The sequence below is a fragment of the Cyprinodon tularosa genome, unplaced genomic scaffold (assembly GCF_016077235.1).
Source record: "Cyprinodon tularosa strain WSP-4 unplaced genomic scaffold, ASM1607723v1 ctg1499, whole genome shotgun sequence".
NCBI lineage: Eukaryota > Metazoa > Chordata > Actinopteri > Cyprinodontiformes > Cyprinodontidae > Cyprinodon > Cyprinodon tularosa.
The window spans coordinates 34,432-92,042 of record NW_024038330.1 but is presented as its reverse complement, the minus strand read 5'-3'; the positions used below and the strand labels follow the sequence as shown (position 1 = coordinate 92,042).

The 57,611-nt window shown below is 43.2% G+C and overlaps 2 protein-coding genes across 2 annotated transcripts; both read left to right on the top strand.

The window, feature by feature from the left end:
- The first annotated feature begins 31,820 nt into the window (after window positions 1–31,820).
- LOC119779585 lies at window positions 31,821–38,806 on the top strand. Its single transcript, XM_038279257.1, has 2 exons — window positions 31,821–33,680; window positions 38,786–38,806. Exons 1-2 carry the CDS (start codon window positions 32,352–32,354, stop codon window positions 38,792–38,794), a joined length of 1,338 nt encoding a protein of 445 aa, XP_038135185.1. The 5' UTR covers window positions 31,821–32,351; the 3' UTR covers window positions 38,795–38,806.
- On the top strand, window positions 37,759–41,689 carry LOC119779586. Its single transcript, XM_038279258.1, has 3 exons — window positions 37,759–37,883; window positions 38,785–40,295; window positions 41,432–41,689. The coding sequence occupies exon 2, from the start codon at window positions 38,796–38,798 to the stop codon at window positions 40,068–40,070; it is 1,275 nt and encodes a 424-aa protein (XP_038135186.1). The 5' UTR covers window positions 37,759–37,883; window positions 38,785–38,795; the 3' UTR covers window positions 40,071–40,295; window positions 41,432–41,689.
- The last annotated feature ends 15,922 nt before the right edge of the window (window positions 41,690–57,611 follow it).

Here is a 57,611-nt window from a genome sequence, read left to right as displayed (position 1 = left end):
TAGATGCGAATAGTGGCATTCTTGGCTTGCCATATTTCACAAGCTGGTTATCCTCCCCAAGCAGTGTGTCGCAGTGAGCGTGTGAAAAATATTTTTGATTTATGCTCACTTTGAAGCATGGTCTGCGCTGTCTTATTCCACTGCACAAAGCCAGAGGGCCGATAAGGAACTAGCTTTAGGTCTAGATACGGCAAAGGTATCTAGACCCAAAGCTAGATAGAGGTGGGGGAAAGTTTGTGCGACAACGGAGGTACATGAGGGCCAAAGAGAGCGGAGATCCAGATGGAAAAAGAATCCCTGTTTGTTCACTGTGACACCTACGCAGACGACTTAGTTTTGAAGTAAATCAGCCTTCATTCACATTAGATACAGATGCGCTTTTGCCATCTTCTGGCCTTTTTTGGTATTGGATTTTCAAAAGTCAAATTCAGTCTTCAATCATTCATGCAATCTCTGATCCCATGCCCCCACACCACCCTGACATTGCTTAACTATATACACACACATGTGTGTGTGTATATATATATATATATATATATATATATATATATACACTACCGTTCAAAATTTTGGGGTCACATTGACATTTCCTTATTTTTTAAGGAAAAGCGCTGTACTTTTCAATGAAGATAACTTAAAACTAGTCTTAACTTTAAAGAAATACACTCTATACATTGCTAATGTGGTAAATGATTACCGTATTTTCACGACTATAAGGCGCATATAAACGTCTTTTTTTTCCCCTCAAAATGTGCGGCACGCCCTTTGGTGCGGTGCGCCCTATCTGTGTTGTTACTGCAGACTTTTGAGACCACCTCATTGAGGAGATGATGAAAGAGTGGCTGAATGGAAAGAGACCAGGTGTTTTTTTTCCACTCATCACCATCGCTGTTAATCTGTGACTCCATGCGTGCCCATCTCACAGCCGATGTGAAAAACATGGTGAAACAAATGAACGCTGTGCTCGCTGTTATTCAACCGCTTGACATCGGTGTGAACCGGACACAGTAGGCGCAGCAGAAGTGCCCAGTTTACATGCAAAGTCAATAGTTGACTTTGCATGTAAACGGTATAGGCGCAGCAAAAGGTCCCACAGTGCGTTTTGAGCAGCAGACGCAGCGCGTCGGGAGCGTTTAAGCGTTCATTTCTTGTTCTTAGAAATGAAGGCTATTCCATGTGCTAAGAAATTGAAGATTTCCTGCAACGTTTTGTACTACTCCCTTCAGAGGACAGCACAAACAGGCTACTGCGGGTACAATTTAATGAAGATGCCAGTTGGGGACCTGTGAGTCGTCTGTTTCTCAAACTAGAGACTCTAATGTACTTATCTTCTTGCTCAGTTGTGCAACGTGGCCTCCCACTTCTTTTTCTACTCTGGTTAGAGCCTGTTTGTGCTGTCCTCTGAAGGGAGTAGTACACACCGTTGTAGGAAATCTTCAATTTCTTAGCAATTTCTCGCGTGGAATAGCCTTCATTTCTAAGAACAACAATAGAATGTGGAGTTTCAGATGAAAGTTCTCTTTTTCTGGCCTTTTTTAACGTTTAATTGACCCCAAAAATGTGATGCTCCAGAAACTCAATCTGCTCAATGTGACCCCAAAGAGAGAGAGAGAGCTAGATATATTTAAAATGTATATATATATATATATATATATATATATATATATATATATATATATATATATATATATATATATATATATAAATTAACATAAGATCGCTTTCCTCTAAAAGTCTACTAGTTAATGACTTGATTTGTGATAATCACATTGACTTGTTTTGCCTTACAGAAACCTGGCTGCAGCAAGAGGATTATGTGAGCATAAATGAGGCAACTCCTTCAAGCTATTTAAATTTTCACATCCCCAGAAGTTCTGGGCGAGGAGGAGGAGTAGCAACAATCTGCCAGTCTGACTTACTGATTACTCCCAAAACAATTAATACCTACAACTCTTTTGAACATTTAACCCTTAATTTCCCTGATCCAAATTTCAAGGCAAGAAAACCTCTTCTTTTTGTAACTTTGTATCGTCCACCAGGTCCTTACTCTGAATTTTTAGATGAGTTTTCAGAGTTCCTTTCTGATTTGGTATTAAATACTGACAGGGTCATCATAGTGGGAGATTTTAACATCCATGCTGACATTGAAGGCGATAGCTTAAGAGCAGCCTTTAATGCTATCTTAGACACTATTGGCTTTGTTCAAAATGTGAATAGTCCCACACATTCTCATCTTCATACTTTGGATCTTGTGCTGACATACGGCATAGAATGTGAAGAAATAACAGGATTTCCTCACAACCCTGTCCTCTCTGACCACTTTCTAATAACCTTCAGGATTACTTTAACAGAGTTCTCCTCCCCCAAAAGAAGGTTACATTTTAGTAGATCTTTATCAGATAGTGCAGTTATAAATTTTAAAGAATCTGCTTCACTTTCTCTCTCCTCTGTGTCACTGAGCAGTGCTGCAGAGTGCAAAAGCTTAGCTTATTCCCCTTCACAGGTTGATGATTTTGTTAATGGGGTTGCTAGTTCTCTGCGTACTGCCTTAGACAACGCAGCTCCTTTGAAAATGAAAACCGTTAAAAATAGAAAGCTTGCTCCTTGGTTTAATGCAGAGCTGCGTACTTTGAAGCAAAATGCTAGGAAACTGGAGAGAAAATATCGCTCCACAGGCCTGCGAGAGTCCTTCCTAGTCTGGAAAAATGGTTTACTGCTGTATAAGAGGACCCTTTGTAAAGCAAGAGCAGCATACTTCTCCTCATTAATAGAGGAGAATAAGAATAATCCTAGATTTCTTTTTAACACAGTTGCCAAACTCACCCAGAGCCATAGCTCTGTTGAACCGTCCATTCCACCTGCTCTTAGCAGCAATGATTTTATGGGATTCTTTATAAATAAGATTGATCTTATTAAAAATAAGATCATAAGCACTCCTCTATCCGCGATTGTACCTGAGGTAGTCATGGAATCTGAACCGGGTTTAGACTGCTTTGATCCAGTTGAACTTTCTGAATTAGCAAAATTATTGTCTTCATCTAAGCCTTCAACTTGTATGTTAGATCCAGTTCCAACCAGGTTATTTAAGGAGGTATTCCCTTTGATCTCCTCCTCCATTTTAGATGTGATTAATCTATCTCTGTTACAGGGATATGTACCTAAAGCTTTTAAGGTTGCTGGAATTAAACCTCTGCTTAAGAAACCGTCTCTTGACCCAGATGACTTGGTCAATTATAGACCTATATCCAATCTTCCTTTCTTATCCAAAATTCTTGAGAAAGTAGTTGCCAAACAAGTTTGCTATCACTTCCACCATAATGAATTTTTTGAAGAGTTTCAGTCTGGCTTTAGAGCTCATCATAGCACTGAAACAGCTCTGGTGAAAGTCACTAATGATATTCTCATGGCCTCAGATAATGGACTTGTATCTGTGCTCGTCCTGTTGGATCTCAGTGCTGCATTTGATACAGTTGATCATAATATTCTTTTAGAAAGACTTGAATATTTTGTTGGAATTAAAGGAACAGCTCTAGACTGGTTTAAATCTTATCTATCTGATCGAATTCAGTTTGTTCATGTTAATGATAGATCTTCAACACGCTCAAAGGTTACCTGTGGAGTACCACAGGGATCAGTGCTAGGACCAATTCTCTTTACTTTATACATGCTCCCAATCGGTAGAGTTATTAGACAGCATGGGATTAATTTCCACTGTTATGCTGATGATACCCAGCTATATCTGTCTATAATCCAGATGAAGCTAACCCATTACATAGATTACAGGCATGTCTGAAGACAGAAAAACCTGGATGACTCTTAACTTTCTGCTTCTGAATGCAGACAAAACAGAAGTTATAGTCTTTGGACCAGAGTCTCTGAAAAAGAAGCTGATTAGTCAGTCACTTCATTTGGATGGGATTAAACTGATTTCAGATAATAAAGTAAAAAATCTTGGTGTTATTTTTGATCAGGACCTGTCATTTAAATCCCATATCAAAGAGGTTTCTAGAATTTCCTTCTTTCATCTGAGGAATATTGCAACAATGAGCAATCTCCTGTCCAGGGGTGATGCTGAGAAACTAGTCCATGCATTTGTTACTTCAAGGCTGGACTATTGTAATTCTTTACTATCAGGAAGTCCACAAACTGTAGTTAAAAGCCTTCAGCTGATCCAAAATGCTGCAGCCAGAGTTCTGATGAAAATGAAAAAGAGAGATCATATCTCGCCTATCCTGGCTTCTCTTCATTGGCTTCCTGTTAAATCCAGAATAGAATTTAAAATCCTCCTTCTCACATATAAAGCCTTAAATGGCCAAGCTCCATCTGATATCAGAGATCTGATTGTTCCTTATGTTCCTAACAGAGCACTTCGCTCTCAATCTGCAGGTTTACTAGTGGTTCCTAGAATTTCTAAAGTAGAATGGGAGGCAGATCTTTTAGTTATCAGGCTCCTCTCCTGTGGAACCAACTACCAGTTTTAGTCCGTGAGGCAGACACCCTGTCTACTTTTAAGGCTAGGCTTAAAACTTTCCTTTTTGATAAAGCTTCTAGTTAGAGTGGCTCAGGTTATCCTGATCTATCTCTATAGTTCTGCTGCTATAGGCTTAGACTTTTGGAGGACATAGGGACCCCTTTTTCATCATTCTGCTTCATTCTATCTCTATTCTCCCACTCTGCAGAATCTGTTAGTTCAATCTCTAACCTTCTGCTCTCTCTGCTTTTCCTCAGAGTAGCTTTGCCTCGTCTGTTCCTGTTTGGCTGTGACGTCATCCTGGAAAGAAACATCAGCTGTGCTGCTTCTATCAACACCCTTGTTTATAGATGTTGGAGATCGGCCTGTTTTCCAGTGTGGTCCTGTTTCTCTGACCGTGACTGAGTGGATGTGCTCTCTTCGTCCTCTGGCATGGGAGCTGCCTTGGAGCTCGTCTGCCTGGCTGTGTGTTTCCTGGACGGGGCCGCCTTTTACAGTTGCCTTTTGTATCTATGCTTCTTTTTCTATGTCTGCTTCTGTCTCCTTGAACCCCAGTGGGCCTCAGCAGATGGCCGCTCACACTGAGCCTGGTTCTGCTGGAGGTTTCTTCCTGTTCAAAGGGAGTTTTTCCTCTCCACTGTCGCTACAAGCATGCTTAGTGTGGGGGATTGTATTTGAGTCAATGAGTCGATGCAATCAACTGGTTTTCCTTAGATAGAAAACTTTGTATCAATTTGACTGTATGATCTGGTTGAACTGTAAAGTGCCTTGAGATGACATGTGTTGTGAATTTGGCGCTATATAAATAAACTGAATTGAATTGAATTGAAAATATATATATATATACATATATGTATATACTATATGTATATACTATATATATATATATCAGGGGTTGACGTTAAAGATTTATACTTATTTTATTCAGGGTTTCCACAGTCTTACATAATTTCAGAATTTCCTGACTTTTAACTGACTCAGGATTAGTTTTCCCTGACAAAATAAATGAAGCAACAAGACAATAATAATAACATAACAGGTCACCAATTTAACATGTTTAGCTCTATAACATTTAAATGCACCTCTCTAATGTCTAAGAGAAAAAAATATAATGAACATTTTTTAATGTACCGTATTTTCGGGACTATAAGGCGCATATAAACATCTTTTTTTCCCTCAAAATGTGCGGCGCGCCCTATGTCGTGGGAAAAAAGTATTCAACTATTCATCCTAGTAAAATAAACGGAGATAGATGGATTTCACTCAATCGGCACATTTATTAATAATCTTTGCAAAGAGAGAACAGTCATCATACAGCCCTAATGGCAGCATTCTGCCCTGTTCTGCTAGAGCAGCGTTACAACAATGGAAAGCAGTCAGAGTCACAAATTTCACACACTTTGCTTAACAGTAACATGTTATGAATAAACCTTGAGAAAGAATCTGGATTGTTATGGGAAGAAGCTATGTCTGGTCTACAAACAGCATTCTGCAGAGAATGGTGTGGCCTTGAGAGAGAAACAGACTGAGTGAAAACTTTTATAGTGAGTAAATATGAATATTAATATATAATAGAAGAAAGATAAAAAATTTCCGACAACAGCACACCCTTTCGATTATAAAAGGATATTGTGTAATCGATATTATAAAAAAGGAAAATTTATGAATATAAAAAACTAAGATACTAAAATCGTGAATAAATGTAAAGAAAGCTAAAAACTACAATACTAAAATAAAAAAAAAATAATAATAATAAAAAAAATCAAAAATGCACAACTGCATTAAGTCGGTGGATAATGTTAAATGATTATAATAGATGGAAAAATCATGGAACGGATTATGATAGCTAAAATATGTTGCCAATAAATAGAGCCCTGGAATCACACCTTAGTTGGCAAAAATATTTACTGTTTTTCCCCATTATGATACTTTTATGGTAAAATATCTATTTGCTGAAAATTTTAATTTTTAGTTCTTATCATTATCAGTTACCCTTTTTGTTTCCCTGGAAAGAGAAAAGTTCAAATCAGTCAAAACAATAGACCCCTTCATGTCTACAAACTGTAAGTCAAATTATTAATCTGAGCTTCATTAAAAGTAAAAGAAGATCAATCTCTATGCAAAATGTTAAAATCATAACACAAAGTTGTTTCACGCAGATGACGAGTTCAGCTCTTCAGAATCAGGCTCAGTCAAAGCACACATTGAAAAGTTGGAGGATTTAATCTCAGCGCTCCTCTTTCCCAATGGTGGCTGAGATGACCCGATCATCAGAGTTCATTCTCTAATCCAGAAATCTCTGGCAATACTTTCCATCAGCCATCAGGTGGTCATCTAACACTTGGACTTTATTTTTATTATCAAGAAAAGTAATATCAAACACTTAGATACTAAAAATGTTAATCTTTGATTAAAATGCAACACATCACAACACATTTCCCTTCTCATTCATGTTGTATGATTAAAAATCAAAAAGCCAAAGCTGATGTCAGACATCTTCAGGTGGGCGTCTTCATCTTTCTGTTGATGTTGGTCCCTTATACAGGCGACATTTTGAACGTTGTCTACAGAACAGCTGGTCGTCAACACATCAGGTGGACTACTGATGTGTTAATTAACCAATCAGAGGGGATTATTCTGCCCCTTTATTCTGATTGTTGAAGCTTTTCCTGGTTCCTTCCAGATGAGCTCAGATGAGCTCTGATCACTTTTTGTATTGACTCTCAGCCACACCTCCTCCTGCTGAAGGATGGAAGGATGGCTGAGATGGTCCTCCATCAGGGTCTCCAGGCACCTTGGTCCCTCTGTAAAGCCTTCTCTGACTAAGGGGGAAAAAAGGTCTTGTAGGTCATTTTAATGTGTCACCTGTCAGTCCCAGTCTGGCCAGAGGTCAGAGGTCAGGCCCGTTCTGTGGTCCAGGAACGGGTCGACCCGTCATGAGCTCATGGGGAGGAAAACTGGGAGTCAAAGTTACCAACATGCTGAATTAAAGGAGCTGAGGGAAGGAAAGATCAGATGTTATCTTAGCCTTTCACAAACAATAGTAGATCAAAATAAGTTCATGTAGCTTAAAGAACTTTAGATTAAAATTTGAACTTTGTCACAAATCATTAAATTATTCCATAATTTCAAACTTACCCAGTAAATGTACGTCCTTAGTGTTCAGTACCACTTATCACTTCTGCACCTGCAGAAATCCAAACAAACTTCTCCTCAGCAGAGGACTGTGTGTGTCAGTGGGCTGCAGCAATGTAAACAAGCACAGCCTTCTCTGTTGCTTCCACCAGACAGGATGTGTGTGGAAGAAGAATATAGGCTTTCCATCCGATTTCAAGAACGATGTTTCCAAGGCGAAGCAAAATCAAAGAACCAGAAACAAGAGTTTCATGAGGTGAAGAAACACCAAACCAGGGGTGCAAGAAGCTGAACCAGCAACAAACATCAACAAAGCTGGTTTTTCCCAAACGCACATCAGACAGTCAGGCTGAGGTGTTCAAACTTCATCCAGAAGTCTAGCAGTCGTTTCTTTAGGTTGTTTATTTATTCTGCTCTCAATTATCAACCCAAATTCCACATGGACTGTTCCAGATGGAAAAATAAACAGCATCTATATGGATCCTTATTAGTTTAGCTTTGCTGTTTTTCTCTTGTTTTATCTTCTTTCCACCCTTTTCTTCATCAGAACAAATAAAATATGTTCTGTTGAAGAAAAACAACAATTTAAGTCAAGTCAATTTAACCTCCAGATATATCTGAGCTATGGATCCATTGAGAATAGATCATTTTAAGGTCTCCACCATTCATCTTAATGTAGGAATAAAATCCTGTTATTTATATCCTCTATCATTGTAATCATTATTATTAATGTTATCGTTATTATTATTAAATAATGTTATTATCATCATTATTTCCAATTCAGTCATTTGAACACCGTATAATTATTAACCAATAATTATGTTAAATAAATTAGCATATTTATTCCAGATCAGCTTAAGATAGATTTACTTCTTAAAGAATTGTAAATAATTAAAAAGCAAATTCAATCACCCTAATTTATTTTTATACAAGCTATTTGTGCAACACACATATAGATTCATTTACCCTTAAAGTTTAATCTAAATCTTAAAGAATTAAGGTTAACAAATTAAACTTTAGCATTTAGCTTTTAAATAATGACACAGGTCCTTGATTATTTGAAGAAATGCCCAATTATTGTTAAACAAGCATAATCTGTTCATTTGATTGAATTTTTTAAAATCTGTTTCATTAAACTTTATTTGTTGTGATATTTGAACCTTATATCAATCCCCTTTATTACCAATTTAAACAGCTGTGCATTATCTTTAACACATTTAACTCCTGCTTTGTTTTGAAAACAGGTTAGGGGGAAGAATGAGCCACAGAAACTAGAAACTGTCCTTATTTTACAGTTTAACCTTAATTATTCCCTCATTTCTATTTTACCAAGACAAAAAATAACTAAACTATCATTTCACAAATGGACAACATATAATAGTTAGAGTGGATCCACAGACACTACAGACAACATATAAGACAAACAGATAAGACAAACAAAACACAAACAAATGGCCATAACATAAATGATTAAACGTAATTGTTGCATGCAAACCTTCATGTGTATCACATGGCACAGGGATAAAGCAACATACCACAAAATCATGAAGAGATGAAGCTAATCTCTCCGAGTGGCTGCTGTGGAAATAGAGAATTTGGTTTGTGACTAAAACCTGTGCGCATTTCACAACTACTGTGTCAGACCATGTTTGGACCCTTTTCTCTCTCTGGATTTGCCTAAGTTTTCATCTCCAGGTCCGTCCATAACATTATGGAACATGGTGACAGCAGGAAATCATATTGGTTTATCTTATCTTCAACATTTTTGTTTATTGCAACATTTCAAGAACCTTATTTTCTTAACAATTGATCAAAAATTTCTCCTTGGGGAGTTGACAATTCCCTGAAACCTTGCCTTTTGTTCTACTACCATAGAACTGCAAAACCTTTCCCATTATCTACAGGTAATTTAACTCTGCCCGATACACACCAATCCTATGGTGCCAACCTGGATAACTGGGGGGGATCCCACTCTAGATTACCGACGTCTCAGTAAAATTAAATGCCTTCTGGTGGCACCTACAACCTTCCTCTCACCCTTTGAGAGAGCCTCACGTTCCTATGCCATGTTGGGATCCAGAGGTTTGCCCACCAGAGGGCGCTGTGGATCCCTTTCTGAGAGCTTGTGCTCACCTGCAACAGCTGTTCCCCATCTGCTCATCAAGAGGAACTACTTAAGCTGGAGGAGAACTTCACTCCTGGCCAGATTGTTCTGTCATGATGGGTTGTGTTACTAGCCCAAATGCAGAACACACACAGAGGCAGAGGGAAAGTCCAAAGTTTTATTGAACACAGACTGGGTTCTTCCTGGAGGGCAGAGATTAGCCCCTGGAATGGAGCCAGCTCAACTTCCGGTTCCGGAGCCAAACCCGCCTCAAAGGTCAGACCCAGTTCCGTCATTTCCTGAATTCTGTTCGTCACTTCCAGAAAAATATTCAGGCATTACAAGTAAATGCAAGGGATTTCTTTTCCAGTGTAGACTGGTTTTTGAACATTCTCCAGCCAGTTTCTCGAACGATAAGAGAAAAATTAGCTTCATTCTTTTTCAATTAACTGGAAGGGCTCTCGATTGGGCTGAGGCCCGATTCCCCTCTGAATCTAGTTTCAGATGTACTTTTGAGCAATTTCTCAGAGACATCTCACTAGTCTTTAACCAAGAATCTGATAAATCCACTGAATCTTGTGACCTCTTAAAATTAAAACAGGGAAATAGAGCCTTAGCCGATTTCTCCATCGACTTCCGGGTCAAAGCAGCAGCCTCCGGATGGAATGAACCCGTGCTTAAAAGAGCATTTTTCAATGCCTTAAATAAAGAGATTAAGGACGAGCTGGCCACAATTGATGAGCCAGCAGCTTTAGAAGATCTCATCAGATTAACCATTAGCCTGGATAACCGACTGAAGGCCAGATCCAAGGCTCGAGTTAGAGGTCATGTTTACCCTGTTTCCCTTTTTTTCCCTAGGTCTGATCTGAAGCGTCTGGTATCCGCCCTTGAGGGGGGGGGGGGTACTGTTGGGATCCAGAGGTTTGCCCACCAGAGGGCGCCGTGGATCCCTTTCTGAGAGCTTGTGCTCACCTGCAACAGCTGTTCCCCATCTGCTCATCAAGAGGAACTACTTAAGCTGGAGGAGAACTTCACTCCTGGCCAGATTGTTCTGTCATGATGGGTTGTGTTACTAGCCCAAATGCAGAACACACACAGAGGCAGAGGGAAAGTCCAAAGGTTTATTGAACACAGACTGGGTTCTTCCTGGAGGGCAGAGATTAGCCCCTGGAATGGAGCCAGCTCAACTTCCGGTTCCGGAGCCAAACCCGCCTCAAAGGTCAGACCCAGTTCCGTCATTTCCTGAATTCTGTCCGTCACTTCCAGAAAAATATTCAGGCATTACAAGTAAATGCAAGGGATTTCTTTTCCAGTGTAGACTGGTTTTTGAACATTCTCCAGCCAGTTTCTCGAACGATAAGAGAAAAATTAGCTTCATTCTTTTTCAATTAACTGGAAGGGCTCTCGATTGGGCTGAGGCCCGATTCCCCTCTGAATCCAGTTTCAGATGTACTTTTGAGCAATTTCTCAGAGACATCTCACTAGTCTTTAACCAAGAATCTGATAAATCCACTGAATCTTGTGACCTGTTAAAATTGAAATAGCCGATTTCTCCATCGACTTCCGGGTCAAAGCAGCAGCCTCCGGATGGAATGAACCCGTGCTTAAAAGCGCATTTTTCAATGCCTTAAATAAAGAGATTAAGGACGAGCTGGCCACAATTGATGAGCCAGCAGCTTTAGAAGATCTCATCAGATTAACCATTAGCCTGGATAACCGACTGAAGGCCAGATCCAAGGCTCGAGTTAGAGGTCATGTTTACCCTGTTTCCCTTTTTTTCCCTAGGTCTGATCTGAAGCGTCTGGTATCCGCCCTTGAGGGGGGGGGGGGGGGGGGGTACTGTTGGGATCCAGAGGTTTGCCCACCAGAGGGCGCCGTGGATCCCTTTCTGAGAGCTTGTGCTCACCTGCAACAGCTGTTCCCCATCTGCTCATCAAGAGGAACTACTTAAGCTGGAGGAGAACTTCACTCCTGGCCAGATTGTTCTGTCATGATGGGTTGTGTTACTAGCCCAAATGCAGAACACACACAGAGGCAGAGGGAAAGTCCAAAGGTTTATTGAACACAGACTGGGTTCTTCCTGGAGGGCAGAGAGGACAAAAACAGGTTAGGTTCAGGTTATCAGGGAGTCAAGATTCAGGCAGGCAGGTTGGCTCAGGCTTGCTAACCATAACTGGCAAACAATCTGGCAAGGAGTGAAGTTCTCCTCCAGCTTAAGTAGTTCCTCTTGATGAGCAGATGGGGAACAGCTGTTGCAGGTGAGCACAAGCTCTCAGAAAGGGATCCACGGCGCCCTCTGGTGGGCAAACCTCTGGATCCCAACAATGCCAGGTCTTTTGGTTCACAGGCGGAAAAAAACCTGAATTAACTTTCGTGTCCCCAAAAGAAAAGTTATCTTTTATTTTGTATGTATATTCTTTAGTATTATACTAATGGTAATGCCTTTGAAATGATTTACTTTTAATTAAGTTAGATTTTTATTTCGTTTTTGTAAGATTACATTTATTTATTTGATTATTTTTATGGAGAAGAAGAGGACTTTGTTTGAGCTAATTTTCCAATATTTGATTTCTAATTATCTTTAAATCTGTTAACAATCTGTTGTTTTGTAATTTAGTTTTTGAAACTTAATTTAAACTCTGCCGACAAAAGATTCATCTCACCGTCTCAAACTGAATGGTTTGTTTTGATCCTCCTGCTGACCTCTAGGGACCTCGATGCCAGAAGTCCTCACTCCCTTAACCTTCTAACCGGGGTATTGAGGCTGGAAGACTGCTTCCTCCAGGTGGTACCTGACACTTCTGACAATTGCTGTCCTCAGAAAAAATCAGTCAAAGAGAATCCTGCCAACAACGCCAAATTGTCGTGTGAAAAAAGTATTCGACTGTTCATCCTAATTAAATAAACGGAGATCGATGGATTTCACTCAGTCGGCACATTTATTCAGATCTTTGCAAAGAGAGAACAGTCATCATGAAGCCCTCATGGCAGCATTCTGCTCTGTTCTGATCTGGGCAGCGTTCCTCCCCCCCTACTGACAACAAGGGAAAATAGTCAGAGTCATAACAAATCACACACACTTTGGTTAAACAGTAACATGTTATGAATAAACCTGGAGAAAGAATCTGGATTGTTATGGGAAGAAGCAATGTCTGGTCTACAAACACCCTCCTGCAGAGAATGGTGTGGCCTTCAGAGAGAAACAGACTGAGTGAAAACTTTTATAGTGAGTAAATAGGATAAATTAATATATAATAGAAGAAAGATAAATATTTTCCGACAACAGCACAAACTAGGCACAGAAATGGTTTGAAAAACAACGGGTTGTTCTCATCAACACTCTTCTGATGTCTCATTCATCAGGGCCAGACTAAATTACACATTTAATCTCACATGTAGTCTGGTTTCTAAGGCTATGAGTCAAGGCCTTCTTCCTGCAAGTCTAGCAAACCTCCTACACCCTTCATTTCTTCCCCAGTTTCCAAACCGTCCGCCATGTTGGATGTAATTGCTGTACTTTTGTTTTTAAATAATACTTTGTGGGGAAACAGAATTAGGCATGAATGAACTGCATACCATCAGGTTCATTTCCTGGTGCAATAAAAACCTTTTACTGTATCAGAGGATGAAATTGATGTTTTTTATGCTGTTTCCTTTTGTTTGCTTTCAGACAGGTTGTCAACAGAGAAGACCTACAATGACAATCAAGATGTGGCGCTGGCTGACGATAACTCTGCTCCTCGTTGTGGTTGTTCTGCTGTTGCTTCACTGGCAGAACATCATTACACTCACAGATGTATTCGCATCCAGAAGGAACCTCTCAAAGTTGGTCATCGCAGTGTTAGACGATCCGAGGATATCCGGCGTATTGACGCTGACGGTCACTGTGTTCTTCATCTGGTCTAACTCTCTAACAACAACTCTTTTAGTTGTGGTGTCTGCAGTATTTAGTTTGCACCGGTTGAATATCTTTAAAGTGACACATTTCTTCCCATCAGCAATAGATCTTCCTGAGATATCAGGCGCCGCGGCTTTGACCATCGCAGTGTTTCTCACTCTGTCAAACACGTTGGCCACAACTATCTGGGCTGCTGTGAATGTTTTACTTTGGTTTCATTGGCTGGAAATCATCAATCTGAAGGATGTATTGGCGTCTGAGAGATACCTTTCAGAAGTGATTTTGACATTATTAGATGAAGTCAAGATGTCAGGAGTTTTAGCACCAACAATCATTGCGTTTTTCATGTCAAACTCAGTGGTAATAACTCTCTTTCTTATTGTGTTTTTAATATTCTGTTTGCTTCGATTTATCATCATTTTATTGAGACGTCGATCAACCTGCATTGAGTCAATGCCATTAGCTAAACGACTGGCTCTTGTTGTTAAAGAGAACAGCCCTATGACTTCACCAAGGGGAAACCCTTCAAGTTGGCCATGCAGCGTTAGACGACCCGGTTACCCGGCGTATTGACGTGACGGTCACGGTTTTCATTGGTCAAACTCTCTAAAACAACTTTTTATTTGGGGTGTCGCAGATTTCGTTTCCCACGGTTGAATATTTTTTAAAGTGAACATTTTTCCCCATCAGAAATAGATTTTCCCTGGATATCGGGCGCGGGGTTTTGACCATCGCAGTGTTTCTCACTCTGTCAAACATTTTGGCCACAACTATCTGGGGCTGCTGTGAATGTTTTATTTTGGGTTTTCATTTGCGGGAAAATCACTTTTGGAAGGATGTATTGGCGTCGGGGAAAATACCTTTCGAAGTGATTTTGACTTTATTAGATGAAGTCAAGATGTCGGGATTTTTAGCACCAAAAATCCGCTTTTTTTCGTAAAACTCAGTGGAAATAATCTCTTTCTTATGTGTTTTTAATATTCCGTTTGTTCGACGTAATCAATCAACATTTAGTCATAAACCTGCTTGAGTCAAAGCCGGGAGCTAAACGACTGGCTTTGTTGTTAAAAGAACAGCACTCTACTGACTTCCCAAGAAGAGGTATCCCATTTCCCAAATTCCCACTAGAAGAGAACAAATACTTAAAGGCTGAAAAAAAAAAGTTTACTTTTGGAGAAAAACCTTCAATTGTAACAAAAACATCATTGTTTTGAGCCGAGTGCGGGGGAAGTCCACTGTCATCAATGGGAATAAACTACGTTTAGGCGTTAGATGGGAAGACTCTTCTTTTAAGTTAGTGGACAAGGGAGGTTCCCAGTCAACATCAGAAATCACCGTGACAAACTCTACCCCCAGGGGGGTTTCCGGGTGAACTACCCCCTGACATCATAGACTCCCCAAAGTTTGGAGAATTGGGGGCGGACAGAGACAAGGAGCTCACAGAGCACTGCGTAACCTCTTCACCAACCGGAAGGTATTGGTGACATTGATGCGTGTGTGTCGTAGTTAGGCGGTTTTAACTGAGCTGACTCATCACAAAGATCCTGTTTGTTTCACACTTTCAATTTTTGGCAAAGGTGGGGGCAAGAACATCAGGATCTGGTGACATTTCAAAAATGAGCAGCAGCCACCGGTTCTAGAGGCCATTAAAGCGTCCGCTGTCCCATGTCCTACGGTGCAACGGGGCTCCAGCTCATTTCCCAAATTCAATAAAACTCAGTGCTGTTTGCTTAAAACAAATCCTCATGGGAAAAGCGCATGATTTGGGTGCTATGAAGAAAAAACCTTTTGAGTTTTGGAACATGGGGACAAAGAGAGGGCCCGCTTTCTTTGTATCTAATAAATTAGAAATTTAGATTGACAATGCCCATGAGTTACAGGAAAAAGAAAGCAACGGGAGAGTAACGTGGAGGAACTGCAGAAGCAGGTTAAACTTAGTTATCCAAGTTGGGGTATAGGGAGACCAACACAGACTGAAAGAGCACGAAGCAGAGATCAGACGCAATGAAACTTTGATTTTTCATGTCCAAAAGGGGAAAAAACAGGCGATTTGATATTTCAACAGGGAAAATACATCACCAACTGCATGCAGTGTTATGTGCCCTGTCATACCCTTGTGGCATCCCCCAAATGAGACGGTAAAAAAAAGGATGTTCAGCAAGGGGGAGCAAAGGGTACTGCACGGTGTGTCCGGGGAAAATGTTTTTTGGAACGTGCCTTAAAACCCCAGGCTTCAGATGGGAATATAAAAATTAACAAAACAGAAAGGGTGAAACAGCTGAAAGAAAAATAGGACAGTTGCGGACAGAAGGTGAGCTTAGAGGATCTGATGGCAAAGCTTATGGTTTAGTATAATTTATGCAGGATGATGGGTGAAAAAGATGAGAGTCTGCAAAAAGCCGGGAACGAAAAAAAGAGAAATCCGAACCCAAATCCCCCACCATCCCGAATACACGACCTGCTAATCAAAGGGGGGAAAAAGGGGGCCAGAGAAGGCGGAGGGGACAGGGTCCAGCCTCTGATCAAACTGAAAGAGAAGGCAAGAGATTTAGCTAAAGTAGGGAGGAAGTCCTGGCTATCGTAACTGATACCTTCACAACAGACCCAAAACAAAGTCATCATATCAACAGCCAAATATTTTCAAAAGCTTTTTTTTCCTACATATTTCGCTTGTTTTATTTAGCTTTATTAGTCATTGTTCATTTTAAACGGTGGTGGTTTTTCTCAGGAAATGAAAAAAGTTGTTTTTAAAGGGGCAGGCCCATCAGGCGGGGCCCCCCGTAGATCTTCTGCTTCTCTGTATTTTCACTTTAGATTCAAATATAGAGGGTTTTATTGGTTATTTTCTTCTAATTCATGTTTATTGAGATATTTCTAATATGAAAACAATAATATCAATGTTTTAATCCTTCTGTATTGTTGTTTGGGTGGAAATGTGAATGAAATAAATAAAGGAAAAATCGTCCTTTTTCACCAAAAACGTCTTTTGTTTTTTGCATTAAAAATTTTTTTCTTTTTAAGGTTCCCCAAGGGAAGGATGTTCCCTTTGCTCGGAGGGTACAGCAATTTCTCTCCTGAGAAGCCTCTAAATAGTTTGTACTGCTGTGTACTTTTACTTTTTTTTTAGAAAGTACTTTAGAATCAGTTCTTGTGTTTATTTTTTGGGGCCAAATGTTTTTTTTTCCTTCATTTTTTTAAACCCGCAGGTTTTTTTTTCTAAAGAAAGTCATAGTTCATAAAGCTTTTTCTCGCTGGTAACCTGCCTTACACTAAAATGTTATCAAACCAAATCAGGCCCCGGAGGGGAAAGTCCATGTGAAAAAAGTGGAAATTCCAAAATGGGCCTGAGTAAAAAGAAGAGTTAAATCTGCAGAAATGTACTTCCACCCAAAAAACACAGTTTTCTACTAAGATGCTTAAAATTTTTTGGGAAAGAAGGAAATAAAAATAATAAACTGCAAATGCAACGTCTTGGTTACACATGTAGCAAAGTTTGGTGTCGATTCAACAAGCAGCTGAGAAGTTAGAGATGATTCGATTTTAATGTTAAATTTTGAATGCACTCTTCAGCAGTCTTGAATTACACACTCTAATTAGGCAATATCTATACAAAGCTAAGTGGATGAAGGATCCTTTTAGAGGCAGCGGCGTATGGAAGAACCGTTGGTCCGATCAGGGGCTTCATATCTCCTTGGAAACGTTGCGTTCTATAGAATCCAATCATCTTAATCAGCTGGAGAGAAACAGAAGCTCCAGCGAATCACATGCAAGAGCAGCAGAGGACTTTGTGACCGATGCACATATACAGCCTGCTGTAGTAGCGTAATACAGGGAGAAGAAGTCGTTTTTAGCTGAATAATAAGCTATCAGTTGGATCATTTCCAGAAAATCACTTTTATTCAGGTGAATCTTGTGGATCATCTGGTTTACCTGATGAAGGAACAAAGGCAGTTATTTCATGTAAATATCCTGCTAGCGTTTAGCTGCTAGCGTTTAGCTGCTAGCGTTTAGCTGCTGCTAACGCTCTGCGTGCGCGCTGCGTACACTCTGTGATTTTCAGGGGGATTTTCCAGTCATGCAGCAATCTTTCAATCAGGCCGACTTTCAGCCTGATTGTGCGTCGTGAGTCGTGTAGTGTACAGCGGGTTACGAGCGGCGATCAGCCTCTCACGACCGCGACCCGATCAGGAATCGTGAGGTCAGGAGAAAATCAATCCCGACCGTCGTGAGCAAATCATTCAGTTGGCAAACAAGGATTGTTCTGTAAACCCAGCAGCATGGCGGGGATATAATGAGTGAAATGGAGTTCTTTATGTCAAACTGACAGTAGCCACGTTTGCTCAGCCATGTCTTTTTTTCCAAATACGTCGTCTCCTTTTCTTTTTAGGGCTTTCTGCACAAAATTGCACAATTGCACCAATTGCACCTGTGTTTCCTATCTCTGCAGAGAATCCGACCCGCTGAAGCCCAGCCATTGGCTGTAAAGCCTTAGTTAAAAAATAAAGCCTGTTAAATATCGGGTCTGTCTGAACATTGGGTTCTAGTTTCTGAGGTTATTACAGTAAAACGATCAAGCAGGGAGTGCAATACTGTCATTTGCCTTCATGGGCAAATAGATTTGCAAATCATCTGCAATGAAATGACAGGTTGTGCTTCCCCATGATCGCCCCTAAAGGCAGCATATATAAAGAAAACAGAAAAGGGCCAAGAATGGATACCTGTGGTACGCCACAAGAGAGAGCAGCGATTGATGAGGAGAGGTCACCATCATATCAGAAAAGCTCCTAATTGACAGACAGGAGCAGAAACATTTGAGTCCCGAGCCTCTGATGCTACACTGTTCTTAAGGCGTGAGATAGCAGGGTATACTCTGCCATAAACGTGGGGTCCAAACTAGAAAAGAAGGATTCCCAGCATCTACAGACAAGAAAATATCATTATGTACCCTTAACAGTGCAGACTCGGTGCTGTGGTCTAAAACCAGAGTTCAACATTGTTTTCTTAAACCTTGGACAGAAAAGGCAGATGAGAGACTGGCCTAAAACTGGACAGCACTGTAGGGTCCAGGTTGGTCTTCTTAATTAGGGGCCTGACCACAGCATGTTTAAAGGCAGCTGGGACTGAACCTAAAGTTAGTCAGGAAGATTAAGGAGACTCACACTAACAGTATTAAAAACCTCCTTCACCATTCAGGGACAATGTCAAAGGGACAGTTGGTTTGTTCCATGTGTTGAATGACCTCAGTTAGTAAGATCAGAGAAACTGGCTTAAATCCCTTAAACACAGCTGAGTGTAGGAGAAGCAGGAAGGAACACCTTAAAATGAGCACGGGTGAGTTTCCTGATACTTTGTCATTGAAATAACTGAGATATTTCTCATATGTACTGATTGACACATCTATCGGAGCAGAGCAGCATGGATATGTGACAGAACTCATAGTATTTTAATAACGCTCTAGTTTCATGGCTGGTTATGACAGAAGAGAGTTGCTGCATCTTCACCACAGCGTTCTGGTTTGTGGCTACACTGTCCCTTAATATACCCAGTGACACATGCAAATATTCTGTCCTCCATCTGCCTGGCTGTGTGTTTCCTGGACGGGGGCAACTTTTACAGTTGCCTTTTGTATCTATGCTTCTTTTTCTATGTCTGCTTCTGTCTCCTTGAACCCCACTGGGGTTCAAGGAGACAGAAGCAGACTGCCACATCTCCACCACCTGTTCTTCTCTCTCCTGTGAAGCTCTATCCCACCCAGCTGTCATGGTCCTGGCACTGGTGGCTTGATTGCTTATTCCACCCACCTGTTTAGCTCTGCCTGTTCTCTCATCATTTCTCATCCCTTCCACCCGGTTCCAGCTCCTATATATACGGTTTGGTTTCAAGCTTCCAGTGCCAGATTATTCTAGCTGTTTTGGTGAGAGTTACTCTAGCGTTTAAACTACTTTTCTGATTATTCTGATGGTGACCTGTTTCTGTCTTGTGGATCCCGAGTTTTGCTTCGCCCCTGTCTGCTCAATTAGTCTGATCGGCTCTGGACTGTGTATTGGATTCTACTGGCTTACCGAACCTGGACTGTTTTCCTGACCATGGCTTGGACTCCCTCATCGGTACCTCATCGGCTCTCAGATCTCCTGGTAAACGAACTTGGTTCTGTTTCGACTTCGGCTTGGATCTCACTTTCTGGCAACACCTGCTCCTCGGCGCCGTTTGGCTTCAGCGCCGCTCACCTCACTGCGCTTCGGGGGCCGCTCCCATCTGCGGCGGAGGACCGTCTCCTTCGTGGATTCCTCCCCTCCTTCTGGGATCGGACTGAACTTTGAACCAGGTCAGTGACTTTAGCTCTTAACTGCTTCCAGCCATCCATTCTTAGTCACTGACCTGAATTTCTGTTTCCACAGAGGATCCGTGTAATCCGCCCCTGCTGACGCGCCGTTTCACGCTGCTTACTAAATAAAGTCTGTTAAACTCTTCCAGCTCTGTCTGTTGAATATTGGGTCCAAGGTTTAGAGCCTCCTGACACCAGCCACTAGTAGTTCATCCATAATCTCCCTCCAGTCTCCTTCATCCCATACCTCTTCAACTTCTCATCCTCTCTCCCCCGCCGCTCCTACTCCCCCCATCATTCCTAAGACAAAAAGCACCCCCTCCTCCATCATCTCCACTATCTCCAAAGGCTTGTATAGGCAGGGCAGATTATCAGGGAGGCAGGATCATTTGCAATGATTTCAACGATCTCAGCAGCTGTAGATTACTGCATGTCTGCTCCTTCTGTGGCGGAGAAAGAAACATCTGCTCTATCAACCCCACTCCATCACCAGACGGATCATCTCAGCCCTTAAAAACCATTCTGACAGGAATTCATTTTCATTTGCTGTGTCATCAGATCACTCACAGTTTCCATCCAGGTGGATTCTTCCTACATTTGCCATCATCTCCAATCGGCTCTCACACTCGACATTCTGTTGCCAAAGAATTAGAAGAAGGCTTTATGCCCGAATGACTATACAAGACGTCACCTTTTCCCCTTTTCTTCTCAGTCCCATTGGCATCGCTATGATCAAATACCCATACCAGAAAAGATTCATGGTAGATCCCTCCGCTCACTGTTAACAAGTTCCAAGCATTAATAGAGACCTTTTCCAGATTTTTCCAATGCATCGATCATCCATGCTATGAAACTAATACGAATGGCAGGCAAGGGCACATGGCTCTTCAAAGCAGGTATCACTAGCGTATTCAAAGCGCTCCCTATCAACCCTGATATCTCAGCCTCAGCAGATGGCCGCTCACACTGAGCCTGGTTCTGCTGGAGGTTTCTTCCTGTTCAAAGGGAGTTTTTCCTCTCCACTGTCGCTACAAGCATGCTTAGTGTGAGGGATTGCTGAAGAGTCAATGAGTCGATGCAATCAGCTGGTTTTCCTTAGATAGAAAACTTTGAATCAATCTGACTGGATGATCTGGTGAACTGGAAAGTGACCTGAGATGACATGATGGGAATTGGAGATATAGAAATAAACTGAATAGAATTCAACTTGGCAGTTTGCCTCACATTCGTAGCCCCAAAATGTTTAATTCTCTCTGAGAAGAGTTGTGCTGGATTCTCATTAACAATTCCAAACTTCCGTCTGTCATCCATCTTCTCCATGAATTTCTGATGGTAACACATCTAACATCTCTTAGAAAAAGCAGCCAGTTTTCTCTCCCTCCGTGGTTCAGTCATCCTCAATGGAAATGCTCCTCTGGTGTCATTTCCTTTCCTCTAGGAATGGAACATCTTTCTTTTACAACGACCATCTCAGTCATCCTGACGTCATCCAGCTCTATAGAGACGCAGCCCCTCAGTAGCTTTCTGCCCTTACAGCAAAATGGCCCCCAGAGCTTAGCTCTCTCCAGCAAGCATCAATTTCACCTTCATCTATTCTCTTCAAACTTTTATACTATATTTATCTCAGCCATACGATCCTAACTCGGTGCTCAGGTTAACCTCTTCCATCCATAGAACCAACCCTAGAATCCAAGTTCCTGCCAGCTTTCTTCGGCTTCCTCCGCTCCTACCTTTATACATCCGTGCTTTTCCAATATCTTTGTCTGCAGCCAAAACACCCTGATCTTCACTCTCTGAAGAGGTTAAACAGATTGGTTAACCATTGCACGCCCCATACATCTCCTCCATCTTATCTCCAGCCTCAGTCCGTACGAGCCATTTCCAGCTACATCCAGGCTTGACTGGAGGTAATCAACACTTCACCTGCTCTTCATTACAGAATCAGGGAACCAAGCAACCTGTTTCTGCTTCACTAATCATCTTCACCATGTGGGGTTTAGGTCAGACATCTCAGCGTATGAGCAGCCAGCCGAGCTTCCAGCCAAGGCATCTCATATCAAACCGTTTATAGGTCTAAAAGAACATCAAAGATTTGTACACTAGGTGGAAACTCAGATTTTGTGGAAGTTTAGTTTTAGTAAATTGCTCAACAACGCCACCCTGGGAATTTCACCCAGAGAATATTACCTCTTGTTTAAGGAACACAGGTTCAGTTATGCATGGATTAAAACATCTGAGATGCTTTCAAAATGATAAAAAAAACATTTATTAAATTCTTTTGAAAATCTTCTTTTTAAAACCAGTTTCTTTTTAAAAGTTAAACAAGAGAAATCAAAGGAAATCAAAGAAAATAGAAAAGCTGCAGCAGCTGAGGTTACCGGCTGGAGGGGGCGCTATGGGGACGACATCCACCAAACACAGCAAATAAAAAAAAACACCTTTAACACCAGATGCCGTGAGACAACCCAAACTGAAGAATCACAGCACGCAGACGACAGCGTCACCACACCAACACCGCCACCGGGCCTCAGCAACTGCAAACAAAACAAACAGTAGCAACAATCTTAAAAAGAACAATATTAGCCCAACTAAATAAGGAACAAAAGAGCTGTAAACAAAATAAGTAAAGAAATAGAAATCAGACAATACAAGTTAAAACATTAAGACCAGGAGTTCCCCTGCCACGCCACAGCAGGACATGAAAGGGGCGCGCTGATGCCACACCCCAAACACCGCTGCAATGAGGGCGGATAACGCCGCTGCAGTCAGACTTTAGATCAATTTTACAGAAACCCAGGAGATTAACGTAGACGGAGCAGATTATAGCAGAACCGGTCCGGGAAATGAACACATTACAATACACTACTGTTTATGCTCTAAAAACATTCTAAATGACTTCGTTTCGAGTAAATTCTGGATGCTACCCACTCAGGACACTTGGAATACATTGGACGAGCAGTATGGAGGAATATTGACACGTTTTTTGTGGACTTTTATGGACCTTTCTGCCTCGGGCGCCATAGACCTCCATTATTTGAATGTCAGCAGACAGCAAGAAGCCTCCCAGATCTCCAGATGCATTTGAGATATCAAAAAAGTACTCCAGAGTGTTGTTCAGCATGGGGGTGAGTAGAAAATGAAGGCTAATCATGTTTTGGGTGTACTATTCCTTTAAGAACCCGAACTTCTCACCTGGAAACTATTTGTGTGGAATTATGTCTTTTTCTATACCACTACAGCACCATGCCCATTCTCATCTCAGGCTCTCATAATCAGATCCTTCTGGAGGTTCAAAACAGGTTCTGATAAGTAAAAAAATACCTGAATTCCCCCGAAAATCACACCCACTGCATGACATCAGCGACCCTCATCTATCCATCCCTTCATCCTTTCTTCTCCACCTTCATCCCTTCTTTCTTTAATCCTCCATTTCTATAAATAGATAAACGTTAGCTGGTGTCAGCGGGGCCTGGAACCGGTTTAAGAGGTTAATATGTCTGGTTTAAGGCAACCTGTTTAGATCTCCAAAATTAAGCCCCATTTACACTACCCTTGAAAAACCGATCCAGGCCCAGACCGGTCCGAGCTTGGATCGGTAACCAGGCCAAGCTCAGTTTTGACGACCGTTCACACGTCACACTTATCTCGGTTATCTCGACTCCTCGCCTCCTAGTGACAATGTGCGGTATTACTGCTAGGATTGAAGGAGGGACTCAAGCAGCTGGTGGCGGTAATGCACCAAACGCTGTTTGTCAACCGCCGTAAAACCCAAGAAGAAGAAGACGAAGGAGGAGGGAATCAAGCAAATCAAAATGGCGGCGCCCGTCACATTCAGAAAGTTATGCTTGATTATTATTGCTGTACTTCCGTGTTTGCGGTGGGTCAGGCGAAGACGGCAACCTTGCGCGGATGTACTTGAATGGAGTGTGAATCGGCATGTTCAGCCAGTCGGCGATGACGCGTTCTGCTCATGCGCTCTTGTTATCAGAGAACCGAGCCAGGAAAAAACCGAGCCGAACCCACCTCGGGAACTGGTCTGCAGTTAGCGCGTTCCGGTTATGTCTATCTCGGTTCAGTTCAGGTTGTTTCCGTTCACACACGACAAGTTATCTCAGTTACTGAGCTCGGACCGGTCTCGGCTCAGTTTTTTAAGGGTAGTGTAAACGGGGTATTAGATTTATAAAGTCACTCACTGTTTTATACCAAGTGAAAAAGTCATTAAAGAAGATGTCCTCTGTGGTGGGAAAAATCTATCTTAATTCCCTTTTACAAATAGTTTTATGCAGTCGGCCTCAGAGCTCCAAGGCTGTTTATCCTATTAGGGAGTGTTTGGCCATAATATGAGGTAGTTTGCTTTGGGTGGAGAGGTGTAGAGACCTTCCCAACGTTTCTTTAGGGTAAATTAGGGAGAGACAAACTTTGGCTACTCAGAACAGGGCTAATTGCCCTGCAATAAGGGCTGTATGATGTCCTGTTCTCTCTTTGCAAAGATAAAATAAATGCCAACTGAATAAAATCCATTAATCTCTGAGCGTTAGCAGCCTTAATTGACATGCAAGATGGCGCCCCTGTGTTTGGCTGGCGTCTCCCTCTGCTGAGAGTGTTAATGTTTTTCCTGTATCTGCTGTTTTTTGTGCGTAGTGTGTCACCGCTGCTGGTGTATGACCGCCTGACACTTCTTAATATTTTTGAATCTTTGGAAAAACCTCCAATTTGCGGCTTTGCTGGACACTCAAAGAGGCTCCCGCCTTACCTGGAGTCTATACCGTCGCATCTGTGGCGTCCTTCCTGCTGGTTACCTCGCAACGGTCGCCGCTGAAAACGCAGAAAGCGAGGGGGAGTCCTCAGTAAACTGAAAATGTTTCTGGCTGCCTCCCTCCGTGATCCCTGTCGTCTTCCATCCAGACCATCCACAGACTACAGTGGCTACAATCTGCGGAGTTCCACGGAGTACAGATATCGGTGGCTCCGACCGGTCCTTTGGAACACCGGAGTGCTGCTCCCATGCTGTCGGCCAGTGCGGATCTCCCAGTGAGACTGTGTGCCAGAAAATCTCCGCTCCCTCAGCCGCTTCTCTCGCCAGACCGACCGATGCTCAGTTCACACGGCCCTTATAAATGTCTCTCAAGATTAACGTCTTATTTGTAAGAGATCTACTCTGACAAATAAGACGTTCATCTTGAAAGACTTTTTTACAACACATGATCAGGATTTCCTCCTGTTGACAGAGACCTGGGTGAAACCAGGTGAAAACAGCGCCTTCTCGGAGCTCCTCCCCCCCGGCTGTTCCTACCTCAGCCTGGCTGCTATATTTAAGGAGAGCTTTTGATGCCGGACGATAACCACCAAAAATTACTCCAGTTTCAAACTGCAGCTGTTTGTGATCAACCTTACCTGCCCTGTGCTGTGTGCCACAGTTTATCGCCCACCCAGATCTAATAAGGACTTTCATCAAGAGTTCTCAGAGTTTTTGTCTGAGTTTCTCCCAAAATCTGATAAGCTGCTGATTTGTGGAGACTTTAATATTCCTGTTTGTTGTGCAGCAAATCAACGGGCCAATGAATTCAAAGGCCTTTTAGTCTCCTTTGATCTCACTCAATCTGTTAATGCACCAACACACGAGTATGGGCACACACTTGACCTTTTTATCTCTCATGGGCTTTCAGTTTGCCTCAGAGAAATAGTCAACACTGCTATCTCAGATCACCTCCCAGTTGTCTTCGACATTGCTGCCCCCCCACCTGGGGCCGAATCTTTACTCCATCAACGGCTGGGGAGTTTGCTGCTGCCTTCAGAAACTCTCAGCTGCCTGATGACTGTGGGCGGGTTCCTCCACCTTGTCCAGACAGCCTACTCTCCACGTTCCATTCAACATGTTCTGCGATTCTTCACTCTGTTGCCCCTTTTCGGCAAAAAACGACCCAAACTAAGTCAGATCCCTGGCTGAATGACCATACCCGTCTGCTCAGACAACAATGCAGACAGGCTGAAGGCGGTGGAAAAAGGATAAACTGCATGTATCCCTGGGCTGGTTAAGGGACAGCTTGGCTGTCAGCAGCCTTTGAGACAGTCCACCATGCAGTCCTTGTATCTCGCCTAGAGCACATCAGCATCTGTGGCGCCGCTCTCCAGTGGTTTAGGTCAAACCTAGCAAACAGGAGTTTCTCTGTTGTGATTGGTGACCACTGCTTCTCAAAGGCATCCCTGCCCTCTGCGGTGCCACAGGGATCTATTCTCGGCCCTATGTTGTTTTCTTTATATTCTACCTCTGGGATCAATTATAAAAAAACACAACCTGTCTTTTCACTCATATGCCAACGACTTGCAGATATATTTGCCCTTGAAACCAAACGAAAACACTGCATTCACTAAGCTACTGGACTGCATCATAGATATAAAGCAGTGGCTGTCAGAACTTTTTGCACTTAAATGACAGCAAAACCGAATGCATTTTGTTTGGTTCTCCATCAATTTCAAATGTTCTCGCCACAAACTCCAGCAATCTAGCCCCCTTTTTAAATCTCATGTCACAAAAAAAAAAATCTCGGGGTAACATTTGATAATGGGCTCAGATTAACAGATTAGCTCCGTTGTCAGCTAGAGCTTTTTCCAGCTCCGTCTTTTGGCCAAAGTCAAGTCCTTTCTCAGTCGGCAGGATCTTGAGAAGGCAATCCATGCTTTCATTAGTTCAAGACTGGACTACTGCAATGCCCTTTACGTTGGCCTCAGTCAGTCAATGCCCTTTACGTTGGCCTCAGTCAGTCATTAATTTCTCGTCTCCAACTTGTGCAGAACGCTGCTGCCCGATTTTTAACAAACACTTCCAGACGTGAACACATTACTCCTGTGCTGTCGTCACTCCACTGGCTTCCAGTCCGTTTTAGAATTGATTTTAAACTTCTGCTGTTTGTTTTTAACGCCATCCATGGCGTGGCCCCCTCTTCCTTGTCTGGGATTTTAACTTTTTGCAATTGTGGCAGAGCTTTATGCTCCTCGGGTCAGCTTCTGCTAGAGGTCAATAGGTCAAGACTCAAACAGTGGGGCGATAGTTCTTTTGTCGTCACTGCTCCCAGACTGTGGAACAAACTACCCCCTGACATCCGCACCACTACTGACCTCAGCCTTTTAAAAAAAAGCTTAAAACCCACTTTTTAAAATTAGCATTTAATTCTGACTATAATACTGTCTCTTAGATGTCCTCTTTCTGTGTTGCTCCTTTCTATGCACCTCTGGAAGGCTTTTAATGTCCTGCAGCGCTGCACCACTACAGCACTTTTAATTGTATCTTGTATGTTTTATATGTGTTATGTATTGTTTTATGGCTTTATTGTAAAGCACTTTGGGTACCATTTGGCTATTGTAAAGGGCTATACAAATACATTTGATTTGATTTGATTTAGATATCTTTCCTCCACAACAATTTGGTGTTGTCAAGTGGATTTCCTTAACTGATTTTTCTGTGAGCAGGTATGAAAGTTTCTGATCAACCTGGGATTAATTCCTGACCTCAACCCAAATAGATGGAAGAAGGGGGAATTCTGACTTATTGTTTCCAGGGATCAGCAGTAAAGTACAAACTGATGTTTTTGAGACGGTGAGATATCTTCGGTTGGCAAAGAGTTTTAGATTTAGAATTAATTTAGAGCTAACAGTTTCTATTGGGGGAGAAAGGTAGATTTGTTTTTTACACACAATGAGGAAGGTTTGTAAATATAGCAAAGATATGTCATTTTGCTGAGACATCAGTGTCCTATAGAGGGTTCCCCTCCATCTTTCACCAGCGGACTTCATGTGCATATTTTGATTATGGTCAAATTACCAGTAGATGAAGATATGAGGGAAAGAGACTTGATGTTCTGACAAAATGGAACTAGAAAGAGGCGAGGTTCCAAGAAATCACCTCAGGCCCAGAGAGAAACAGGTTAAAATTAAGGCAGTGCTTAAACCTTACACTATCCTAAGTGGAAAAAAAATGCATTTTAATTTCTGTTGTGAATCTGAAAACTCCAAACTCTTACAGGAAATGAATAACTCATAGCTAAAAACTCAAATTATTAAAGTAAGTAGGACATAAAATCAGGTGAAATGTTCTAAAAATGGAGGAATTAAACTAAAATTGAATTACAGATTAAAAAGCAAAAATATAATTTAAAATCAGCTGAGAGAGAAAAGGGACTTAAAGAGGCTGAAGGATTAAATGGGGCGACGAGACGACATTACTTCTTTATTTTGTTAAGACGAACAGCTGCATTTTTTAATTCATCTGAAAACTCTTTCTTAAACTAACCATTGCTTTTTTTCCTTCCTGCCATTTAAGGGGTACATCCTGACTGGAGTCACTCCATGCAGAATTCAGATCAGACCTGGAAGAGTTAGCTCAGACATCAGAGTTGCCAGACGTCCCTCTCTCCAGCCACTTGGTCCAGCTCCTCCGGGGGAATCCCAAGGCTCTCCCAGGCCAGCAGAGAAACATAGTCCCTCCAGCGTGTCCTGGGTCTCCCCCTGGGCCTCCTCCCGGTGGGACGTGCCTGGAACACCTAGCTAGGGAGACGCCCAGGAGGCATCCTGATCAGATGCCGGAGCCACCTCAGCTGGCTCCTCTCGATGTGGAGGAGCAGCGGCTCTACTCTGAGTCCCCCCCGATGGAAAACTCATTTTAGCCGCTTGGATCAGGGATCTCATTCTTTCGGTCATGACCCAAAGCTGATGACCATAGATGAGGGTAGGAATGTAGATCGACCGGTTAATCCAGAGCTTTGCTTTTTGGCTCAGCTCTCTCTGAACCACAACAGACCGGTACAGGGCACACTTTACAGCAGACGCAGCACAAATCCGCCTGTCGATCTCCTTCTCCATCTTCCCCTCATTAGTGAAGAAGACCCCAAGACACTTAAACTCCTCCACTAGGGGGAAGTACATCCTCCCCAACCCGGAGAAGAATCTCTACCCTTTTCCAGCTCACAACATGGCAGAGTCCAACTCTCACAGAGACCAAACAGCCCTTACTAAAGGGCGCAGTATTCCATACTCCCGGAGTAGCCCCCCCAGGACCCCCCCAGGCAACACGTTCAAATGCCTTATCTAGATCCACAAAACACATGTATACTGGTTGGGTAAACTCCCATGCACCCTCCAGAATCCTACTAAGGGTGTAGAGCTGATCCAGTGCTCCACGGCCAGGACGAAAACCACACTGCCCCTCCTGAATCCGATATTCCACTATCCGACAGACCCTCCTTTCCAGAACCCCGGAATAGACCTTACCAGGGAGGCTTAAGAGTATGATTCCTCTATAGTTGGAACACACCCTCCGGTCACCTTTTTTAAAATAGAGGGACCACCGACCCGGTCTGCCAATCCAGGGGAACTGCCCCTGATGTCCACGAAATGTTGCAGAGCCGCGTTAACCAACACAGCCCCACAACATCCAGAGCCCTACGGTACTCAGGGTGAATCTCATCCACCCCTGGAGCCCTGCCACCGAGGAGCTTTTTAACCACCTCTGTGACTTCAGCAACAGAGATGGGAGGACCCAAGCCGGAGCCCCAAGGCTCTGCTTCCTCAATGGAAGGGGTGGGATTAAGGAAGTCTTCGCAGTACTCCGCCCACCGACATACAACGTCCCGAGTCGAGGTCAGCAGCACTCCACCCCTACCATATATAGTGTTGGTACTGCACTGCTTCACCCTCCTGAGAAGCCGGATTGTGGACCAGAATAACTTTGAAGCCGTACGGAAGTCGTTCTCCACGGGTTCTCCAAACTCTTCCCACACCCGAGTTTTTGCTTCAGCGACCAGCCGAGCAAAGCCTGTCAAAGCCTGCTGTGTTGACTGCTGGTACATCAGCTGCTTCCAGAGTCCGATAGGACTCCTCATTTAGCTTGACAGCTTCCCTCACCGCTGGTGTCCACCAGTGTGTTTAAGGATTGCCGCCGCGACAACCTTGCAACCACAGCTCCGACTGTACCCCACCTCCCTCGAAATGTGTTAAAACCTCTACTGCAGGTAGGAGTTAAAGCTCCTTCTCACGGGGGACTCTGCCAGATGTTTCCAGCAAACCTTCACAATATGTTTGGGCCTACCAGGTCTGACCGGGTCCTCCCCCACCATCGGAGCCAACACACCACCAGTAGTGGTCGGTGGAGAGCTCCGCCCCTCTCTTCAACCAAGTGTCTAAGACACATGTATGCAGGTCACATGAAACAACAACAAAGCCGATTATTAAACTACGGCTATGGGGGTACTGGTGCCAAGATCACATATGGACACCATTATGCTTGAACATGGTGTTCGTTGTTGACAGAAGTCCAACATTAGAACTCCATCAATCTCTGTTTATTTAACTGGAGTGAATAGTTCAGTACCTTTTTCCTACGACACCACACTTTACACTAGATTTAGATAGATCATTACATCCATAACATATAACATCCATGTTATAGAAATATCACATTGGTCATTCTAGTTGGATTACTTTGATACTGCTTTGCATATTATAAGAATAGAATTAATTTCCCCTTTCCTTTCAGCAGTAAACGGCCTCTTTATTCACACGTCAGCCTCCCTCTAAAGTTACTTCTTTCTATTAACTTCAAACTAAATTTTTATTCTGTGTCCATAGCACAGCCCGATGCTACACATTTTTACACCAAACCCACCAGTAATGTTTTCTTCAACGATGATGAAATTATTTCGTTGACGTTCCTTTTTCTCATGAGGATAGTGAAAACTAACGAGCTAAACATGGATCTTTGATGACTAAAACATGACGAGTCATGGGTTTGAGTTTTAGTCAACGAGACGAGACTAAATGAAGACGTTAGCAGATGGTCTGTAAGTGTTTTAAAGTGCATCATGGTGCTGTAATCTGCTAAGCAGTATCAGCCGTGCCGCTGCGTCCTGTTTGGCCACGCCCCCACCTGCCATGCAGCTGTAGCCCACAGCACATAAGGCCCTACTTCCGGGTTCAATCTGAGTAGTGCGCCCTGTCCCTTTAAAAAGGGCGGATCCCTGACCCAAACAGATTGCTCCACAGATGCTACAGCCAACGCTGCTCCCAGCTGCTCCTCGCTGTGGCTTCTCTGTTTTGACACTCCACCGCTGCTTAATTTACTCTGATGCCTTCACTATAGATCACTTTAGCTTCTTACAACTCGGTAAGTTTGTTTTCATCTATTGGCTCATGCTTGATTGTTCATTCAAACTTACTGATAACTTAAATAATACCGCAGATTTACAACTCATAACCTGGTGGACATTCCCTATATCCTCTCCCAAATCATCTACTCATCGGTGAGTTAAAATATATTATTTTTATTCCTTATTTTGAGTTTGTGATGCTGCAGTACACCGGTTGCATGCTACGCTAACAGGGGTAGTTAATATAGCTCCCAGACACGCCCACAGCTTCACTCAGACTTTATTTTTTTTATTAATTCAGAGGGAAACTTTTCCCCAACCAAGAAGCAGTAAGATTTTTCCCAAGCAGTAAATGTATTACATTATTTTATGCTTTGGGTTAATTATAGAAATTTGTTTGGAACTTTTCCAGCCTTAGAAGCCATGGTTCTTTTTTTTTGTTTAAATAGATCTGATTGTTTATTGATATGTGTTGCGCAATACAATTAAAATGGAACTGTTGAAATAATTTGGGTTTTTGTTGACCCATGATTTCATCTTTGAATAAGTGCACTTTAATTTAACTTGAGATATTTAGAAACATTGAAGCTTCATAAAGAAATCTTGTTCATTATTTAAATTATTTGATGTGTCTTAGTGCTGTGATTTATGGCATAACTAACTGACTTATTGTTGTTATTTATTGCTAAGATTAAATTTATTGTTTATTATTTTACTAATTCATGATTCTGGCCTGATTTCAGGTCAGGTTTTTTCTTTTTTTTTGTTGTGTGCTGTTCCTTTGACTGTCCATTGGGTGGCGAGCTACCAGAGAACCACCGATACAGTGTGGTAGGAAAAAGTTCTCACAAACCTGGATCCTCTGATTTTGTTTTCCCAATGGACCTCATGAACTGTGAACCTTTTACTAATTAAACTGAAGAGTTTAATTTTTTTTTTTTTGCTCTTTTGAATCATCCTGTTGGAATATATTTGTTTTTTTTGTTTTTTTCCTTTGAAATTATATTGATTGTCACATTTGTGTGTATATTCTATTAATTCATATCCATATAAATTATATAATATAGCTCATTAACATGTATATAGGTAACCCATACTCTTTCTATTAGAAAATAAATATACAACTATTAATCATAATTTTCTTTCTTGTGCTTATTCACACCCCTTGACTCTACAGCCGAATCTACTTCTGAGCTCATTTTGCAGTCAGCCAAGCCCAAGTGTTACAAGTGGCGAGCTAGCCAGGAGTCAAACGGTGTGAATAATCTTCTGATTTAAACATGGATTTTGTTGCGCAAACAGGTATCAATATAGCACAAGCTGTTTTGATTTCGGGTGTAACTAATACTTCATCAGATAATGAAATCCTTGATATATTACGCACACATGGCTCACTTAAAACAGTTCTATCGGTTTCTGATCCAAAAAGCACCTTCTATAAAAACCTTATCGTTGAGTTTGAAGAAGCAAGTAGCTTTTCTGCTATAAGTTCACTTCTGCCCTATAGATATAAATCCGAGTCTGCTGCTAACCGCGTGTACTGCGTCACTGCTCTCAAAGATGAGTATGCTGCCACAGCGGGGAGCAGCAGCCATATCCCTGACTACATCCACAGTTTTAAAGAAATGGCTGAAAAGAGTGGGACAAGTTTTGAGCACATCCTCAAAACTGTGATGGACCAGATCCACCAACATTTGAAGACACAAGGAGCAATTGAAACTGGAAATGGAGAGGATGCAGAACCAGAAGAAACCAAAATGACCGGTTTAACCACCGCACCAGCTGCGCTTGAGGTACAAGCTCCATTGGTTGCACCTCAACCCTCTCAGCCATCCCCTCTTTCTACAAGCACTGAACAACTCGGGGCACGACCACGCCAAAGCCATCAAGTAGATCCCATACATACTGGTTCTACACAAAGATTTTCTCTGAACCCTAATGATCTCAATCCTCCTGAAATTCAGAGGGTTGTTGTTGAACATGTAGTGAGGAACACTGACCTGACTGCTCCAGTTTCCCTACGCCTTCGCTCATTTTCTGGACGTGTTCCGAAGCCCAGTAATGAAGCAGACTATGAATCATGGCGTTCACAAATTGAACTATTACTTGCAGACCCGAGCCTTTCTGCCCTGCATGTAACTAGGAGGATCATGGAGAGTTTGCTGGTTCCTGCTGCTGACTTTATTAAAGGTTTGGGCCCTAACACTTTGCCAGCTGTGCTACTGCGTCATCTAGATTCAGCTTTTGGCACAGTACAAGACGGTGAAGAGTTATATGCCCAGTTCCTGAACATACTCCAAAACCCAGGTGAGACAGCATCATCTTACCTCCAGCGGCTTCAGCTTATGCTGACAACTGTATGGAAAAGAGGAGTGACTGCTAATGATATGGACAGACAACTGCTGAAACAATTTGTGCGTGGATGCTGGAACAATGACATTATCACCAAGTTGCAGCTCGAACAACGCAGAGGCAATCCACCACCTTTCTCTGAACTGCTGCTGCTTCTGCGCACAGAAGAGGACAGGCAACAGGCAAAAGAGCTGCTGATGAAGAAGTACATCGGATCAAGTTCTTCCAAGCAAAAGGTTACCATTCAGTCACAAAGCACTTGTTCATGTGGCCACACAAGTTCTAGTGACGAGCTTAAAGAGCTGAAGAACCAGATCCAACAACTCCAATGCCAGATGTCATCCTTCCTGAAAGCCCAGAAGAAAATGGAGTCAAGGCCAGCACCACGCCAGTCCTTCTGCACTTCACCTCAGTCATCAAACCATCCAAAACCTTGGTATTGCTTTAACTGTGGTGAGGATGGACATATCTCTTCAACCTGTAAGAACGCATCAAACTCCCGCCTGGTTGACCAAAAGAAAAAACAACTGCGGCAAAAACAACAAGCATGGAACGCAAAGCAGAATCAGTCAAACTAGCAGCAGCTTCTGTGACGGGACACCCAGGAGCTGCAACTAAAAGCTGTCCTAAAGAACCACCCAGACTGCCACGCCTGCCAAGAGGCCTTGTGGGGACAAAATGTACTGGCCAAATACAAATAAAAGGAAATGCATTCAACTGTCTTTTTGACACCGGCTCCCAGGTCACAACAGTGCCACATTCCTTTTATAATGCACATCTCAATGACCATACGATACAACCTCTGAACAACATCCTTGAAGTAGAGGGGGCCAACGGACAATGTGTGCCATATTTGGGCTACATTGAATTAAACATTACATTTCCACCTGAGTTTCTGGGTACCACCATCTCCATAGATACATTAGCACTAGTGGTTCCAGACTTAAAGCAGTCCCAACCCTTAATTCTGGTTGGTACTAACACACTGGATTTGGCCTATACCCAGATTCAGGACAAAAATCCCAGTCAGCTTTGTCAGCCTGTTACTTCAGGTTACCAAGCTGTTGTTCAGATTCTTCATCATCGCCAGAGGTGTAATTTGGATGGCAATTATGTTGCTTTGCAGCTTCCCGAGGCATACACCATCTCTGCTGGCCAAACAACTGTCCTTGAGGGTACCCTGGCCACTCGGTCGCTGCAAGGAGAAAAATCTGTTTGTTAAAGTGAGAAGGATTTGTCCCCTTCAAAGTAAAGGCTGTAACGACCCGGGGCCTTCTCACACGGTTCTTTTCCTGGGAGCAAGTTATTTACTACTCTTAACTCAAACTCGGTAAAACCATATGAAAAAGGACTATAAAAACAGGAGTAAAAAAGTAACAGAGTTTATTCCAGATCAGGTCGTTACAAGACAGAGAAAAATGCTTAGAGCTATGCACAGCTGTGGTCTCAAAAATCACGTCCGCAAGCGTCCGGCAAAGTTTGAGCCCCGATGAAGGTCATCCCCTGCTTCTTATACCTTGTGAGTCTATGTGTTGCATCATGTGGATATTTAGCTGTCCGTATCAGAAACTGACACACCATCCATGTCTTGAACTCCATGCAGGTTGCCTCTCTGTCTCAGGGTTACAGATACAGCAGCTCTCCTATCAGACCGGCTCCAAGATGTGCCCATATCCTTTGTACTCTTAGAGACACAAAGGCTGTCTTGATTAGATGACCTCCGTACACACCACGACATCCACAATGTGAAGGAAGGCCTTCTGCTCTGTCTAATCTGACTAACAAATTAACAGTGCACATGATGTATAAATAATAAAACCTAACAGTTCTAATTGAACATCCAACTTCATGCACCCTGCCTGGTGGTCTCATAGTCAAGACATGTCTTGCCGACTTGCCACCTCGCCAGCCATGCCAATTGCCGGTATTGATTACAAACGAGTCTGAACATGCCATTACCATCCCAGCACGAACAACCATTGCAGAAGTCAGCGCTTTCCAGACCATTTATACCAACCAACAAAGCAGCTATTCAATTCCATCTGCAAATAGCTCATCACCATTTCAGTATGACTTTGGAGACTCCCCATTAACACCTGAGTGGAAACAGCGAATCACAGACCAGCTCAACAGCATTCCTGAAGTTTTTGCAAAGCATGACCTAGACTTTGGCAGGACAGATAAAGTTAAGCATCATATTAACCTGTCTGATGCTAGTCCTTTCAAACAGCGGCCCAGGCCAATTCATCCTCAGGACATTGAAGCCGTAAGACAACATCTACAGGAGCTGTTGGAGTCTGGAGTAATCCGTGAGTCAGAATCACCATTTGCATCCCCCATAGTAGTTGTGCGTAAAAAGAACGGGAGTATCAGGTTGTGTATAGACTACAGAAAACTCAATTTGCAAACTATCAAAGATGCCTACCCTCTGCCCAAACTTGAGGACACTTTCTCTGCCCTGTCTGGATCTACCTGGTTTTCAGTTCTTGATTTAAAATCTGGTTATTATCAGATTGAAATGGAGGAGTCTGATAAAGCAAAAACTGCTTTTGTCTGTCCTCTAGGTTTCTATGAGTTCAACAGGATGCCGCAGGGAGTGACAAATGCTCCAAGCACGTTCCAAAGACTCATGGAGAGATGCATGGGAGAGATGAACCTAAAAGAAGTCTTGGTTTTCATCGACAACCTCATTGTTTTCGCACCAACTCTTGAAGAACACGAAAAAAGACTGTTAAAGGTCTTAAATCGACTGAAAGAATTCGGTCTGAAATTGTCAGTTGAAAAATGCTCCTTCTTTCAGACATCAGTCAAATATCTCGGACATGTTGTTTCTAAAGAGGGCATAGAAACGGACCCTGACAAAATCAAGACTCTTACTACATGGCCAGTCCCCCAAAACCTAAAAGAACTACGGTCATTTCTTGGATTTGCTGGATATTATCGGAGGTTTGTGCAAGGATACTCCACCATCCTTAAACCCCTTCATGATCTCACCGCCGGTTACCCTCCAGCACAAAAGAAACTAAAACCAAAAATAAAGTCTAACACATATTTAAACCCTAAAGAACCATTTGGAGGCCGTTGGTCAACAGAGTGTCAAGAAGCATTTGAAACTATCATTGCAAAACTCACTTCTGCTCCCATCTTAGCCTTTGCAGATTCCCAGAAGCCCTACATATTGCATACAGATGCAAGTTCCACTGGTCTTGGAGCGGTCCTCTACCAGGAACATGAGGGAGTTAATAGAGTTGTGGCTTATGCCAGCCGAGGACTTTCCAAGAGTGAAGCAAAATACCCTGCTCACAAAATGGAATTCCTGGCTCTCAAATGGGCTGTCTGTGAAAAATTCCATGATTATTTGTATGGGGCAGAATTTACTGTTGTAACCGACAGTAATCCATTAACATACCTCTTCACATCTGCTAAACTTGATGCCACAAGTTATAGATGGTTATCAGCACTGTCTACTTTCAATTTTAAAATTATTTACAGAGCTGGTAAACAGAATGCCGATGCTGACGGTTTGTCCCGTAGACCCCATGGTGAATTGATTAATGATTCTGTTTCCAAGAAGGAACAAGAACGTATACTCAAATTCACCCAAACACATTTAGATGACTCGGCATGTGTACTTCTCAACTCACAGACCATTAGTGCTCTCTTCAACCGTCATTTGCTTTTTAGTCCAGACGCCGATCCTGACCATTCCCTGGTTTTGTCGCTGTCTGTGCATTCTGACAGTGTGCCAGACAGTTTCACAGATGACACACAGTTCACCTCTTCTGTACTTCCACAACTCTCTGCTGCTGAACTTGTGTCTAAACAACGAGCTGATCCAGTCATTCAGCATATTATTGCTCAACTGGAGCACGGAGAATCAATACCACCACTGCTCAGAGAGCAACTCCCAGACCTACCTCTTTTACTGCGAGAAGTAAATAAAATGGAGCTCCGTAACAACCTTCTCTTCAGAAGAAGACAGGTGGGAGAAAAGACAGTGTACCAACTTGTGCTGCCAGAAGAATACCGAGCTGATGTCTTAAATCAATTACATAACCAAATGGGACACCTAGGCTCTGAAAGAACACTGGACCTCGTTCGTTCCCGGTTCTACTGGCCACGAATGGCTGTTGACGTAGCAACTAAAATAAAAACCTGTGAAAGATGTATACGTCGTAAGTCCCTTCCTGAACATGCTGCACCTCTCGTGAACATCCAAACAACCCGTCCTCTTGAGCTGGTCTGCATAGACTATCTGTCTGTAGAACCAGATGGTCGAGTCAAAGACATTCTAGTTATGACTGATCACTTCACAAAGTACGCCGTTGTTGTGCCAACTGCAAATCAGAAAGCTACAACTGTCGCCAAGTGTCTCTGGGATAATTTCCTCGTGCATTATGGAATACCAGAGCGGCTTCTGAGTGACCAAGGTGCAGACTTCGAATCAAAGATCATTAAAGGAATAGTACACCCAAAACATGATTAGCCTTCATTTTCTACTCACCCCCATGCTGAACAACACTCTGGAGTACTTTTTTGATATCTCAAATGCATCTGGAGATCTGGGAGGCTTCTTGCTGTCTGCTGACATTCAAATAATGGAGGTCTATGGCGCCCGAGACAGAAAGGTCCACAAAAACGTGTCAATATTCCTCCATACTGCTCGTCCAATGTATTCCAAGTGTCCTGAGTGGGTAGCATCCAGAATTTACTCGAAACGAAGTCATTTAGAACGTTTTAGAGCCTAAACAGTAGTGTATAGGATTTCCTAATAGCGCCCCCATGCGCGCTCACGATTCTACGGAAGCCGGCAGACCAAACCGGAAGAGAGTGCGCATTCAGCGTCTGCTCTGCCGATAATGCAAGCGTAGAAGAAGAAATGTGCTGTTTACCTGTGCAAAGAAAGAAACAACGGAAGAAAAATGTCTGAGGACTTCAGTGTTGAGGAAGAGCATGAGTTCTTTGCCGAGCTGAATGCGCTGGTTTGGTCTGCCGGCTTCCGTAGAATCGTGAGCGCGCATGGGGGCGCTATTAGGAAATCCTATACACTACTGTTTAGGCTCTAAAACGTTCTAAATGACTTCGTTTCGAGTAAATTCTGGATGCTACCCACTCAGGACACTTGGATTACATTGGACGAGCAGTATGGAGGAATATTGACACGTTTTTGTGGACTTTTGTGGACCTTTCTGTCTCGGGCGCCATAGACCTCCATTATTTGAATGTCAGCAGACAGCAAGAAGCCTCCCAGATCTCCAGATGCATTTGAGATATCAAAAAAGTACTCCAGAGTTTTGTTCAGCATGGGGGTGAGTAGAAAATGAAGGCTAATCATGTTTTGGGTGTACTATTCCTTTAAAGAACTTTGTGAAATGGCTGGAATCAATAAAGTCCGAACCACTCCTTACCACCCAAGAGGAAACCCTGTTGAGCGGTTCAACAGAACTTTACTAGACATGTTGGGAACTCTAACTGATCGGGAAAAGTGTCACTGGAAAGAGTTTGTAAAACCCCTGGTGCACGCTTACAACTGCACCAAGAATGACTCTACTGGGTTCTCACCATACGAACTGATGTTCGGCCGTCAACCGAGGCTTCCTGTTGATCTAGCCTTTGGACTACCATTGACTGATGATGAGCCTGAATCTCATTCCCAATACGTTCAGAAACTAAAATCTCATCTTGAAGACAGTTATAAACTGGCAATCAACAACTCAAAGAAACTAATGGAACGAAACAAACTGCGCTTCGACCGCCATATAACTGCTTCTGAACTGGCTATTGGGGACAGAGTTCTGGTGAGAAATGTACGGTTAAGGGGTAAACACAAGCTGGCTGACAAATGGGAACGTGAAATATACATTGTAACAAAGAAAGCAGAAAACCTTCCAGTGTATACAGTGAGACCTGAAGGTAAAGAAAAACCTTTAAGGACTCTACATCGAGACCTACTGCTGCCATGTGGATACTTGTCTGCAACAGTACCTAAGAAACCTGAAAACAATGCTAGAAAGCCTCACCCCTCTTCTCCAACAGATTCTGTTGAAGATATGGAGGATGATTATGACGATGACTTAGTTCTGCATATACCTGTTATGCCTGAACCATTGAAATTCTCTACTGTTATTGAAATCCCGCCTAACCCACAGTCTTCTCGTACAACTGAATTGCCTGTTAATCCTGAGAATACTGAACCTGCAACTATGGAAACAGAACCTTCCACAATGGAACCTGAGCCTTCAGCTGCAGAGGATGCAGTGGAAGTCGTCCCTGACCACAGTGAGGTTCAACCTGATGAGACTATGCCTGTTGAAGCCTCCTGTCCAGAAGAAAACTCGCCTTCTTTGGAGCCCTCCAGCGAAGACCTAGGAAGTGACCCACCTGAACATACTGAACCAACCTTTCACCGTCCAGTCCGTAAAAGGAATCCACCAGATAGACTCCAATATTCTAAACCTGGCCATCAGCTCATGAAAAGCATCCAAAGCCTTTTCCATGGGTTGAGCTCCATGTTCACCGTCGCCCTTCTGGAGGACAAAGAAGATGTGGTCTTTGGATCGCATCAGCCAGTCATCGAATGTCAGCCGAGTCCATGTCCGAGGACGTACATGAGAAAAGGGGGGGAAAGTGTAACCCACAGCACATAAGGCCCTACTTCCGGGTTCAATCTGAGTAGTGCGCCCTGTCCCTTTAAAAAGGGGCGGATCCCTGACCCAAACAGATTGCTCCACAGATGCTACAGCCAACGCTGCTCCCAGCTGCTCCTCGCTGTGGCTTCTCTGTTTTTGAAAAAAAACCCGCCTTGACACTCCACCGCTGCTTAATTTACTCTGATGCCTTCACTATAGATCACTTTAGCTTCTTACAACTCGGTAAGTTTGTTTTCATCTATTGGCTCATGCTTGATTGTTCATTCAAACTTACTGATAACTTAAAGGGACACTATGCAACATTTTTCAGTTAATTAATGTGTTCCATAACGTTATGGATGACTAAATGAGTCATTTCAGGTTGAACAAAGGTATTCTCGGCCGCCCTGGTGGTCTGTGGGGGAAATACTGCACTTGCAACTGCAGGAGCACCGACCCGCACCCACAGGCTCCGAAGTCTCGTGAGAGTCAGTCTTGCTTTACGGCGAGAACTGCTACACGCCCCCAGTTAAAAGCATTCTCGTTGCTAGCACAGTGGCAATCTTTGTGCAGTTATGGTACGTTCACGCAGCAAAAGCAGCAAAATCGCATCTGCTGCTTCATTTTTGCTGCTTGTACCACTTAGTACTGACGCGCACTGAAGCAGCTTTGCTGCTCTGGCTGCAAAAGTGTGTCTGAGGCGCGTTGGGCGGAGCTTCACTATCCTTTCTCTGCCTTGCAGCTATATTTGCTGTGATCAGTGGGAATAAAGTAGTTTTAATATGTTTTTAAGTGAGAAAATACACCTGAAAACGTAATCAGTGCAGTCAGTTCATCCAGATTATTATCCTGCCTTCAATAGTTTTTCTGTCGGAGCCGCTCAGACCCCCACATACCAGGGATGCGCCGACAGTATGGATCCCTTCATCAGCAGCGGTTCACCGCGGCAGCTGGTAGGTGTTTTTCATCTAAATAATCCAAACTGCATATTCTGCCGGCAGATTTCTGCATTTTAAGTTAATTTAGGCGTCAATAAACTGTTTAAGAGCAGTGATCATCAGCGCTGTGTCTCTCTCCCTGCGTTAAATGCACCCGACGCGCTGCTGCAGCCGCACAGACGTGCTGCGCCTGCAGCTCAAAACGCGCCGCGGGACCTTTGCATGTAAACTCGCTGCTTCTGTCGCGCCAGCTACATCCAGTGTGAACGCAGCGTTAGTCATTCGCTGCTAAGCTCAAAACAACCGCGCTTGGCTTGACGGAGAAACCAGGAGAACAGCTGAGCATATTTACGACAGTGCACTTTTACTTTCGCCCTCTGGAGGGAGCCTCGCTGGAAAATCAACACCGGTTGCATAGTATACCTTTAAATAATACCGCAGATTTACAACTCATAACCTGGTGGACATTCCCTATATCCTCTCCCAAATCATCTACTCATCGGTGAGTTAAAATATATTATTTTTATTCCTTATTTTGAGTTTGTGATGCTGCAGTACACCGGTTGCATGCTACGCTAACAGGGGTAGTTAATATAGCTCCCAGACACGCCCACAGCTTCACTCAGACTTTATTTTTTTTATTAATTCAGAGGGAAACTTTTCCCCAACCAAGAAGCAGTAAGATTTTTCCCAAGCAGTAAATGTATTACATTATTTTATGCTTTGGGTTAATTATAGAAATTTGTTTGGAACTTTTCCAGCCTTAGAAGCCATGGTTCTTTTTTTTTTTGTTTAAATAGATCTGATTGTTTATTGATATGTGTTGCGCAATACAATTAAAATGGAACTGTTGAAATAATTTGGGTTTTTGTTGACCCATGATTTCATCTTTGAATAAGTGCACTTTAATTTAACTTGAGATATTTAGAAACATTGAAGCTTCATAAAGAAATCTTGTTTATTATTTAAATTATTTGATGTGTCTTAGTGCTGTGATTTATGGCATAACTAACTGACTTATTGTTTTTATTTATTGCTAAGATTAAATTTATTGTTTATTATTTTACTAATTCATGATTCTGGCCTGATTTCAGGTCAGGTTTTTTCTTTTTTTTTGTTGTGTGCTGTTCCTTTGACTGTCCATTGGGTGGCGAGCTACCAGAGAACCACCGATACAGTGTGGTAGGAAAAAGTTCTCACAAACCTGGATCCTCTGATTTTGTTTTCCCAATGGACCTCATGAACTGTGAACCTTTTACTAATTAAACTGAAGAGTTTAATTTTTTTTTTTTGCTCTTTTGAATCATCCTGTTGGAATATATTTGTTTTTTTGTTTTTTTTGTTTTTTTCCTTTGAAATTATATTGATTGTCACATTTGTGTGTATATTCTATTAATTCATATCCATATAAATTATATAATATAGCTCATTAACATGTATATAGGTAACCCATACTCTTTCTATTAGAAAATAAATATACAACTATTAATCATAATTTTCTTTCTTGTGCTTATTCACACCCCTTGACTCTACAGCCGAATCTACTTCTGAGCTCATTTTGCAGTCAGCCAAGCCCAAGTGTTACACAGCGTTGCTCATTCTGCATGACCTCAGATGGATCCTGGCAGCAGCAGGGAGAAAATAATCCGGAATGATCCGGTACGGCGCGCTGAACTCTGACTAACTCTGATCTTCCAGCTGTGCAGAAATGCGTCTTTGCGTAGCTCAGCTCAGAGTCTGCGCTTTACGCTCCACTGGTTCGCTCTCAGCAGTACGGCTCTCCCTGCTCTCGCTACTTAATAAACTAGATGTGGCTGATCATCCTCTGCCAAGCCTAAAGAATCCCTTAGTCTAACTATCAAGGTTTGATTTCTTCCAGCTCACAGGAGGAGATGCTAAACATTCTTTCATTTCTACCAAAGGAATCCCTAAATTATATAAAATATTTAATTGCTTTCTGTTTATCTCTGGATAAAGACCCAGATTCTTTTTTGAACTAATGCAGATTTTATAGATCTATGTTTAATGCAGAATTCATAGTAGATCAGGAAGTGTTTGCTTTGGGATGGAAACCTTGGATGATAAAATCATTCCTTTATTGGACATTGGTTCAACACATCCAATAGGACTAGATCTCCTATTTTCACAACTTTTGTGAGACACTTTTTAGGTAGGGCATTAATTTAACCATCCATCCATTTTCCATCGAGACAAACAGGACAAACAACAATGCATTCACACTCACACATCTAAGGAGCATTTAGAGAAGCCAATGAACCTAACAGTCATGTTTTTGGACTATGGGAAGAAGCCGGAGTACCCAGAGAGAACCCACGCCTGCTCAGGGAGAACATGCAAACTCCATGCAGAAAGAGCCAGGCCAGGAATTAAACCCGGATCTTCTTGCTGCACGGCAGCAGTGCTGCCCACTGCATCACTGAGCAGAAATTTTTGGAAACCTACATATATTAATATTTAGTCAGCTGAGAGTTGCCTTTATGATTTCTTTGCAAAAGTATTGCTTTATTATTCATACGTTCCACACTTCCAGCTTTAGGTGAAGGTAAAAGATCTTTTCACAGTTTAGTTAAAACACAGTTAAACATTTAGAAGAGTGGAGACGATGTTAGTTTTTGTGCTGCAGATATTCTCAGCATTTATTCAGCATTTCTCTGCTTTGAAATCTGAGGCTTCAAACAGAAACAATAAAGAAGATAATTACTGTCACAAAGTGAAAGAGCTTCATGTTTCTGACGGTGAGCAGGAAGAAGCATAATATAGCAGAATAAAGTTTTTGCTTTCAAACATGTTTTTACTGCTGGGATTAAAGAACCTGTCAGAAAAACATGCGATTTAATTATAATTATTATCGTTTTGCCTTCTGATCAGGCTTGTCTGCATTCTGACTGCTTTCCACAGAATAGATCCTCGTGGTTTCTATGCTGCTTTACAAACATCCATTTCTCTAGAAAAGGTAAAGACAACAAAGACGTCTAAAGACGATCTTGATGCCTTCGTATCATTGAGGAAGAATTTGACTACAAACTTTTACACTCCTGATCAAAATCTTAAAACCAGTCAAAAAATTGCAAGACTTTGCATTTTGCACTATTGGATTTTAAGAAGGTTCAAAGTTGAGCTTCACAATGTTAAAGGAAAAAATCAGCGTAAGAGACAAGAACTTTTGAGCAGGGAATTTTCTGAAAACTGCATTTACACTCAAACATTATTTTTTCAGCTGATCAAAAGTTTAAGATTATAGTCTTTAAAAGCCAAAAGCTGTGCAACAATCTGGATTCCATGTCATGTTCTGTCAAGTCTTTACACTGTCAAGAACTCCTGATGGCAGAAGCAAAAAAGCTCACTGACTTTGAACGTGGCAGGATTGTTGAGCTGCATAAACTGGATCATTTCTAGGTTATAAAAACGCCCTCAGCGTCCTCAGTGACTCTTTTCTTTCATCATTGGGTTTTTATTTTCGTCACCATCGTTTCAGTCATTAATGCAAAATTGGTCCATGGTGAAGTTTAGAAATGCAGATGAAAAGAAGAAATCCACACCCACGAGTATCTATTTTTTAAATGTTGTGACGTTTCGGGCGTTCTTCTTTTAACCTTAATTTTCATCCAGTATCCAGTCCTCACTATCTGGGATGTGCATGATACCAACATTTACTTCTGTATGAACTTTAGAAATTCACAGCTGTCACGTGATTATTAAATGATGTAGTTATCATATCATGCATCAGTAACGGGGAGGTTACCTGTTACAGGTGCATGAAAACTCTGCTCTTTGAGCTCATTCATGCAGTCTGACCTTGTTTTGAAATTAAATGTATTAATTAATAGAAGATTATTATAGGCTACTTATAGCTACAGGATATTTGATGCCATGTTATGCAGAAATAATGCTTCTTATATCTTGATCTAAATTCACCAATCTGTGGTAAACTAAAACGCTCGGATCTTTCTGTCATTTTGTGTGCGTGTGTGGCATCTGCAATCCATTGGCAATCCCGTTTCCGGAATGGGTTCCCCAGGCTTGGTATCCAATCAGCTCACTGACTTGCGCGTTGATCACAGCATTGAAACACCACTATTTATAAGAGCAGCAGGCACCATTGCCGTGTTTTGTACCGTGCTTTCTTCTATGCACCCCACCCCCTACCCCTGTGCTGAACAGTCTTGAAACATCTTCTTGATGCAATATTGCAATATTTTAAACTTTTTATATTAAATTTTTTAATATTTCAAATACAGTCTTTTTTATTTTACAGTTTTTATATTTTCAAATGTTTTTATTTGTCAAGACAATTCATTTGCAGATTTTGTATTTTCACAAGTTTTGTGTTTCATTTTTGTTTTTCAGATTGAGTTTAATCAATTGCATTCTTTTAAAATCGCTACGTATTCACAGATCATTCTATTTTCAGCCCGATTTAAAAAAGTGCTCACTCTTGATGAAAACAATGACCAATAAATATGTTGTTGTAATATTTTACATATATTTTTTTGGATTAAAGCGTTTTTTTTTTTTTTTTATTCATTTCTGGATAACTTAAAAAAAAAAAATTTCCAATCTAAACAATGTGCTTTTTTTTAAAGAACAATAATGACACAAATTTTACTCTATTTCCAGGTGTGTTGACTGATTTAACTTTTTAGTTGTTAGCATTTTAACTGTAAACTGCAAATAAAAATACAGTAAATAATTATTCACATAAATAAAAGAGAAAAGGAGAAGGGAAAATGATCTAGGAATCTTCTATGTCATTACAGTTAAAGAAAAACCTCAACTTGGGCTGAACAATTTTGCCAAAAATAGAAACTGTATTTATGTTCAACCAATATTTTGATTTTATTTCGATTTTTCTTTGCACCAACCAAGCCTAATCTGAAATATAGAAATAGAAAGAATAGAAACAAAATGTTTCACAGCAGTTTTTTGAGAAACACAATCAGAATCAGGTTTATTGACATTGTCAGTGAAGGAGTTCACAAACTAGGAATTTTTGATGGTACAATCGTGCAAGATGACACATATAATATGGAATAGGGTAAATAGAATTATAAAAATATCTAAACACTGTGGCTATAAGGCATGCAATAAAATAGACCTATATATACATTAAGATCAAAATATGGATATAAAATATAAAAAGTAAAACGGCATCTTACAAGGAGTGCAAATAGAGCAGTTTACCTTATAATTTACTTTTTGTTAAATATTCAAATAAATAAGATAGACTTTAAAGTAGAAGACAGGTTTTACAGCCTGAACTGAAAATTTTACCAGCTAGATAATGATAATAATAATGATAATAATAATAATAATAACAAAAATAGTATAACAATACGTCTGTTATTATCAGAGTAAGATATTGAGGCAGCTCAGGGCAGAAGTGGCCTTCCTCACCAGCTTATTCAGTCTCTTTCTGTCCCACTCTGAGCTGCCAGGGGCCCAGCAGACGACAGCGTAGAGGAGGGCTGAGGCCCCACAGAGTCAGAGAAGGTTTTAAGGAGGGGCCTGCTGACTCCAAAGGCCCTCAGCCTCCTCAGGAGGTGGAGGCGACTCTGGCCCTTTTTATACAGAGCGTCAGTGTTGTGAGTCCAGTCCAGTTTATTGTTGACGTAAACACCCAGGTATTTGAAACTCTCCACAGTTTCTATGTCCTGTCCCTGGATGTTCACAGGGGGTGGGGTGGTGGTCTTCTCCTGAAGTCCATCACCATCTCCTTGGTCTTACTGGTGTTCAGAGACAGATGGTTTCTCTCACACCAGTCCACAAAGTCCATGATGACCGACCGGTATTCCAGCTCGTTCCCCTCAGACACACGGTCCACAATGGCCGAGTCATCGAAGAACTTCTGGAGGTGGCAGCTGTCCGTGTTGTAGGTGAAGTCCGAGGTGTAGAGGGTGAAAAGAAAAGGAGACAGCCCCCGCTGCAGCAGGTAGATGATGACGTCATCTACTCCGATGTTGGGCCGGTAGGTGAACTGCAGCTGGGTGGGGTGAAGATGGGCGAGGACGAGGCGCTCCATGGTCTTCATCAGGTGAGAGGTCAGGGTGACTGGTCTGAAGTGGGCTGGATCCCTGGTGTGTGGCGTTTTGGGAACCGGAACCACACAGGAGGTCTTCCACAGGGTGGGGACCACCCCCAGGGATGAGGCTCAGGTTGTACATGTTGCTGAGGATCTGACAGAGCTCATCTGCACAGGTCCTCAGCAGCCTGGGGGGGAGGCCGTCTGGTCCTGAGGCCTTCCTCTGTTTCAGCCTCAGCTGCCTTCTCACCTGCATTGGTGTTACTGTGAGGGGGGAGGAAGGCACAACTGGAGGTGTGGATGGGTCGGGGGTTGGTGGGAGTGGCAGCGGTGGGGGGGGAAGGTCTCTGGGGGGCTGGTGGTTGGAGGTGTGTGGAGAGTTGAGGGCAGGGAGGGGACCCGTGTGAGGGGAGTCAGACCGGGTGAAGAAGCTGTTTAACTCATCTGCAAACTTGGTGTTACCGTCTGCAGCCCTGCTGGTCCTCTGCTCAAAGCCGGAGATGTTCTTCAGACCTCTCCACACATCTCTGGCGTTGTTCTGCACCAGCTGCTCCTCCATCTTCTTCCCATAGTCCTTCTTTGCCACCCTGATCCTCCACTGGAGCTCCCGCTGAGTAGAAAGCCTGTTTCTTCCGATTCAGGAGGACTTTCAGCTCAGGGGTCAGCCAGGGAGGGTTGTTTGGAAACAAACAATGCTAGGCACAATGCTCTCCACACAGAAGGTCATGTAGTCAGTGATGCATTCAGTCAGGCTGTTGATGTCCTCACCATGAGAGCTTTGGAACATGCTCCAGTCTGTGGTGCTGAAACAATCCCTCAGCTCCTCAGTGGCGTCATCCGACCAAACTTTCACTGACTGTGCAATTGTCCTTCTCACCAGTGGAATGTAATGGGGGGGCAGGTAGACAAGGTTGTGATCTGAACGTCCCAGCGGGGGGAGGGGGGCGGAGGTGTATGCATCCTTAACATTTGCATAAAAAAGGTCCAGCCTTTTATTGTTCCTGGTTGCATTTGACGTATTGTGTGAGCGTGGGGAGAGTGGAGCGGAGGGGGGCAGGGTTGAAATCTCCTGTGATAAGCAGGAGAGTGCGGGGGTGTTCCGTCTGAAGCTTGTTTGCCACGCTGTGGATCCGCTGACAAGCAGCAGCGGCATCAGCAGAGGGAGGGATGTAAACGCACAGCACGATCATGTGACCAAACTCCCGCAGCAGATAATAAAGTCTTTAACTCACTGCGAGTAATTCCACATCTGGGCTGCATATCTGCTGCTTCACGTGAACATGAGCCGAGCCGCACCATCTCTCATTCACAAACACCGCCAGACCCCCTCCTCTCTTTTTTCCGCTAAAACATCATTGCCTTTCATGCTTGTTGTATCAGGCATCATAGCGTCCTTTTCCAGATCAAACTGAAAATTTTACCAGCTAGATAATGTCATGATGGGTTCACTGGTGTGACCCAATAATGCAGAACACCACGGAGACGGAAACTGAAGTGACATGCTCACTGGCATTGCAGTGAGCATGTCACCAGCTGACACTGATTGCTGAGAGGACGCTGAGAGGACGCTGGCGTGTTTGTCGCCGCTTCTCGCATCCAACCTTTTTTTTTTTTTTTATCCCTCCTTTTTACCTCTCCTTTTATCCTTTTATCCTTCCTGGTTGTTTAAAATACTAACGCCGCATCGGAAACCCTCTACTGTGGATGCTCCAATGTGGATGACCCGGTCCAATCTCGGCTGGCTACCGTACCGCCCGGACAAAGTAATCAAAGTAAACATCTCGCCGGAGGGCTACAGCTGCGGCTCGGTCACCGGCTCGTCAACTCGCCTGGAGCTAGTAGCATGCTAAGCTAGGCTGCTAACAACCGCACATCCCACCATGTCTCGTTTTACTTACTCTGCAATGGAACTCAGGAACATCATCCCACATGCGCTCCCGGACTGCCTTGAGGTGATAAAATCTCTTCGGCTCTTGCGCCGTCCACCTTATGTGCATCGGGCTACCAGGCATAAGTTTGTTTACCTGGCTTCAACTATGGCTGTGCCGGCCATCAGGGCAAACTCACTTCGGCGACGTCATCGACCTGGGCCACGCCCACCACCTGTCCTTCTGAGCCCCCTGGTTAGTGTGTCTGCCAACACTGTCTCTGCTGTCACACTGCCTCAACCTGCCTCTTTCAGGTTACTGAATGTTTGCTCACTCAACAACAAGGCCTTACTTCTACATGAAATTATTCTGGATAAAACTTTGGACTTTCTCTGCCTGACCGAAACATGGCAGAATCCTCATGAATTTATCACACTTAATCAAGCTACTCCCTCTGGATATTCTTACATCCAAAAGCCTCGCAGCTGCGGCCGTGGCGGCGGCTTGGCTGTTATACACCGCACTGACATCCAGTTAAAAGAAATCCCAGTCACAACATCATCATTTGAGTGCCTTCACTTCATGCTGTCTGGTGCCACACAGCTCCAGGTGGTTCTTGTCTACCGCCCTCCGAAAGCCTCCTCCTGCTTTCTACAGGAATTCTCGGACCTGCTGGCTTCGGTCTGCCCCATGTCCCCAGCTACTCTCATACTGGGTGACTTTAACATACATGTAGACTCCAGCAGCTGTTCCTTCGCTGTGGATTTTCTCTCATTGTTGGACTGTTTTGATATTAAACAACATGTACAGGGCCCTACACATGCCAAGGGGCACACCCTGGACCTGGTGTGCTGTGCTGGCCTAAGCCCCTTCAATCTCTGCTGCACGGACCTGGCTGTTTCCGACCACCAAGCCATTCACATACAGGAACATAAAGCGTGTGTGCATACCTACACTGGCTAACATCCTAGTTGCCAACCTCGCCATCCACCCCTCTAACCGCACTGTTGACGGCTTGGTGGAACACTATAACAGCGCCCTCGCCCTCAGCCTGGACTCTGTTGCTCCACTCATCACCAAACTGGTCTCCTACACCCGCCCCGCTCCCTGGTTTACCCCAGAGCTGCGGAGGCTTAAGTCCATGGGGCGCCGGCTTGAGAGGCTTTACAAAAGATCCGGCCTGACTGTCCACCTTGAAGCCTACAGAGACCACGTCAAGTGCTACAAAGAGGCTCTCACCCAGGCAAAAACACTCCACTACTCCACACTTATAAATAGCCAACAAAAGCATCCCAAATTGCTTTTTTCCACCATCAATCGTCTTCTTGACCCCCCCCCCGATGCGCCGCAACCTTCTGATGCCGCTGATCTCTGCTCCAGATTCCTGGACTTTTTCCACCAGAAAGTGGCCACCATCCACCAGCAGCTCCAGGCATCTACACCTCCCCCGCCGGCCACACTATCTCGGCAGGACATGTACTATCCTTCTGCCTGCCCACCACAGCACTGCCTCCCTTCCTTCTCTCTGTTGGATGCTAATCAAGTCCTCGCCCTTCTGACCAAAGCTGGGACCTCATCCTGCAGCCTGGATCCACTACCCACAACCCTTGTGAAGGCCTGTCTCCCCACCATCTGCCCCCTGGTGGCTGACATCATCAACGCCTCACTTGGCTCTGGTGTGGTACCCTCCAGCTTCAAGCTGGCGGCTGTGACTCCAACACTTAAAAAGCCAGGCCTGGACCCAGATGACCCCAACAACTACCGTCCGATCTCTAACCTTCCGTTCCTGAGCAAGATCTTGGAAAGAGCAGTGGCTGCTCAGCTACAACATCACATGTCCCACCATGAGCTCTTTGAACCTTTCCAATCGGGCTTTAGACCCCATCACAGCACCGAAACCGCCCTGCAACTGCAACAGTTAACCATGGCGTTCCTCAGGGATCTGTCCTTGGTCCCCTGCTGTTTACCATCTACTTGCTCCCCCTCGGTCAGATCATCCGCAACCACAGACTCAGTTTCCACTGTTACGCAGACGACACCCAACTGTATGTCAGCACTACGCCCTCCTCACAACTCCCACAAATACAACTTAACAACTGTCTCCTTGATATCAAAACCTGGATGACCAATAACCTTCTGAAACTCAACACCCACAAAACCGAGCTCATGGTGGTGGCCCCAGCACCGCTGCTCAGGAAGGTTGGAGACCTCACCTTGGTCATTGATGGCTGTCCCACCTCCCCATCGCCCAAAGTGCGGAACCTGGGTGTCATTTTGGACTCCACACTCTCACTCAGTTTCCACATCCAGAGCATCACTAAATCTGCCTTCTTTCATCTCCGTAACATCTCAAGACTCCGGCCGTCACTTACCGACTCAGTCACCGAAACTCTCATTCATTCATTTGTCACCTCCCGTCTGGACTACTGCAATGGTGTCCTGTCTGGGCTGCCCAACAAAGCCCTAGACAGATTGCAGTACGTCCAGAACTCAGCTGCCAGGGTGTTAACCCACACCAAGCCCTGGCAGCACATCACCCCCATCCTCAAGAAAGTCCATTGGCTGCCAATCAAACAACGCATCAGCTACAAAATCCTCCTCCTCACTTACAAAGCACTTCATTCTCTGGCACCCAAGTACATCACTGACCTTCTTCACCCGCTCACTCAGTCACAGTCCCTGCGCTCCACCAGCAAGAACTTACTTTCCATCCCCCGTACCAGACTCAAGACCTTTGGCGACAGGGCTTTCTGTGCAGTGGCCCCGGCTCTTTGGAATGCCCTCCTATCCGTTCCGCAACTTCCCTGACACAGTTCCAAAAGCACCTTAAAACACACCTTTTCTCTCTTGCCTACCCTTCCTAACCCCCTCCCTGTCCCTACCCCCCCTTACTTCACCTCTTGTAAAGCGACCTTGGGTGTCCTGAAAGGCGCTATATAAATCAAAGTTATTATTATTATTATTATTAAAAGGTTTAACAGAGTTTATTCTCACAAGCACAGTGAGAATGACAGGTTCTGGTTCAGGCCTGGGGAACTGGTTCACTGGAGTCTGCGTGAGAGACAGTTCAGTTAGCGTTGCGCATAGGAGTTTGATTCTTGACAGTTTCTGATTTGTACCTTGAGGGGTTCTTGGTAAAAACCTTGAGAGGGAAACTGTTGGGTCCGGAGATGGTTTGTTCAGCACGGTCCGTAAGCTGCTTCAGCGTCTTACTTCTTAAGAGTGAGCAGACCTTGACTTTGAGTTTCCAGCTCTTGGTCCAGAGCTGCATGGAAGTCCAGAGAGAGGCTTCAGGTTTGGCTCAGAGGGCAGGCTCGGCAGGTTAAGCTCTTCCAGAGCTTCACAGGAGAAAAACTGGTTTCCTGGAAGACAGAGACAAAAGTTAGAATCCAGTCTGGATTCAAAAGTCAACAAAGGTTCTCAGTGATACTAGGCTTAGGTGCTAACCAACTGGATCAACACTGCGGCGTTGAGGCAAGGTCTGAAGACAGCTTAAGTACTGTGGATCCTCTAATGATGGAATGAGCTCCAGCTGTGCAGGAGGCTCGACTCAGGAGGATTCACGGCGGACTCTGCTGGAGGAAGGTGGTACTTCTCCAGCTCCCAACAGATAATAACAATAAAAATAACAAAAATAACAATACACCTATTATTATCAGAGTAAGATATTGATGCTGTAGAATGATAATCCCTACGGTCTAATGTAATTCCTTGGAAAGGAGGAGCGCACTGCCACCTAGTGGATATAGTAGTCACATGTTTTTCACGCAATTTGTGAAACATGGAGAGCGTGAGTGAAGTGTCCATTTCCAACCAGGACCTACTGTAGCCCTCAAAGTTAGGAGCATTTTTACAATTTTCACCATCAAAGTTAGGACCAGTTGTTGCAAAGTAAGGACATTTTGCTGGTCCTCACATGCTATTTTGCTAATCGTTAGGTTTAGGGCTAAGGGGTCAATTGGTTAGCGTTAGGATGAGGTATGCATTGGTAATGGTTAGGTTTAGGGTTAGTTTTAGGGTTAGGGCATAGAGAGGGTTGAAAATGACTAAAAATCAATGGAGGTCAGTGGGAATCAACACATGATCCTCACTTTGATTGCAGAACAAATATGTGTGTCTGTGTGCATGTCTGTGTGCATATGTGCTCAGATACACGAAAAATTACAGAGAACACTGGTTAGCGGATATTTTAATTTAGTGATTATTACGGCAGAAAGGTACAATCACACCGTTATCAGAATACGCCTTAAAAGGCGTAACCCTTCAAGAGAATTCTTCTTGTGCCTCCAAATTCCTTGAAATGGCCTTAATAACCAGACTAGACATGACATTATCAAATTCACCCAGAGACTTTACAGGCATGTCCTGTGGAGGTTAACCAAAGATTTTTCTAATCTGCAAGGAGATACACATCTCCTTTATAGAAGATCTTTCCTAGGCTGCTGTGTGGCCAAGAAAGAAAAACATTTTTTATAAAAAAAGAATGATTTCCACTGTGTTTGCTTCAATCTGCTCATCTACTTGGGGCTTATAAGGTCAAAGTGCTGCCAGACATTTGACTGAACTCTTTTAGGTAATGGCTCTCCCCCATGATCTCCCTTCCTCACTTGACTCTCCCCCTCTGTCTCACACCCCCACACCCCCACGCAACCTAAGTCACACAACATTATTTTATATATATATATATATATATATATATATATATATATATATATATATATATATATATATATATATATATATATATATATATATATATATATATAGTTGCTATATATGCTAGGGAACCAGGGCAACTTGATGACAAATTGGAACAAGACATAGATGGAGTGAGATGCAGTGAGAGAGGTTACATGCAGAGACTGTGGGAATTATGGCAGCTCCAACAACCATTGTCATCATTGACAAAGAAACAACTACTAACTCAGTGTTCTAACATCCTCAAACGGATGAGCCACTAAACGTAAGGGCAGCTGACCTGCGACAGCAGATCATAACGAAACTGGATCCCCTAGTACGACGACCAAGACTGCCAAGGCTAAGTGACAGAGTACCCTCTGAAAGTCTTCTAGAAGATGTAAATGCAGCACTACATACTATCCCTACTAAAGATATAACTGAGACCAATGAGCTGACCTACGCCACAGCTACAGTGATCCTAGAGATGCTTGGCTATAAGATAAACACCACAGGCCACAAAGCAGAGCCCCCATGGAGAAGAAGGCTGGAAGCAACACGAAGAGAGGTTAGTCAGCTCTCAGAACTGCAGAAAGGTGTAGGGAAGAGGTTACCTAAGTACGACAAGCTGTCGATTCCTGAGGCTCTGGAAACTGCCAAACAAAGACTCGCCACCCTGGCCACCCGCCTAAAGAGATACAAGGGAGAAGCAGAAGCCAGGAGAATAAACCAGATGTTCTCCACCAACCCAAGTGTACTCACAGTGGCAGGGTAATAATACAAGATCAGATCCACCCAGGACTGAGACTGAACAGTACTGGAGAAACATATGGGAGAAGGAGGCATCCCACAACACCAATGCTCAGTGGCTAGAAGATCTAAGAACAGATCACAGCAATCTCCCAGAACAAGAACCAGTAACCGTTACAACGGCAGATGTCCAAGAAAGAGCGGCAGGTATGAAGAGCTGGACAGCACCAGGCCCTGACATGATCCACACCTACTGGCTGAAAAACTAATCGCACTTCATGCACGCCTCGCAGCACAAATGAACCAACTGCTGATGGATGGGACCCACCCATCCATCCCATCCATCAGCAACCTTGGTTAACCCAAGGACGATCATGAAGGATCCGCAGAAGGGAACAACCCCATCCAACTACCGGCCAATAACTTGCCTATGTACAACATGGAAGCTCCTGTCAGGCATCATAGCGGCTAAGATGAGTAGGCACATGGCTCAATACATGCACCCTGCCCAGAAGGGAATAGGCAGCAACACCAGAGGAGCCAAGCACCAGCTACTTGTGGATAGAGCAGTCACCCGAGACTGTAAGACCAGGCAGACAAATCTGTGCACTGCCTGGATTGACTATAAGAAAGCCTATGACTCAATGCCACATACATGGATACTGGAATGCCTGGAAATGTACAAGATCAACAGGACTCTAATAGCCTTCATCAAGAACTCAATGAAGCTGTGGAAAACAAGTCTAGCGATGCACTATCCCCGCTGCTGTTCTGCATAGGCCTGAACCCCCTCAGCCAGATCATCACAAAGACTGGCTACGGATACCAATTCCAAAGCGGAACAATCATCAGTCACCTCCTCTACATGGATGACATCAAGCTGTATTGCAGGAGTGAGCGAGACATCGACTCACTGATCCACACTACCAGGATCTACAGCAACGACATTGGAATGTCATTCGGACTGGACAAGTGCGGTCGCATGGTCTCAAAGAGAGGGAAGATGATCAGAACCGAGGGGGTTGAACTACCAGAAGGCCACATTACAGATGTGCAGGACAGCTACAAATACCTGGGGGTGCCACAGGCTAACGGAAACCACGAGGAGATGGCAAGAAAGACTGCCACAGCTAAATACCTACAAAGAGTAAGGCAGGTCCTGAAAAGTCAGCTGAATGGGAAAAACAAGATCCAAGCCATCAACACATATGCCCTACCAGTCATCAGATACCCCGCTGGTATAATAAACTGGCCAAAGGAGGAGATAGAGGCTACTGACATCAAGACGAGAAAGCTCCTCACAAGGCATGGAGGGTTCCACCCCAAATCCAGCACTCTGAGACTGTACACCAAGCGTAGCGAGGGAGGCCGAGGACTAGTGAGTGTCAAGACCACTGTCCAGGATGAAACAACTAAGATCCAGGAGTACATCAGAAAGATGGCCCCCAAAGACAAATGGCTCGGTGAGTACCTCAGGCAGGAGAAAACCGAAAGTGAGGACAAGAAAGAGGAAGGAGAACCATCATGGAGGGACAAGCCGCTGCACGGCGTATACCACAGACAAATAGAAGAAGTGGCTGATATAAAAAAATCCTACCAGTGGCTGGAAAAGGCTGGACTGAAGGACAGCACAGAGGCACTAATCATGGCAGCACAAGAACAGGCACTCAGTACAAGATCAATAGAGGCCGGGGTCTACCACACCAGGCAGGACCCCCGATGCAGACTGTGCAAAGATGCCTCTGAAACAATACAGCACATAACAGCAGGGTGTAAAATGCAGGCAGGAAGTGCATACATGGAACGCCACAACCAGGTAGCTGTCATAGTGTACAGGAACATCTGCCATGAGTATGGGCTGGAAGTCCCAAGGTCAAAATGGAAGACACCTCCTAAGGTAGTTGAGAATGACCGAGCTAAGATCCTATGGGACTTCAAGATCCAGACTGACCAACAGGTGATGGCTAACCAACCAGACATCGTGTTGATCGACAAACAGCAGAAGAAGACAGTAGTGATAGATGTGGCAATCCCAAGCGACAGCAACATCAAGAAGAAAGAACACGAGAAGCTTGAGAAATACCAAGGACTGAAGGAGGAGCTAGAAAAGATGTGGAAAGTAAGAGCAGCAGTGGTGCCAGTGGTAATTGGAGCACTGGGGGCTGTGACCCCCAAACTGGGAGAGTGGCTACAGCAGATTCCAGGTAAAACATCAGAGGTCTCTGTCCAGAAGAGCGCAGTCCTAGGAACAGCTAAGATACTGCGCAGAACCCTCAAACTCCCAGGCCTCTGGTAGAGGACCCCAGCTTGAGGATGACACATACCACCCCACCAGGGGGGAGAAAACAGTTGTTTTATATTTATATATATTCCCTAAACTATAATAACCTAATCTAAATCCATTCTAAACTATACCTAGGCTATTTAAATTCTCGATGATGGATGAGAAGCGAAATGTCTTCAAACTTGGAAACAAAGTCCAGTGGATTGATTTTAACTTTTTTTTTGAATGACTATGATCTGGATGATTGAGAATCTTTACTGGACGAGTAGTGTGGAAACGCTCACATTATTCAAATTTCCAAGCAGATCCAAGCACTTCTCAGCGACACTTCTGTTTCAAAAAGATTGAAGCTGTTTCCAGCAGTTTCATTCAAGCCTAACATTACTAGCTTTACTTTGTATTCTGGGCCTTTCATGCTCTATGATTTTAAACTACTTACTTTTAGGATAACCTTTTCTCTTCTGTCTGGATCTTTTGTACCTCTTATATCTGAATTGCCACAGGACTTATTTTGTGGATCTGGATCTTCTGTGTTTTTTGTTGTTTTCTTTTTTTAGGGGTTGGGGGGGTGGCGATCTCTGCACTTGGGTCTTTTCCACCTACCTGGGCTAGCCTACCTACACCCTGGGCTAAATTCCCGAGTTGGTCCTAACAGTCCATGATGTTCATGAAATCAGCATCCACCATTGATCAGAATAACCTATTATTACTAACTGATGAACTCTGTATATTGGCTCTGTCCTCATTGGCTCATTTTAGCTTCAATAATTCCATTCGCTAAGCACAATCATCTATTTTTTTATTTGACCTATAATGTACAGATTTGTATTATATTCATCTCTAAAATAATAAAAAATGTGAGAATCTACAGTTCATTACAGCATTAAACTGTGTGTAAATACAGTTCTTCGGTGTAAGGTTGTATATTTGTGATATTTTTGCTGAAAGTCTGCATCATGTTTTGCTAACACCAACCTAACCCGGTAAAGAAATCTGGGAGAA

What these genes read in the sequence shown, in the direction of transcription:
- LOC119779585 (XM_038279257.1), top strand. Translation starts at nt 32,352, where the DNA reads ATGGATTTTGTTGCGCAAACAGGTATCAATATAGCACAAGCTGTTTTG.
- LOC119779586 (XM_038279258.1), top strand. Translation starts at nt 38,796, where the DNA reads ATGGCTGGAATCAATAAAGTCCGAACCACTCCTTACCACCCAAGAGGA.